The sequence below is a fragment of the Chiloscyllium plagiosum genome, unplaced genomic scaffold (genome assembly GCF_037043375.1).
Source record: "Chiloscyllium plagiosum isolate Xiang-an unplaced genomic scaffold, Cpla_swu_hap1 HiC_scaffold_36, whole genome shotgun sequence".
Classification (NCBI taxonomy): Eukaryota; Metazoa; Chordata; class Chondrichthyes; order Orectolobiformes; family Hemiscylliidae; genus Chiloscyllium; species Chiloscyllium plagiosum.
The window spans coordinates 55,584,320-55,656,408 of record NW_028270174.1 but is presented as its reverse complement, the minus strand read 5'-3'; the positions used below and the strand labels follow the sequence as shown (position 1 = coordinate 55,656,408).

The following is a 72,089-nucleotide window of genomic DNA, read 5'->3' as shown; positions in this document are numbered from 1 at the left end:
ATCTACTACCACACTCTGACTGCTATGGGTCAGTTAATTCTGTATCCAGACAGCCATGTTTCCCTGTATCCCATACCTGCTTACTTTCCGAATGAGCCTACCATGGGGTACCTTATCAAATGCATTGCAAAAATCTAATTACACCACATCCACTGCTCTTACTTCAGCAATATGTTTTGTCACATCCTCAAAGAATTCAATAAAGTTTGTGAGGCATGACCTGCCCCTCACAAAGCCATGCTGACTATCTCTAATCAAGCTTCAGTTTTCCAAGTAATAAAAAATCCTGTCTCAGAATCTTCTCCATTGACTTTCTCACCACAAACTTAAGACTGATTGGTTTGTAATTCCCAGGATTATCCCTATTCCCTTTCTTGAACAAGGGAATAACATTTATCATGCTTTAATCATTTGGCACTACTCCAATGAACAGTGAGGACACAAAGATCATCATCAAGGGTGCAGAAACCTCTTCCCTCACTTCCTTTGTATCCCAGTGTATATTCCATCTGACCCTGGGGTTTTATCTATCCTTATGTTTTTCAAAATTTTCAACACATCCTCCTTCATAACATTAGCCTGTTTGAGTAGATCAGCCTGTTTGAGTAGATCTGCCTATTTCACGCTGTCCTCACAAATGCCAAGGTCCCTCACCCTTGTGAATAATGATTGATGAAGGACTTCCCCTACCTCCTCCGACTCCAGGCACAAGTCCCCTCTGCTGTCCTTGATTAGCCCTACTCTCACTCTGGCCATCCTCCTGTTCCTCACATAAGTGTAGAGCACCTTAGGGTTTTCCTTAATCCTACCGGCTAAAGATATTTCATGCACCCTCCTAAGTCCATTCTTCAGTTCCTTCCAGGCTACCTTGTAACCCTCTCGAGCCCTGTCTGATCCTTGCCCTCCTTAACCTTAAGTCAGCTTCCTTCTTCATCTTGACCAAATGTTCCACAACCCTTGTCACCCAAGGGTCTTTCAACCTACCATCCATTCTTTGCCTCAGTGGGACAAACCTATCCAGCACTATCAGAAGTGCTCCCTAAAAATTCTCCACATTTCTGTCGTGCATTTCCCTGAGAAAATCTGTTCCCAATTTAGATGCCCCAGTTCATGTCTAATAGCATTGTAATCCCCCCCCCACATACACACACGCAATTAAATGCTCTCTTATACCATCTGCTCCCATCCCTCTCCATGAGTATTGTCAAGCTGGGGGAGTTGTGATCACTATCACCTAAATGGACTCCCACCGAGAGATCTGACACCTGACCTGGTTCGTTGCCAAGCACCAAACCCAAAATAGGATGTTGGTGCCACTCTCCATAACAAACCAGCCGTCCAGTCCCCACCGTTGCATGGGGTAAGTTAGCACAGTTGGCTGGTGTGAGATGTCGAGAGGCGAAGTGGTACTTTGGTTAAACTCACCATCAGTTGTCTCTCTTCCTCTCTCCAAGACTGAATAACCATTTGAATAGGGCAATTCCTTCGGTGTCCCTCTGTCACAATCCTGGAACATCCCTCTCCCCGCATTCCCTTCACACCACAGACCAATTGTTCCCACATCATCAGGACTGTAGTGGCACAAGAAAGCAGCTACCGCCATAATCTCAAGGGCGGTAAATTCTGACCCAGCCATCGGAGTCAAAGTCCTCTTGATTAATTCTGAAACACATCTGAACAAAACATGTAGACAGACAAGCTTTTGGCTGCCAGAAAATTCAGACAGTTTATTTCAGATTGTGTGTGTGTTTGTGTGTGTATTGCATAGAGTTCTGGTCACCATATTTCAGCAAGGATGTGGAAGCATTGGAAAAGATGCAGAGGAGATTTACCAGGATGTTGCTTGGTCTAGAGGGATGGTCTTATGAGGAAAGGCAGAGAGACTTGAGTCTATTCTCATTGGAAAGAAGAAGGCTAAGAAGGGATTTGAAAGAGACATACAAGATGATGAGAGGATTAGATAGGGTAGACAGTGAAAGTCTTTTCCTAGGATGGTGACATCAGCTTGTATGAGGGGGCATAACTACAAATTGAGGGGTGATAGATTTAAGACAGGTGTCAGAGGCAGGTTCTTTACTCAGAGGGTGGTAATGGTGTGGAATGTCCTGCCTGCCAATGTAGTTAACTCAGCCATATTAGGAAGATTTAAACAATCCTTGGATAAGCACATGGATGATGATGGGGTAGTGTAGGGGGACGAGCTAAGAATAGTTCACAGGTCGGTGCAACATCGAGGGCCGAAGAGCCTGTTCTGCGCTATATTGTTCGATGTTCTAACTATTTAGTTAACCGAATTGATTCCCTGGGTTTGAGTTTACAACCAGAATTAAATTCTATTGTCACGTGTGTTCACGTATAGGAACACATGAGGACAGTGAAAAGTGCACAGAGTGACCATTCTCCACCACCACCTGCAACAAGATAGATTCACTGTAATTACCTTGGCCATACCCCAGTCAGAATCTGTCAGCTCCTAAAGAAATCATCCACTCTGATGGAGAATGGGGCAACTGCTATTTAGCGAGTGAAACAGCTTTACTATCCCATTCCTGAAACTGTTGCTGTTCCTGGTGATTCATGGTTCAGCCCCAGTGTTTTGGAAGGTAGTGGGTGGAATCCCTGCATTAAAAAGGGAGGCAGAAAACAGGAAGCACAGGCTGGTTAGCTTAACATATTACAGGGAAACTGCTGGAAGGTATTACTCAAGCAGATACAGCAGGTCACATTGATTTGTTGAAGATAATCTGGCAGAGTCGACATTGTTGTGTGTGTCCATTGAATTTCTTTGAGGATGTAACATGTGTCATTGATAAAGGGGACTGCCCTGAGCTTAGCTTTTAACCCATAAAATGACCCAGCAAATGTCATGGCAAGAGGTAAAGGCTCACGGTGTTGTGGGGTAATGATTACAAGGGAGCACTGTGGTTTATTGAAATGGAAAGCAATTGGAAGCCGTACTTATAAAAGACAATCTACAGTAGACAGTAGACAATAGGTGCAGGAGTAGGCCATTCAACCCTTTGAGCCAGCACCACCATTCATTATGATCATGGCTGATCATCCACAGTCAGTATCCTGTTCCTGCCTTATCCCCGTAACCCTTTTTTCCACTGTCTTTAAGAGCTCTATCCATCTCTTTCTTGAAAGTATCCAGAGACTTGGCCTCCACTGCCTTCTGGGGCAGAGCATTCCATATATCCACCACTCTCTGGGTGAAGAAGTTTCTCCTCAACTCTGTTCTCAATGGCCTACTCCTTATTTTTAAACTGTGTCCTCTGGATCTGGACACACCCATCACGATAAAGTTCCTTCCTGCCTCCAGAGTGTCCAATCCTTTAATAATCTTATACTTCTCAATCAGATCCCTTCTCAACCGTCTCAACTCATGTTTAAAAGCCCAATCTCTCAAATTTTTCAACATATGGTCGTTCCGCCATTCCAGGAATTGACCTCGTGAACCTACATTGCACTCCCTCAATAGCCATAATGTCCTTCCTCAAACTTGGAGGCCAAAACTGCACACTATATTCCAGGTGTGGTCTCACCAGGGCCCTGCAGAAGGACTTATTTGCTCCAATACTCAATTCCTCTTGTTATGAAGGCCAGTATGCTATTAGCTTTCTTCACTGCCTGTTGGACCTGCATGCTTACTTTCATTGACAGATGTACAAGAACTTAAAAATGTGTTGGTGGAAAAGCAGGTCAGGCAGCATCAAAGGAGCAGGAGAATCGATGCTTTGGGCATAAGCCCTTCATGCTGCCTGACCTGCTGCGCTTTTCTAGCAACACATTTTTAAGCTCTGATCTCCAGCATCTGCAGTCCTCATTTTCTCCTGATGCACAAGAACACCTAGATCTCGTTTTACATCCCCTTTACCTAACTTGACTCCATTTAGATAGTAATCTGCCTTCCTGTTCTTGCCACCAAAGTGAATAACCATACATTTATCCACGGTAAACTGCATCTGCCAAGCATCCATCCACCTGTCCAAGTTACCCTGTATTCTCATAACATCTTCCTCACAACTCACCTTGCCACCCAGTTTTGTGTCATCAGCAAATTTGCGAATATTACATTTAATACCTTCATCTATATCATTAATGTTTATTGCAAACGGCTGCGGTCCCAGCACTGAACCTTGTGGTATCCCATTGGTCACCTCACCGCCTGCCATTTGAAAAGGGACCCGTTTATCAATACTCTTTGCTTCCTGTGAGCCAGCCAATTTTCAGTCCAAATCAGTATTTTGCCCCCAATACCGTGTAGCCTAATTTTGCTCACTAATCTCCTCTGTGGGACTTTATCAAAGGTTTCTGAAAGCCCAGGTACATGACATCCACTGGCTCTCCCTTGTCCATTTAAGAACAAAGAACATAGGAGAGTACAGCATAGAACAGGTCCTTTGGCCCACGATGTTGTGCCGACATTTAATCCTAATGTCAAAGACACCTTAACCTACGCACCCCTCAACACACTGTTATCCATGTGCATGCCCAGCAGTCACTTAAATGTCCCCAATGACTCTGCTTCCACCACCACATCTGGCAACACACTCCATGCATTCACAACTCTCTGTGTAAAGAACCTACCTCTGATGCCTCCTTTATACCTTCCTCCTAATATCTTCAAACTATGACATATTGTATCAGTCAATCTTCATTGTTACATCCTCAAAATATTCCAGAAGATTAGTCAAGCATGATTTCCCCTTCGTAAATCCATGCTGACCTTGACCTCTCCTGTTACTGCTATCCAAATGAGTCATAATTTCATCTTTTATAAGTGACTCCAGCATCTTTACCACACTTGATGTCAGGCTAGCTGGTCTATAATTCCCTGTTTTCTCTCTCCCTTCTTTCTTGAAAAGTGGGACAACATTAGCCACCCTCCAATTCGCAGGAACTGATCCTGAATCTATAGAACATTAGAAAATGGTTACCAATGCATCCATGATTTCTAGAGCCATCTGCTTAAGACCATCAGGTCCCAGGGACTGAACAGTCTTCACACCTAACAGTCTATCCAACACCATTTCCTGTCGAATATAAATTCCCTTCACTTCATCCATTACCCCAGGTCCTTCAGCCACTAATACATCTGGGAGATTGCTTGTGTCTTCCCAGTGAAGACAGATCCAAAGGACCTATTCAACTCTTCTGCTATTTCCTTGTTCCCATAATAAATTCGCCTGTTTCTGTCTTCAAGGGCCCAATTTTAGTTTTAACCTTTTTTATTTCTTTTCACATACCTAAAAAGGCTTTTACTATTCTCCTTTATATTTTTGGCCAGTTTGCCTTTGTACCTCATTTTTTTGTCTGCCTATTGCCTTTTTAGTTATCCTCTGTTGCTCTTTAAAAGCTTCCCGGTCCTCCGGCTTCCCATTCATCTTTGCTATGCTACATTTCTTTTCTTTTCGTTTTTTTTCCCCAGTCCTTAACTTCCCTCGTCAACCACGGGCGCCCTGCTTCCTCTTTGGAATGAACTGATCCTTCACCTCCTGCATTATATCCAGAAATACCTGCCATTGTTGTTCCACTGCCATCCCTGGTAGGGTATTGAACCATTGAGCTCCTCCGTAAGAGCTCCATAGTTCCCTTTGTGCAACTGCAATACTGACACTTCCGATTCTCCCTTCTCCCTCTCAAATTGCAGATTAAAACTTATCATATTACGGTCACTAGCTCCTAATGGCTCCTTTACTTTGAGGTCCCTGATCAAATCCAGTTTGTTGCACAACACCAGATCCAGAATTGCCTTCTCCCTGGTAGGCTCCAGTACAAGCTGTTTTAAGAATGTATCTCGAAGGCACTCCACAAGCTCCCTTTCTTGGTGTCCAGTAGCATCCTGATTCTCCCAGACTACTTGCATGTCAAAACCCCCACATAACTTTGCAACAGGCCAATTTCAACTCCTTATTCAACTTACACCCTACATCCAGACTACTGTTTGGGGGCCTGCAGCTAACTCCCATTAGGGTCTTTCGAACCTGACAATTTCTCAGCTCTATCCAGACTGACTCTACAACTCCTTATTCTATACCCTCCCTCGCAATGGGCTGAATATCATTCCTCACCAATGGGACCAACCCAACCCCTCTGGCCATTAGTCTGACCTCTCGATAGCACATATAGCATTGAATATTCATTTCCCAGGCGCTGGCCTCTTGAAGCCACATCTCAGCTACCCCACAACATCGTATCTGCCAATTTCCAAATGAGCCTCAAACTCTCCGACCTTATTTATTATGCTTCGTGCATTCATATATAATAATTTTAATTTGTTACTCCCCTCACCCATATTATCAATCCCTATTTCACTTGACCATACTGTATGATCCGTTCTTGAGTTTTCTGCTCCATTGATTCTGTTATCTTTCTTAACTTCTGCTATTCTCACTTTCACATTAACTTCCTATTAGAATTACCAGTTTGTCCCCTCCCAACTCCGCACCCACCAACACCCCCACCCACACCCCGACTACTTTGTTTAAAAACATCTGGGTTGTAGTGGAAAACCTGCCTGCCAGAATGCTGGTGCCCCACATACTAAGAAGCAATCCGTCACTCTTGTATAATGTATCCTTAATGCAAAACATACCCCAGTGATCCACATATCCGATAGTGTTGGGGCTTGAAGCAACACTTACATATCCGATAGTGTTGGGGCTTGAAGCAACACTTACATATCCGATAGTGTTGGGGCTTGAAGCAACACTTACATGTCCGATAGTGCAGGGGCTTGAAGCAGCACATACATATCCGATAGTGCTGGGGCTTGAAGCAACACTTACATATCCAATACTGCTGGGGCTTGAAGCAACACGTACATATCCGATAGTGTTGGGGCTTGAAGCAGCACTTACATATCCGATAGTGTTAGGGTTTGAAGCAACACTTACATATCCGATAGTGCTGGGGCTTGAAGCAACACTTACATATCCGATAGTGCTGGGGCTTGAAGCAACACTTACATATCCGATAGTGTTAGGATTTGAAGCAGGAGAAAGTGAGTCTGCAGATGCTGGAGATCAAAGTTGAAACTTTATTGCTGGAACAGCACAGCAGGTCAGGCAGCATCCAGGGAACAGGAGATTCGACGTTTCGGGCACAGGCCCTTCTTCAGGAATGAGCAGAGAGTGTTCAGCAGGAGAAGATAAAAGGTAGGGAGGAGGGACTTGGAGGAGGGGAGTTGGAAATGTGATAGGTGGAAAGAGGTCAAGGTGAGGGTGATAGGTCGGAGTAGGGTGGAGGCGGAGAGGTCAAGAGGATTTGAAGCAGCACTTACATATCCGATAGTGATGGGGCTTGAAGCAACACTTACATATCCGATAGTGTTGGGGCTTGAAGCAGCACTTACATATCCGATAGTGATGGGGCTTGAAGCAACACTTACATATCCGATAATGTTGGGGCTTGACGCAGCACTTACATATCCGATAGTGCTGGGGTTTGAAGCAGCACTTACATATCCGATAATGTTGGGGCTTGACGCAGCACTTACATATCCGATAGTGTTGGTGCTTGAAGCACCACTTACATATCCGAATGTGCTGGGGCATGAAGCAACACTTACATATCCGATAGTGCTGGGGATTGAAGCAGCACTTACATATCCGATAGTGCTGGGGCTTGAAGCAACACTTACAAATCCGATAGTGCTGGGGATTGAAGCAGCACTTACATATCCGACAGTGCTGGGGCTTGAAGCAACACTTACAAATCCGATAGTGCTGGGGATTGAAGCAGCACTTACATATCCGATAGTGCTGGGGCTTGAAGCAACACTAACATATCCGATAGTGCTGGGGCTCGAAGCAACACTTATATATCCGATAGTGCTGGGGCTTGAAGCAACATTTACATATCCGATAGTGCTGGGGCTTGAAGCAACACTTACATATCCGACAGTGCTGGGGCTTGAAGCAACACTTACATATCCGATAGTGCTGGGGCTCGAAGCAACACTTATATATCCGATAGTGCTGGGGCTTGAAGCAACATTTACATATCCGATAGTGCTGGGGCTTGAAAAAGCACTTACATATCCGATAGTGTTGGGACTTGAAGCAGCAATTATATATCCGATAGTGCTGGAGCTTGAAGCAGCACGTACATATCCGATAGTGTTGGGGCTTGAAGCAAAACTTACATATCCGATAGTGTTAGGGCTTGAAGCAACGCTTACGCATACGATAGTGATGGGGCTTGAAGCAGCACTTACATATCTGATAGTGCTGGGCTTGAAGCAGGACTTACTTATCCAATACTGTTGGGCTAGAAGCATCACTTACATATCCGGTAGTGTTGGGGCTTGGAGCAACACATACATATCCGATATTGCTGGGGTTTGAAGCAGCACTTACATATTCGATAGTGTTGGGGCTTGAAGCAACACTTACATATCCGATAGTGTTGGGGCTTGAAGCAACACATACATATCCGATATTGCTGGGGTTTGAAGCAGCACTTACACATCCGATAGTGATGGGGCTTGAAGCAGCACTTACATATCCGATAGTGCTGGGGCTTGATGCAACACTTACATATCCGATAGTAATGGGACGTGAAGCAACACTTACATATCCGACAGTGCTGGGGTTTGAAGCAACACTTACATATCCGATAGTGTTGGGGCGTGAGGCAACACTTACATATCCGATAGTGCTGGGCCTTGATGCAACACTTACATATCCGATAGTGTTGGGGCTTGAAGGAGCACTTACATATCCGATAGTGTTGGCGCTTGAAGCAACACTTACATATCCGATAGTTCTGGTGCTTGAAGCAACACTTACATACCCGATAGTGCTGGGGCTTGAAGCAACACTTACATATCCGATAGTGCTGGTGCTTAAAGCTACGCTTACATATCCGATAGTGTTAGGGTTTGAAGCAACACTTACATATCCGATACTGCTGGGAAGTGAAGCAGCACTTACATATCCGATAGTGTTAGGATTTGAAGCAGCACTTACATATCCGATAGTGCAGGGGCTTGAAACAACACTTACATATCCGATAGTGCTGGGGCTTGAAGCAACACTTACATATCCGATAGTGTTGGTGCTTGAAGCACCACTTACATATCCGAATGTGCTGGGGCTTGAAGCAACACTTACATATCCGATAGTGCTGGGGATTGAAGCAGCACTTACATATCCGACAGTGCTGGGGCTTGAAGCAACACTTACAAATCCGATAGTGCTGGGGATTGAAGCAACACTTACATATCCGAATGTGCTGGGGCTTGAAGCAACACTTACATATCCGATAGTGCTGGGGCTTGAAGCAGCACTTACATATCCGATAGTGCTGGGGCTTGAAGCAACACTTACATATCCGATAGTGCTGGGGCTTGAAGCAGCACTTACATATCCGATAGTGCTGGGGATTGAAGCAGCACTTACATATCCGATAGTGCTGGGGATTGAAGCAGCACTTACATATCCGATAGTGCTGGGGCTTGAAGCAGCACTTACATATCCGAATGTGCTGGGGCTTGAAGCAGCACTTACATATCCGATAGTGCTGGGGCTTGAAGCAACACTTACATATCCGATAGTGCTGGGGCTTGAAGCAGCACTTACATATCCGATAGTGCTGGGGCTTGAAGCAACACTTACATATCCGATAGTGCTGGGGATTGAAGCAGCACTTACATATCCGACAGTGCTGGGGCTTGAAGCAACACTTACATATCCGATAGTGCTGGGGCTTGAAGCAGCACTTACATATCCGATAGTGCTGGGGCTTGAAGCAACACTAACATATCCGATAGTGCTGGGGCTCGAAGCAACACTTATATATCCGATAGTGCTGGGGCTTGAAGCAACATTTACATATCCGATAGTGCTGGGGCTTGAAGCAGCACTTACATATCCGATAGTGTTGGGACTTGAAGCAGCAATTATATATCCGATAGTGTTGGGGCTTGAAGCAAAACTTACATATCCGATAGTGTTGGGGCGTGAGGCAACACTTACATATCCGATAGTGCTGGGCCTTGATGCAACACTTACATATCCGATAGTGTTGGGGCTTGAAGGAGCACTTACATATCCGATAGTGTTGGCGCTTGAAGCAACACTTACATATCCGATAGTGCTGGGGCTTGAAGCAACACTTACATATCCGATAGTTCTGGTGCTTGAAGCAACACTTACATACCCGATAGTGCAGGGGCTTGAAGCAACACTTACATATCCGATAGTGATGGGGCTTGAAGCAACACTTACATATCCGATAGTGTTAGGGTTTGAAGCAACACTTACATATCCGATAGTGTTAGGGTTTGAAGCAACACTTACATATCCGATACTGCTGGGAAGTGAAGCAGCACTTACAAATCCGATAGTGTTAGGATTTGAAGCAGCACTTACATATCCGATAGTGCAGGGGCTTGAAGCAACACTTACATATCCGATAGTGCTGGGGCTTGAAGCAACACTTACATATCCAATAGTGCTGGGGCTTGAAGCAGCACTTACATACCCGATAGTGCAGGGGCTTGAAGCAACACTTACATATCCGATAGTGTTAGGATTTGAAGCAGCACTTACATATCCGATAGTGATGGGGCTTGAAGCAACACTTACATATCCGATAGTGTTGGGGCTTGAAGCAGCACTTACATATCCGATAGTGATGGGGCTTGAAGCAACACTTACATATCCGATAATGTTGGGGCTTGACGCAGCACTTACATATCCGATAATGTTGGGTCTTGAAGCACCACTTACATATCCGATAGTGCTGGGGCTTGAAGCAACACTTACATATCCGATAGTGCTGGGGCTTGAAGCAGCACTTACATATCCGATAGTGATGGGGCTCGAAGCAACACTTATATATCCGATAGTGCTGGGGCTTGAAGCAACATTTACATATCCGATAGTGCTGGGGCTTGAAGCAGCACTTACATATCCGATAGTGTTGGGACTTGAAGCAGCAATTATGTATCCGATAGTACTGGAGCTTGAAGCAGCACTTACATATCCGATAGTGTTGGGGCTTGAAGCAAAACTTACATATCCGATAGTGTTAGGGCTTGAAGCAACGCTTACGCATCCGATAGTGATGGGGCTTGAAGCAGCACTTACATATCCTATAGTGCTGGGCTTAAAGCAGTACTTACTTATCCAATACTGTTGGGCTAGAAGCATCACTTACATATCCGGTAGTGTTGGGGCTTGAAGCAACACATACATATCCGATATTGCTGGGGTTTGAAGCAGCACTTACATATTCGATAGTGTTGGGGCTTGAAGCAACACTTACATATCCGATAGTGTTGGGGCTTGAAGCAACACATACATATCCGATATTGCTGGGGTTTGAAGCAGCACTTACACATCCGATAGTGATGGGGCTTGAAGCAGCACTTACATATCCGATAGTGCTGGGGCTTGATGCAACACTTACATGTCCGATAGTAATGGGACGTGAAGCAACACTTACATATCCGACAGTGCTGGGGTTTGAAGCAACACTTACATATCCGATAGTGCTGGGCCTTGATGCAACACTTACATATCCGATAGTGTTGGGGCTTGAAGGAGCACTTACATATCCGATAGTTCTGGTGCTTGAAGCAACACTTACATATCCGATAGTTCTGGGGCTTGAAGCAACACTTACATATCCGATAGTGCTGGTGCTTAAAGCTACGCTTACATATCCGATAGTGTTAGGGTTTGAAGCAACACTTACATATCCGATACTGCTGGGAAGTGAAGCAGCACTTACAAATCCGATAGTGTTAGGATTTGAAGCAGCACTTACATATCCGATAGTGCAGGGGCTTGAAGCAACACTTACATATCCGATAGTGCTGGGGCTTGAAGCAACACTTACATATCCGATAGTGCTGGGGCTTGAAGCAGCACTTACATACCCAATAGTGCAGGGGCTTGAAGCAACACTTACATATCCGATAGTGTTAGGATTTGAAGCAGCACTTGCATATCCGATAGTGATGGGGCTTGAAGCAACACTTACATATCCGATAGTGTTGGGGCTTGAAGCAGCACTTACATATCCGATAGTGATGGGGCTTGAAGCAACACTTACATATCCGATAATGTTGGGGCTTGACGCAGCACTTACATATCCGATAGTGCTGGGGCTTGATGCACCACTTACATATCCGAATGTGCTGGGGCTTGAAGCAGCACATACATCTCCGACAGTGTTGGGGCTTGAAGCAACACTTACATATCCGATAGTGCTGGGGTTTGAAGCAACACTTACATGTCCGATACTGCTGGTGTTTGAAGCAACACTTACGTATCCGATTGTGCTGGGGTTTGAAGCAGCACTTACATATCCGATAGTGATGGGGCTTGAAGCAACACTTACATATCCGATAATGTTGGGGCTTGAAGCAACACTTACATATCCGATAATGTTGGGGCTTGACGCAGCACTTACATATCCGATAGTGCTGGGGCTTGATGCACCACTTACATATCCGAATGTGCTGGGGCTTGAAGCAGCACATACATCTCCGACAGTGTTGGGGCTTGAAGCAACACTTACATATCCGACAGTGTTGGTGCTTGAAGGACCACTTACATATCCGATAGTGTTGGGGCTTGAAGCAGCACATACATCTCCGACAGTGTTGGGGCTTGAAGCAACACTTACATATCCGATAGTGTTGGGGCTTGAAGCAACACTTACACATCCGATAGTGATGGGGCTTGAAGCAGCACTTACATATCCGATAGTGCAGGGGCTTGAAGCAGCACTTACATATCCGATAGTGCTAGGGTTTGAAGCAACACTTACATATCCGATAGTGCTGGGGCTTGAAGCATCACTATATATACGATAGTGATGGTGCTTGATGCATCACATACATATCCGATAGTGCTGGGTCTTGAAGCAACACTGACATATCCGATAGTGCTGGGGCTTGAAGCATCATTTATATATCCGATAGTGCTAGGGCTTGAAGCAGCACGTACATATCCGATAGTGTTTGGGCTTGAAGCAACACTTACATAGCCGATAGTGTAGGGTTTGACGCAGCACTTACATATCCGATAGTGCTAGGGGTTGAAGCAGCACTTACATATCCGATAGTGTTAGGGTTTGAAGCAACACTTACATATCCGATAGTGCTGGGACTGAAGCAGCACTTATATATCCGATAGTGCTGGGGCTTGAAGCAACGCTTACATATCCGATAGTGTTAATGTTTGAAGCAACACTTCCATATCCGATAGTGCTGGGACTTGAAGCAGCACTTACAAATCCGATAGTGTTAGGGTTTGAAGCAGCACTTACATATCCGATAGTGCTGGGGCTTGAAGCAACACTTACATATCCGATAGTGCTGGGGCTTGAAGAAACACTTACATATCCGATAGTGCTGGGGCTTGATGCAGCACTTACATATCCGATAGTGATGTGGTTTGAAGCAACACTTACATATCCGATAATGTTGGGGCTTGACGCAGCACTTACATATCCGATAGTGCTGCGGCTTGAAGCTGCACTTTCATACCCGATAGTGCTGGGTCTTGAAGCAACACTTACATATCCGATAGGGCTGGGGCTTGAAGCAGCAATTACATATACGAGAGTGTTAGGGTTTGAAGCAGCACGTACATATCCGATAGTGTTGGGGCTTGAAGCAACGCTTACATAACCAATAGGGCTGATGTTTGAATCAAAACTTACATATCCGATAGTGTTAGGGCTTGAAGCATCACTTACATATCCGATAGTGCTGGGACTTGAAGCAACACTAACATATCCGATACTGCTGGGGCTTGAAGCAACACTTACATATCCGATAGGGTTGGGGCTTGAAGCAGCACTTACATATCTGATCGTGCCGCGTTTTGAAGTTTTGGGGCCTGATGCAACACTTACATATCCGATAGTGCTGGGGCTTGAAGCAGCACATACATATCCGATAGTGTTGGAGCTTGAAGCAGCTCTTACATATCCGATAGTGCTGGGGCTTGAAGCAACACTTACAGATCCGATAGTGTTGGGGCTTGAAGCAGCACTTACATATCCGATCGTGTTGGGGTTTGAAGCAACACTTACATATCCGATATTGCTGGGGCTTGAAGCTGCACTTACATATCCGATAGTGCTGGGTCTTGAAGCAACACTTACATATCCGATAGTGTTAGGGTTTGAAGCAACACTTACATATCCGATAGTGCTGGGACTTGAAGCAGCACTTACATAGCCGATAGTGCTGGGGCTTGAAGCAGCATTTACATATCCGATAGTGCTGGGGCTTGAAGCAACAATTACATATCCGAGAATGTTCGGGTTTGAAGCAACACATACATATCCGATCGTGCTGGGGCTTGAAGCAACGCTTACACATCCGATAGTGTTAGGGTTGAAGCAGTTAGAACATAGAAGAATACAGCGCAGTACAGGCCCTTGGGCCCTCGATGTTGCGCCGATCCAAGCCCACCTAAACTACACTAACCCACTATCCTCCATATACCTATCCAATGCCCTCTTAAATGCCCATAAAGAGGGAGAGTCCACCACTGTTACTGGCAGGGCATTCCATGAACTAACGACTCGCTGAGTGAAGAACCTACCCCTAACATCAGTCCTATATCTACCCCCCCTTAATTTAAAGCTATGCCCCCTTGTAATACCCGACTCAATACGCGGGAAAAGGTTCATACTGTCGACCCTATCTAACCCCCTAATCATCTTGTACACCTCAATCAAGTCACCCCTAAACCTTCTTTTCTCTAGTGAAAACAGCCCCAAGTGCCTCAGTCTTTCCTCATACGATTTTCCTTCCATACCAGGCAACATCCTGGTAAACCTCCTCTGCACCCGTTCCAATGCCTCCACATCCTTCCTATAGTATGGCGACCAAAACTGCACACAATATTCCAGATGCGGCCGTACCAGAGTCTTATACAACTGCATCATGACCTCAGGACTCCGGAACTCAATTCCTCTACCAATAAAAGCCAGTACGCCATATGCCTTCCTCACCGCACTATTTACCTGGGTGGCAACTTTCAGAGATCTGTGTACATGGACACCAAGATCCCTCTGCTCATCCACACTACCAAGTATCCGACCATTAGCCCAGTACCCCATCTTTTTGTTATTCTTCCCAAAGTGAATCACCTCGCACTTAGCTACATTGAATTCCATCTGCCACCTTTCTGCCCAGCTCTGCAGCTTCTCTATATCCTGCTGTAACCTGCCACATGCTTCCTCACTGTCAACAACTCCTCCGACTTTCGTATCATCCGCAAACTTGCTCACCCAACCTTCTAACCCCTCTTCCAGGTCATTTATAAAAATGACAAACAGCAATGGTCCCAAAACAGATCCTTGCGGAACACCGCTAGTGACGGCACTCCATGAAGAAACTTTGCCATCAACTACTACCCTCTGTCTTCTTCCATCCAGCCAATTCCTAATCCAAACCTCCAACTCACCCTCAATGCCATATCTCCGTATTTTCTGCAGTAGCCTACCATGGGGAACCTTATCAAACGCCTTACTAAAATCCATATATACCACATCTACCGCTTTCCCCTCATCAACCTCCTTCGTCACCTTTTCAAAGAATTCAATAAGGTTTGTGAGGCACGACTTGCCCTTCACAAAACCATGCTGACTATCCTTGATCACATTGTGCAGGGGCTTGTTGCTGGCTGGAGGTCAATGGCTAGTGCTGTTCCACAAGAATCAGAACTGAGACATCTGTTGCTTGTAATGTATTTAAATGAAAAGTTTGAAAATGTAAACGATTTATTAGCAAGTTTGTAGATAGCACAAACTGTTGAAGTTGTGAATCATGAAGAATGATGTCAAAGGATACAGCAAGAAAGAGATGAGTCAGAAAGTTTTGTGGAGAAATTGCAGATATATTTTAATTCAGACAAGTGTGAGGTGATGGGTTTTGGAAGACACATAGCGAGAGAAATGTATACAATAAATGGAAGGGTCCTGAGCAGCACTGAAGCAACACTTACATATCCGATAGTGCTGCGGCTTAAAGCAACACTTACATATCCGATACTGCTGGTGCTTGAAGCAACAGTTACATATCCGATAGTGCTGGGGCTTGATGCAACACTTACTTATCCGATAGTTTTGGGGCCTGAAGCAACGCTTACATATCCGATAGTGCTGGGGTTTGAAGCAACACTTACATATCCGATAGTGTTAGGGCTTGAAGCAGCACGTACATATCCGATAGTGTTGGGGCTTGAAGCAACACTTACATATCCGATAGTGCCGGGGCCTGATCCAACACTTACATATCCGATAGTGTTGGGGAGTGAAGCAACACATACATATCCAATAGTGCTGGCGCGTGAAGCAACACTTACATATCTGATAGTATTGGGGCTTGAAGCAGCACTTACATATCCGATAGTTTTGGGGCTTAAGCAGCACTTACATATCCGATAGTGTTGGGCCTTGAAGCAGCTCTTTCATATCCGATAGTGCTGCGGCTAGAAGCTGCACTTACATATCCGATAGTGATGGGGCTTGAAGCAACACTTATATATCCGATAGTGCTGGGGCTTGAAGCAACACTTACATCTCCGACAGTGTTGGGGCTTGAAGCAACACTTACATATCCGATAGTGTTGGGGCTTGAAGCAACACTTACATATCCGATAGTATTGGGGCTTGAAGCAGCACTTACATATCCGATAGTGATGGGGCTTGAAGCAACACTTATATATCCGATAGTGCTGGGGCTTGAAGCAACACTTACATCTCCGACAGTGTTGGGGCATGAAGCAACACTTACATATCCGATAGTGCTGGGGCTTGAAGCAGCACTTGCATATCCGATAGTGATGGGGCTTGAAGCAACACTTACATATCCGATAGTGGTTGGGTTTGAAGCTCCACTTACATATCCGATAGTGTGGGGCGTGAGGCAACACATACATATCCAATAGTGTTGGGGCGTGAAGCAACACTTACATATCCGATAGTGTTGGGGCTTGAAGCAACACTTACGTATCCGATAGTGTTGGGGCTTGAAGCAGCACTTACATATCCGATCGTGTTGGGGCTTGAAGCAGTACTTACATATCCGATAGTGATGGGGCTTGAAGCAGCTCTTACATATCCGATAGTGCTGGGGCTTGAAGCTGCACTTACATATCCGATAGTGATGGGGCTTGAAGCAACACTTACATATCCGATAGTGCTGGGGCTTGAAGCAGCACGTACATATCCGATCGTGTTGGGGCTTGAAGCAACACTTACATATCCGATAGTGCTGGGGTTTGAAGCAACACTTACATATCCGATATTGCTGGGGCTTGAAGCTGCACTTACATATCCGATAGTGCTGGGGCTTGAAGCAGCACTTACTTAGCCGATAGTGCTGGGGCTTGAAGCAGCATTTACATATCCGATAGTGCTGGGGCTTGAAGCAACAATTACATATCCGAGAATGTTCGGGTTTGAAGCAACACATACATATCCGATCGTGCTGGGGCTTGAAGCAACGCTTACATATCCGATAGTGTTAGGGTTGAAGCAGTTGTGCAGGGGCATGTTGCTGGCTGGAGGTCAATGGCTAGTACTGTGCCACAAGAATCAGAACTGAGACATCTGTTGCTTGTAATGTATTTAAATGAAAAGTTTGAAAATGTAAACGATTTATTAGCAAGTTTGTAGATAGCACAAACTGTTGAAGTTGTGAATCATGAAGAATGATGTCAAAGGATACAGCAAGAAAGAGATGAGTCAGAAACTTTTGTGGAGAGATTGCAGATATATTTTAATTCAGACAAGTGTGAGGTGATGGGTTTTGGAAGACACAAAGCAAGAGAAATGTATACAATAAACGGAAGGGTCCTGAGCAGCACTGAAGCAACACTTACATATCCGATAGTGCTGGGGCTTAAAGCAACACTTACATATCCGATACTGCTGGTGCTTGAAGCAACACTTACATATCCGATAGTGCTGGGGCTTGATGCAACACTTACTTATCCGATAGTTTTGGGGCCTGAAGCAACGCTTACATATCCGATAGTGCTGGGGTTTGAAGCAACACTTACATATCCGATAGTGCTGGGGCTTGAAGCAACACTTACATCTCCGACAGTGTTGGGGCTTGAAGCAACACTTACATATCCGATAGTTCTGGGTTTGAAGCAACACTTACATATCCGATGGTGTTGCGGCTTGAAGCAACATTTACATATCCAATAGAGCTGGGGCTTGAAGCAACACTGACATATCCGATAATGCTGGGGCATGAATCAGCACTTGCATATCCAATAGTGATGGGGCTTGAAGCAACACGAACATATCCGATAGTGCTGGGGCTTGAAGCAGTACTTACATATCCGATAGTGTTGGGGCTTGAAGCAACACTTAGATATCAGATAGTGCTGGGGCTTGAAGCAACACTTACATATCCGATAGTGTTGGGGTTTGAAGCAGCACTGACATATCCGATAGTGTTGGGGCTTGAAGCAACACTGACATATTTGATAGTACGGGGGTTTGAAGCAACACTTACATATCCGATAATGCTGGGGCCTGATCCAACACTTACATATCCGATAGTGTTGGGGCGTGAAGCAACACTTACATATCCGATAGTGTTGGGGCGTGAAGCAACACATACATATCCGATAGTGTGGGGGCTTGAAGCAACACTTACATATCCTATAGTGCTGGGGCTTGAAGCTGCACGTACATATCCGATAGTGATGGGGCTTGAAGCAACACTTACATATCCGATAATGTTGGGGCTTGACGCAGCACTTACATATCCGATAGTGCTGGGGCTTGAAGCAACACTAACATATCCGATGGAGTCGGGGCTTGAAGCAACACTTACATATCCGATAGTGCTGGGGCTTGAAGCAACACTAACATATCCGATGGAGTCGGGGCTTGAAGCAACACTTACATATCCGATAATGCTGGGGCCTGATCCAACACTTACATATCCTATAGTGCTGGGGCTTGAAGCTGCACGTACTTATCCGATAGTGCTGGGGTTTGAAGCAACACTTACATATCCGATAATGTTGGGGCTTGACGCAGCACTTACATATCCGATAGTGCTGGGGCTTGAAGCAACATTTATATATATCCGATAGTGCTGGCGCTTGAAGCAACACTTACGTATCCAAAAGTGCTGGGGCTTGAAGCAGCACTTACATATCCGATAGTGCTGGGGTTGAAGCAACACTTACATATCCGATGGAGTCGGGGCTTGAAGCAACACTTACATATCCGATAGTGCTGGGACTTGAAGCAACACTTACATATCCGATGGAGTCGGGGCTTGAAGCAGCACTTACATATCCGATAGTGCTGGGACTTGAAGCAACACTTACATATCCGATAGTGCTGGGGCTTGAAGCAACACTTACATATCCGATAGTGCTAGGGCTTGAAGCAGCACGTACATATCCGATAGTGTTGGGGCTTGAAGCAACACTTACATATCCGATAGTGCTGGGGCCTGATCCAACACTTACATCTCCGACAGTGTTGGGACTTGAAGCAACACTTACATATCCGATAGTGCTGGGACTTGAAGCAACACTTACATATCCGATAGTGCCGCGGTTTGAAGCAACACTTACATATCCGATAGTGCTGGGGCTTGAAGCAACACTTACATATCCGATACTTCTGGTGTTTGAAGCAACACTTACATATCCGATAGTGCTGGGGCTTGAAGCAACACTTACATATCCAATACTTCTGGTGCTTGAAGCAACACTTACACATCCGATAGTTCTGGGGCTTGATGCAACACTTATTTCTCCGATAGTTTTGGGGCCTGAAGCAACGCTTACATATCCGATAGTGCTGGGGCTTGAAGTTTCACTGTCATATCCGATCGTGTTGGGGCTTGAAGCAACACTTACATATCCGATAGTGCTGGGGCTTGAAGCAACACTTACATATCCGATAGTGTTGGGGCTTGAAGCAACACTTACATGTCCGATAGTGCTGGGGCTTGAAGCATCACTTACATAGCCGATAGTGCTGGGGCTTGAAGCAACACTTACATATCCGATAGTGTTAGGGTTTGAAGCAACACTTACATATCCGATAGTGCTGGGACTTGAAGCAGCACTTACATAGCCGATAGTGCTGGGGCTTGAAGCAGCATTTACATATCCGATAGTGCTGGGGCTTGAAGCAACACTTACATATCCGATAGTGCTGGGACTTGAAGCAGCACTTACATAGCCGATAGTGCTGGGGCTTGAAGCAGCATTTACATATCCGATAGTGCTGGGGCTTGAAGCAACACTTACATACCCGATACCGAGGGGGCTTGAAGCAACACTTACATATCCAATAGCGCTGGGGCTTGAAGCAGCATTTACATATCCGATAGTGCTGGGGCTTGAAGCAACAATTACATATCCGAGAATGTTCGGGTTTGAAGCAACACATACATATCCGATCGTGTTGGGGCTTGAAGCAACGCTTACATATCCGATAGTGTTAGGGTTGAAGCAGTTGTGCAGGGGCATGTTGCTGGCTGGAGGTCAATGGCTAGTGCTGTTCCACAAGAATCAGAACTGAGACATCTGTTGCTTGTAATGTATTTAAATAAAAAGTTTGAAAATGTAAACGATTTATTAGCAAGTTTGTAGATAGCACAAACTGTTGAAGTTGTGAATCATGAAGAATGATGTCAAAGGATACAGCAAGAAAGAGATGAGTCAGAAAGTTTTGTGGAGAAATTGCAGATATATTTTAATTCAGACAAGTGTGAGGTGATGGGTTTTGGAAGACACATAGCAAGAGAAATGTATACAATAAACGGAAGGGTCCTGAGCAGCACTGAAGCAACACTTACATATCCGATAGTGCTGGGGCTTAAAGCAACACTTACATATCCGATACTGCTGGTGCTTGAAGCAACAGTTACATATCCGATAGTGCTGGGGCTTGATGCAACACTTACTTATCCGATAGTTTTGGGTCCTGAAGCAATGCTTACATATCCGATAGAGCTGGGGTTTGAAGCAACACTTACATATCCGATAGTGTTGGGGCTTGAAGCAACACTTACATATCCGATAGTGCCGGGGCCTGATCCAACACTTACATATCCGATAGTGTTGGGGCGTGAAGCAACACTTACATATCCGATAGTATTGGGGCTTGAAGCAGCACTTACATATCCGATAGTTTTGGGGCTTAAGCAGCACTTACATATCCGTTAGTGTTGGGCCTTGAAGCAGCTCTTACATATCCGATAGTGCTGCGGCTAGAGGCTGCACTTACATATCCGATAGTGATGGGGCTTGAAGCAACACTTACATCTCCGACAGTGTTGGGGCTTGAAGCAACACTTACATATCCGATCGTGCTGGGGTTGAAGCAACACTTACATATCCGATGGTGTTGGGGCTTGAAGCAACACTTACATATCCGATAGTGCTGGGTTTGAAGCAGCACTGACATATCCGATAGTGCTGGGGCTTGGAGCAACACTTACATATCCGATAGTGTTGGGGCGTGAAGGAACACTTACATATCCGATAGTGCTGGGGCTTGAAGCAACACTTACATATCCGATAGTGTTGGGGCTTGAAGCAGCACTTACATATCCGATAGTGATGGTGCTTGAAGCAGCACTTACATATCCGATAGTGCTGGGGCTTGAAGCAACACTTACATATCCGATAGTGTTGGGGCTTGAAGCAGCACTTACATATTCAATAGTGCTGGGGCTTGAAGCAACACTTACATATCCGATAGTGCTGGGGTTTGAAGCAACACTTACATATCCGATAGTGCTGGGGCCTGATCCAACAATTACATATCCGATAGTGTTGGGGCGTGAAGCAACACATACATATCCGATAGTGTGGGGGCTTGAAGCAACATTTAGATATCAGATAGTGCTGGGTCTTGAAGCACCACTTACATATCTGATAGTGCTGGTGCTTGAAGCAACACTTACATATCCGATAGTGCTGGGGCTTGAAGCAGCACTTGCATATCCGTTAGTGATGGGGCTTGAAGCAACACTTACATATCCGATAATGTTGGGGCTTGACGCAGCATTTACATATCCGATAGTGCTGGGGCTTGAAGCAACACTAACATATCCGATAGTGCTGGGGCTTGAAGCAACACTTACATATCCGATAGTGTTGGGGCTTGAAGCAGCACTTACATATCCGATAGTGCTGGGGTTTGAAGCAGCACTTACATATCCGATTGCGCTGGGGCTTGAAGTAACACTTTCATATCCGATACTGCTGGCGCTTGAAGCAACACTTACATATCCGATACTGCTGGTTCTTGAAGCAACACTGACATATCCGATAGTGCTGGGGCTTGAAGCAGCACTTACATATCCGATATTGCTAGGGATTGAAGCAGCACGTACATATCCAATAGTGTTGGGGCTTGAAGCAACACTTACATATCCGATAGTGCTGGGGCCTGATCCAACACTTACATATCCGATAGTGTTGGGGGCGCGTGAAGGAACACATACATATCCAATCGTGCTGGGGCGTGAAGCAACACTTTCATATCCGATAGTTTTGGAGCGTGAAGCAACACTTACATATCCGATAGTGCTAGGGATTGAAGCAGCACGTACATATCCGATAGTGTTAGGGTTTGAAGCATCACTTACATATCCAATAGTGCTGGGACTTGAAGCAGCACTTACATATCCGATAGTGTTGGGCCTTGATGCAGCATTTACATATCCGATAGTGCTGGGGCTTGAAGGAACACTTACATATCCGAGAATGTTAGGGTTTGAAGCAACACATACATATCCGATCGTGCTGGGGCTTGAAGCAACGCTTACATTTCCGATAGTGTTAGGGTTGAAGCAGTTGTGCAGGGGCATGTTGCTGGCTGGAGGTCTATGGCTAGTACTGTGCCACAAGGATCAGAACTGAGACATCTGTTGCTTGTCATGTATATAACTGAAAAGTTTGAAAATGTAAACGATTTATTAGCAAGTTTGTAGATGGCACAAACTGTTGGAGTTGTGAATCATGAAGAATGATGTCAAAGGATACAGCAAGAAAGAGATGAGTCAGAAAGTTTTGTGGAGAAATTGCAGATATATTTTAATTCAGACAAGTGTGAGGTGATGGGTTTTGGAAGACACATAGCAAGAGAAATGTATACAATAAACGGAAGGGTCCTGAGCAGCACTGAAGCAACACTTACATATCCGATAGTGCTGGGGCTTAAAGCAACACTTACATATCCGATACTGCTGGTGCTTGAAGCAACAGTTACATATCCGATAGTGCTGGGGCTTGATGCAACACTTACTTATCCGATAGTTTTGGGTCCTGAAGCAATGCTTACATATCCGATAGAGCTGGGGTTTGAAGCAACACTTACATATCCGATAGTGTTGGGGCTTGAAGCAACACTTACATATCCGATAGTGCCGGGGCCTGATCCAACACTTACATATCCGATAGTGTTGGGGCGTGAAGCAACACTTACATATCCGATAGTATTGGGGCTTGAAGCAGCACTTACATATCCGATAGTTTTGGGGCTTAAGCAGCACTTACATATCCGTTAGTGTTGGGCCTTGAAGCAGCTCTTACATATCCGATAGTGCTGCGGCTAGAGGCTGCACTTACATATCCGATAGTGATGGGGCTTGAAGCAACACTTACATCTCCGACAGTGTTGGGGCTTGAAGCAACACTTACATATCCGATCGTGCTGGGGTTGAAGCAACACTTACATATCCGATGGTGTTGGGGCTTGAAGCAACACTTACATATCCGATAGTGCTGGGGCTTGAAGCAGCACTTGCATATCCGATAGAGAAGGGGCTGAAGCAACACTTACATATCCGATAATGTTGGGGCTTGACGCAGCATTTACATATCCGATAGTGCTGGGGCTTGAAGCAACACTAACATATCCGATAGTGCTGGGGCTTGAAGCAACACTTACATATCCGATAGTGTTGGGGCTTGAAGCAGCACTTACATATCCGATAGTGCTGGGGTTTGAAGCAGCACTTACATATCCGATTGCGCTGGGGCTTGAAGTAACACTTTCATATCCGATACTGCTGGCGCTTGAAGCAACACTGACATATCCGATTGTGCTGGGGTTTGAAGCAACACTTACATATCCGATATTGCTAGGGATTGAAGCAGCACGTACATATCCAATAGTGTTGGGGCTTGAAGCAACACTTACATATCCGATAGTGCTGGGGCCTGATCCAACACTTACATATCCGATAGTGTTGGGGGCGCGTGAAGGAACACATACATATCCAATCGTGCTGGGGCGTGAAGCAACACTTTCATATCCGATAGTTTTGGAGCGTGAAGCAACACTTACATATCCGATAGTGCTAGGGATTGAAGCAGCACGTACATATCCGATAGTGTTAGGGTTTGAAGCATCACTTACATATCCAATAGTGCTGGGACTTGAAGCAGCACTTACATATCCGATAGTGTTGGGCCTTGATGCAGCATTTACATATCCGATAGTGCTGGGGCTTGAAGGAACACTTACATATCCGAGAATGTTAGGGTTTGAAGCAACACATACATATCCGATCGTGCTGGGGCTTGAAGCAACGCTTACATTTCCGATAGTGTTAGGGTTGAAGCAGTTGTGCAGGGGCATGTTGCTGGCTGGAGGTCTATGGCTAGTACTGTGCCACAAGGATCAGAACTGAGACATCTGTTGCTTGTCATGTATATAACTGAAAAGTTTGAAAATGTAAACGATTTATTAGCAAGTTTGTAGATGGCACAAACTGTTGGAGTTGTGAATCATGAAGAATGATGTCAAAGGATACAGCAAGAAAGAGATGAGTCAGAAACTTTTGTGGAGAAATTGCAGATATACTTTAATTCAGACAAGTGTGAGGTGATGGGTTTTGGAAGACACATAGCAAGAGGAATGTATACAATAAACGGAAGGGCCCTGAGCAGCACTGATATACAGAGGGATCTTCAGTTGCAAGCTGAAAGATCCCTGAAAGTGGTGAAGGAGGTGAATGGCAGGCTTGCCTTCTTCTGTCAGGGGAGTGAATATAAACTATTATCAGGCCACCTTTGGGGTATTGTGTGCCGTTTTGATCACACATTATGGGTAGAATGTGAAGGCTTTTTGGAAGGTGGAAACAGGCTGGCCAGGATGTTGCCTGGATTGGGAGAGGTTGGAAAATCTTGGATTGTTCTCTTTGGAAAATCAATGGCTGTGGGGTGACCCAACTGGCACAGACAGAGTTTGTAAACCATGGTTTACTACAAAGAATGCATCTCTTGTTAAGAAGAAGAAAGAGGCTTATGTGTTGATGAAGCAAAATGGTACAGATGAAGCAATAGAGAGCTACAGATCAGCTAGGAAGGATTTAAAGAGAGAGTTAAAAAAAAGCAAAGGGAGGACACGAGCAGTCTGCAGCAAACAGAATAAAGGATAACCCTGAAATTTTCTATAGGTATGTGAAGAATAAAAGGATGATTACGGTAGGAATAGGGCTAATCAAAGACAGAAGTGGGAAGTTGATTGTGGACCCTGCAGAGATCGGAGAAGTGCAAAATGAATATTTCTTATCGGGGTTCCACAGGAAAAGGAGAATATTGTAGAGAACAAAAATGTGGTACGAGATATTAAACTAGAAAGGATTGAGGTTAGTTACGCACAGATGTTATCAATTCTAGAAGGAGTGAAAGTAGACAAGTCCCCAGGCCGGATGGGGTTTATCCGTGGATTCTCTGGGAAGCTAGGGATGAGATAGCTGAGCCTTTGGCTTTGATATTTGAGTCATCATTGTCTATGGGTTTAGTACCCGAGGACTGGAGGATTGCAAATGTTGTGCCCTTGTTCAAGAAGGGCAGCAGAGATGACCCAGGTAATCATAGACCAGTGAGCCTTACTTCCATTTTAGGAAATGTTTTGGAAAGGATTATAAGATATAACAGTTATAATCATCGAACAAGCAACAATTTGATTTTAGACAATCAACATGGTTTCGTCAAGGGCAGGTCGTGTCTCACAAACCTCATTGAGTTTTTTGAGACGGTGACCAAGTGTTTAGATGAGACTAGGGCAGTTGACGTGATATACAAGGACTTCAGTAAAGCCTTTGATAAGGTTCCACATGGTAGGTTGATGGAGAAAATCTGGAGGCATGGAGCTGAGGGTGATTTAGCAGTTTGGATTAGAAACTGGATTTCTGAAAGATGGCAGCGAGTGGTGGTTGATGGAAAATATTCAGTCTGGAGCCCTGATACTTGTGGTGTTCCACAAGGATCTGTTTTGGGACCACTGCTGTATGTCATTTTTAGAAATGACTTAGACGCAGGCATAGGTGGATGGATTAGTAAATTTGCAGATGACACTAAAGTCTGTAGAGTAGTAGACAGTTTGGAAGAATGTTACAGGTTGCAGTGGGATTTAGATAAACTGCAGAATTGGGCTGAGAGGTGCAAGTGGAGTTCAATGCAGCTAAATGTGAGGTGACGCACTTTGGGAAGAATAACAGGAAGGCAGAGTACTGAGTCAATGGAAAGATTCTTGGTAGTATGGATGTGCAGAGGGATCTTGGAGTCCATGTACATAGATCCCTGAAAGTTGCCACCCAGGTGGATAGGGCTGTTAAGGCGGCATACGGCGTGTTAGGTTTCATTGGTAGAGGGATTGAGTTCTGGAACCGCAATATCATGCTGCAACTATACAATATACTGGTGCGGCCACAGTTTTAATATTGTGTACAGTTCTGATTGCCCCATTACAAAAAGAATGTGGAAGCATTGGAAAAGGTGCAGAGGAGATTTACCAGGATGGTGCCTGGTCTGGAGGGAAGGTCTTATGAGGAAAGGCTGAGAGACTTGGATCTGTTCTCATTGGAAAGAAGGCGGCTAAGGGGGGATTTGATAGAGACATACAAGATGATCAGAGGATTAGATGTGGTAGACAGTGAAAGTCTTTTTCTTAGGAGGTTGACGACAGCTTGTATGAGAGGGCACAACTACAAATTGAGGGGTGATAGATTTAAGACAGATGTCAGAGGCAAATTCTTTACACAGAGAGAGTGGCAAGTGTATGGAATGCTCTATCAGCTAAGGTAGTCAACTCAGCCACATTAGGGAGTTTTAAACAATCCTTAGATAAGCTCATGGATGATTTTGGGATAGTGTAGGGAGACGAGTTGAGAAAATTCCACAGGTCGGCGCAACATTGAGGGCCGAAGGGCCTGTTCTGCATTGTATTGTTCTATGTTCTATGTTCTATAATCTGAATCTTTTTCCAAGGTAGAAATGACAAATTCTAGAAGCCATAGATTTCAGGGGACAGGGGGACATTTAAAGAAAATAAAAACCGAGAGAACAACAGATGCTGTAAATCAGAAACAAAACCAGAAGTTTCTGGAAATGCTCAACAAGTCTGGAAGCATCTGTAAGGAGAAATCAGAGTTCACATTTCTGAGGAAGGACCCGAAACATTAACTTTTTTTTTATTCTCTCAGATGCTGCAAGACCTGCTGAGCATTTCCAACAACATGTGAAAGTTTAAAGGGAGTTATGTCAGGCAAGTTTCTTATGCAAAAGGTGGTAGATGACTAGAATGTACTCTCCTGGGAGGTTGTAAAAGCAGAAACAATCTCGATGATTAAGAGGCATTTGGGCAGGCGCATATGCTGGCAGGGGTTGGCAGGGATATGGATCATGTCCAGGCAGGTGGAATTAATTTGGAATGGCATCATGGTCCGCACAGACATGGTGGGCCGATTACTCCAGTGCTGCACTGTTCTGTTTTCCGGGGGTAGAATGTGTGCAGCGAGAGATAATATTTTGAGTGGAATATGCCTCTTCTTTAGAACTCTGAGTAAGTTGATGCATTTTGAGAGAAGCAATGTAGAAAGGGAATATATATTTGAATGGCACAGACACAGAGAACAGGACAGCAGGAATGGGGGACAATGTGTACAAATCATTAAAGGAGAGAAAGCATAAAGTGTTTTGAGTAAAACAAATGGGTTGCTGGGCTTCATTAATGGGGGAATGATAACAAACTCACGGAAAAGATGCTGACCCTTGACAAAGCTCTAGTTAGGTCACAGTCAATCATTGCATTCAATTCTGATCAACAGATTCCTGGTCAGAACGAGGAAGTTAAAACACCATAGAGGGGCCAGTTCCATACCTTTTGCTTCTCTTTCGGGGCACCGTGGGGTCTCAAGGGTTAAACATTCCCTTGGCAAAGGCCTTATTTCATCAACTGAATGCCTGTAGTCTTAGAATACAGACAGAACACCTCAGAAGGGGGGAGGCTGACAGTATCTCAAAATAGAACCTCTTGCAGCCACACATGTGGATTGCCCCGTAACCCCAGACAGAGGAATTTGCCCTTTCCAGACAAGACTGTGAGCGCTGGGCACAACCTTGTTAAACTGCCTCCCACTCCCATTATCTTACCTCCCCGCCATATGAGCATAAGTAAGTGAATCCCCATTTACTGAAGGAAGAACCCTACTGCCTTAAACTCTTCCCATCAACACATAATCATGAACAATATGATAATCGATTTCTATAATCCACTCACACGTTATCACCCGACATCGTCATTCATCAAGCTTTGTAAGGTCATAATTACCTACTTTAAACTATGTAATGACAATCGCCCATGTGACTGATATGCCTTTGTCTAATTCCTATTAAATATACTGTCTCTGTGAGTGAGGCAGAGATTCATGAAGAAGAGTCTCTACAAGTAGACATTCGGCTACTTTAGAGACGCTTTGAAACTCTCGCCAGCTGTCCAATAATATGGCTACTGCTGTTGTGCAGAAAACTTGCATCGTCTGGATTCGTGGAACAAAATAGGCATCAGCAATGAAGGACATGAGTGATCTTCAGAGTGTGGCGTACAGACTTACTGGAGTGGTTCACTGATGAAGAAAATGCAGTCACTGGATTGATTTGAAGAAATTGCGATTTTCTTTGAAGTGAAGAAGTTGGATATATTTTTGATAGAGCTGTATAAGATTATAACACCTAGATATAGCAGACAAAAATATCTGTATTCGATAGGCGATGGCACAAGAGTTAAGGTCAGATGTAAGGTTTTGAGACAGCGGGAGATGAGCAAGTGTTTCTGCTGACTGTATTGGCTGGAAATATGCAGAACATGTTGCCTATTATGGTGGTGCAAGTAGAGAAGATCAATGATTGATAAAAATAATTAGATCAGTTCTGAGGGAAATAAACTTGCAGAGTTTGGGGTTCGTATGGGGAATGAGAATATTGGATTCTGCTACAGAGAGCCAGCTTGGATTTGATGGGCCTCTTTCTGTGCTATAATGCATTTTATTTGGACTTGCTTAACTTGCTCTGGTCACCGATTAAGTTGTTATTTAGGTACAACTGCTCAGTGTTCCTACTCAAACCAATACAGGCAGTCCCTCCACAGCAGGAGATAATGTTTACTGCTTTATACTGGGTTCTTTGGGGGTGGGCTGGGGGCAGGCTAACGGTGTGTGTAACAGTCTGCTAGCATTTATCTGAAATGGCAAAACGCCAGTGCAGCCGCACTAGGGATCGACTCTGGAAATGTGAGGAATGCCAGAAGCGAATTATTTACCCATCCCACCTGGAAACTGGCCAAACCAGTCAGACTGGGGAGCTGTTCACCTGCTCTGTGTGCATGTGTGTATGTGGGGGGGGAGGGGTGGTGGGGAAGGAATTCACTCAGGCATCTATCCTGCTGAGACACCAGTCAATTTACTGATCGCCACAGTTGAAGATTTTTTTCTCTTTTTCACGCCAAGTAATGAACAATGGTTTTGGCAGCTCATAAAGTTGTGCACATAGAGATCTTAGCTTTGGAAATGTTCACAACATTGTTGAACATGTACAGATTCATTCTGGATACAGATTTTTATTTTCCTTTATTTATTCACAGGATGAGGGTGTCGCCGGCCGGGCAGCATTTACTGCCCATCCCTAATTGCCCAGAGGGCAGGTAAGAGTCAACCACATTGCTTTGGGTCTGAGGTCACAATGTTGGCCAGACCAGGTAAGGATGGCAGCTTCCTTCCTGAAAGGGCATTAGTGAACCAGATGGGTTTTTCTGACAATCGATTAATGGTCATCATTAGACTCTAAATTCACAAGTTTATTTTTATTGAATTAAAATTCCCCCATCTGCTGCAGCAGGCATTGAACCCTGGTCTCCAGAACACTATCTGGAGTTTTAGATTAACTGTCTCGCGACAATACCACTTGGCCAGTACTTCCCCACATCACTGTCCATCTGCACAGAGTGAACAGCGATTTTCTGGGTCATCAGAACTGGGTAATCACACATAAGTTTGCTCAATGATTGCAGGAGTTGGATGTTGATTGGCTATTGACATCCATCTCTGAACCATGTATTCTGGGGTTTGTTTCTGGTGATGATTGGAAGCATCATCAGTCTTGTTATCTTTTGGGGATAAAACCAGTTTCAATTAGCTTTCTGTTAAATGCATGGCAATCAATTCTATCTCACAACGCTCAGGCAAATTACTTTCTTTTGAAGGGCTCTCCATCTCCCCAACCTCCTCCACCCTCACCTCCAACAATACAATAATCTCACAGAGCCTCTTTGTGACTATGAATGAGACAATCTGATCAGCTGCTTCTTTCCCAACTCCTATGTCAAGTTGGATCTTAAACTCCCCTTGCTGCAGTTGTGATCCTGCATCATGGTACAGTGTTGCTCGTATTTCATGTCTTGACCTATCAGTGTTTGTGATACTGCATGTAGTATATGGGGCCAACAGTGTAAGAGTTTAGCTCTTTCCTTCCAACAACAGTAGTAGAATTGTACTCTAACAAAACCATGGCCCCGCATATTCCCCAACTTACCTCTTACCATCAAACCAGAGGATCAATCCTCATTCAACTGAGAGAATTCAGGAGGGCATGTCAGTAACAGCAGCATGACTACCTAAAATGAGGTGTTAACCTGATGAAGTTACCAAAGAGGACTACTTGTGTTCCAAACAGCATAAGCAGCAAGTGATAGACAGAGTGAAGCAATCCGGGAAACAACAGAACAGATCTAAGATTTGCAGTCCCCAGCCACATCCAGTTGTGAATGAATTCAGAGCACAGGTGGAGTTCTGAGGACAGTTCTCTTCAAGATATTAACAAATAAGAATGTCAGACTGGATTAATTATCATAAAACTCAAGTCAGTTTGATATTCATATATTTACAATCAGTGTTCAATTCGCCAAATGTAGCTGAAGGTAAAGATAATCTTCAAGTGATTGTAACCGTGCAGACATCTGAATACTTGATCAGCAAATTAAAGCCAGTTGTGTTTAGATAGTAATAATTTTAAAGTGATTTTAAAAAGTATGGCGACTTGAGTATAATGGAAGAAGTTGATTGGTGGGTAGCTGATAATCTTGTTTTAATCTGAAGTTAATTTAGGATTAGTTAACAAATAAACACATGGTAGGGAATCCCAGCCCCATGGAGTGCACATCCAGTTCCATGTGGGAAATCCAAGAAACTTCTTGTGTAAGCGACAACCACAGGACACAGAAGCGACGTGGGAAATGTCAGGAACACTCGTTTGACTGCGGTTAAAGTACTGCACACACTTCTGATCCCCACATTCCAGGGTTAATGTGATCACACCAGAGCGAGTACAGAAGAGATTGATCAGAATGTTTCTACAATTGGAAAGTTTTTGCTCTGAGGGAAGGTTGGATAGGCTGGGGATGATTTCCGAGGAGGATGAGCTGAGATTTAATTGAAGTGATAAAATGCTGAGGAATCCAGATCAAGTGGATAGGAAGGAGCTATTCATTAACTGAGAGGTCACTAACTGGAGGTTTTAGGTTGAAACTAATTCTCGGAAAGAAGGGGAGGGAAGAATTCATTTCACTCAGAGATGGTGGGGAGCAGGAACTCACTGATGGGGTGGGGCAGAGGCAGTAACCAGCATCACAATAGAATAAAAGGATATGGATGTGACTGAAATGCTGGAGCACGCAGGGCTGCGGATTAACGTCTGCAGAATAGGATCATTGTGATTTATTTGACAATTCTCCAGAATATTAAAGTCAAGTCCAATTTGAGAATTTATGAACATCATCCAACCTGAATTCCAAATGTCAGAATAAATTTATCAGAAAGTTACAGCACAGATTGAGGCCACTTGGCCCATCCTGCATGTGTTGGCTGTAATAGAATGACCCAGGCTTTACAGCGTTCTGTACTCACCAATGAGAGCAACAATTTCAGACAGCGTACTCTGCCCTCTATGTTGTTATACTCTGTTTCTTCAATGTATTTCTTTGACAGCTGCTCACCTTGTTTCCTGGTTTCTTTCCCAGCCCTAACTCCATTCCTTGAGGTAGTCCTTGAGGGACTACCATTTCTGCAATTTAATCTCTCCTGCCTTCCCCCGTGTGACAGACTGCCTTTTTGTCCTTGTCTCACTCCCACCCTGCTCACAACTTGTTACATTTCTGATGGTTCCCACACCTCTGTGACTTAACTGCGCCCCCTGGGTCAATGGCGCGAGTTTTGAATTCTCTTCCTGATGAGATAATCGAAAATCTTTCTGGCTGCAGTTTCCCCCAGATTTTATTTTGAAAAAAAAAGAGGATTTGCGTCAGAGTCAAGTATTTGTGAGCCTTCATCCACAATCCTGAGCACTTAGACATAGTATGTGACCCTCTCACAGATGTGCAGGTTTGATGGATTGGCCGTGCTAACATGGCCTGTAGTGTGTAGGTTAGGTGGGTTGGGTTAGCTATGCTAAATGTGGGGTTATGGAGGTAGGGTGGGACAGCAAGTCATGGCAGACTCGATGGACCAAATAGTCTCTTTATGCGCCTAAGGGATTCTGTAATTCTAACTACTTGTGATTGTTGTCACAATTTCCTAAGCCCAGGTTCATTCAAATCAAGTACACATGCTGCCTTTTGTGTTTCTGTGGGTGCTCACTCAATCTTTTCCTTCTGTTTTACATCAATTTCACACTGTATGTGAGGGTGGGAATGAATGTGTAAATATAAATATTCCAACTGAAACCCGTCACAAGTCAGAAACTGTTTCTGCTACTAGCATCACCCACAACAGGAAAATAAATGTTCAGTCACAAATCTGACAGAAAGCAGAATTTATAATCATCAGGTAAGGCTTAACAGCTTAAAACTCTTTACTTAAGAAAAGAGGAGGCTGAGAGACAACCTGGTACAAGTAGGAAGCTTTGTGTCTGTGTTTTCAGAGAATTGAGGTTGAAATCATTGGGATGGAAGCATGTTTCATTGCCCCAGGTCATCAAAGGTGCTATCTAAATGTGCATCTTTCTTTCTGCCGATCTGTCTGAGTCAACAATCAGATGGATATGTCATCGTCTCAGTGTTTACCCAAATCCCTGATTGAATCTGCCTCCCCCCACAATCTCAGGTGCCAGCTGCCTCTAGTCCACCTCCATGGACATGTTGAAGAGCATGACAGGAGAATGGATTGAAACCGAGAGTTCAATGCCAGAATGAAATAGGAAGAAGGAAATAAATGGGTTTTTTGGATCCCAGGGGATACAGACTCCAGGATTAGTCCTTGTCGGCATTCCCGCAGTAACACGCGACAGCATTCCATGATGAGAGTTAAATCTGGGTGGCAGTAGAGGGAACCACTTAACATGAGCAGGTTTAGTTCAAACACAGGAGGTTTGTTCAGTCAGTAACAGTGTGTTAAACATGGATGTGAAGTGAGCATTGAGGGGAAATGTTACCACAAGCTGCAGATGGATGACTTTCATTGGAACAGGAGGAAGCCATTCAGCCCTTCAACCCTGCTCTGCCATTCAATAGATTATGGCTGATTTGTGGTCTAAGTTGCAATATTCAAAACTCTCCAAACTCATCAATACACTCCTCTGCAACAGACAAGATCAATATTCAAAAATGAAACATCTGCAAATGCTGGGAAATCAGGAACAAAAACAGAAATTTCTGGAAAAATCAGCAGAGTGGAGAGTTAACCTTTGGGTCCAGTGACCGGTCAGGTGACCAGCTGCAGCTGACCATTCTGCCTTTTCTGTAACACTCTCTGGTACAGGTTCTGGTGCGAGGGGAGTGAGATTGTCAATAGCAACTGAGAAAACAGGAGGATGTGCTCAATCCGAATAAAACACATTTTGGTCTTTCACTTTTAATTCAACTGCAAACATTATTCATTATCATTTCAGAAATAAGATAATAGGCCAGAAATCAACTCTTCATGGTATTAGGTCTGAGAAACTGTTAATTCTGACCAGGTCCAGCCTGCATGTGAATCCAGACCCTGAATAACGTGGTTGACTCTGAACCATCTCCTGGGCAGGTGGAATGGATGGCAAATGCTGCCCCAGCATGTGATGCCATGATCCCATGAACAAACAAAACAAATCCAATCGCTGTGGTTACTTGTGAACTCGCTGGTGTTATTGGAAGAGGATGAATGGGAAAGTTTATGGGGTAAAGGGAAAAGAATAGCATTCGGTGAGGTGATCCTTTGGAGAGCTGATGAGCCAATCAGCCTACTTTTGCACAGTAACAATTCTGTGAATATTTCATTCTGAGCCATCTAAGGAAATATCCGGGCAGGGTTTATAAAGAGGTCAGATTGAATGAGTGTCTCGGTGAACACAAGTGAGACACAGGTACAGAGAGGTTTCGGGATGAATTAAATAATATTTTATACATTTGCATAGTCATCAACAATACAGCAGTTAAAACTGGGAGTGTAATTAGAGCAGCAAATAAATCTTAAACATTCATGCAGCTAAAGGGAATGCTGGGTGAAGATACCGTAGTTAGTGCTTATTTTACTCCAGGCATACCAGCCTAGGAGCACTTCCTTCCTGTATCTATCCTCTCAAGCTCTTGAAGATTTTTGTTCATTTGAAGTGTTTCATGTTTAAATACTCCAGAGAAGACAGCTTCAAGCTCCTCAATCTCTCCTGCCAGGGCAATGCTGCTGTTAGAATTCAATTCACTGGTTCATGTTACTGGCTGTTTCATGGACTGGAACTGGCAATGGCAATTGAGACTGAAAGGTTACTGTATAAAATATCTTCAATGGTATTGCCAGACATGAATGGTTTTAGGAAAATGACCTTTCCTTATGGGCATTGAGTGTCAGAGAACTTCCTGTTGTGGGGCATCCTGTTTAGATTCAATCTATTGATAACTATTAGAACTGACTTGCACTGGCTCCGTCAAAGTGGTCAGAGCATTATGGCTGTCATCGAAGCTGGTAACAAACTTCCCATGGGTTAAAAATCGTAAATGATAGAGTAGGTACGAGGTCTGATGGCACTGTTGGAGTATTGATGTTGTTGTTAATCTCATTAACTGGGCTGGAGTTGACTGAACTTACATTGCCACTTTCTGAACCTCAGGATGTCTCTCTGGGTAGTAAGTCTCCACAAGCAGCAATCTGAAAATGAACAGGGATCATCTGTTTTGATTTAAATTGTGACTGTAGCACTGCTGCTTCACAGCATCAGGTACAAGGTTGGAGCCCAGGCTTGGTCAACAGCCTGTGTGGCGTTCCCACATTCTCCCCATGATAGTGTGGGTCCCCTCCAGGAGCTCTGGTTTCCTCCCACAGTTCAAATATTTGTGGGTTAGGTGGATCAGTCATGCTAAATTGTCCACAGTGTTCAGGATTGTGCAGACTCGGTGGATCAGCCATGGGAAATGCAGTGTTACAAGGATGGAGTGCTCGAGGTGGGATGCTCTTTGGATGGTTGGTGGGGTTTCAAGGGCCAATGCTCTCCTGCCACACTGTCGGGATTCTATTCTATGATTGAGGATAAAGCAGGGTGTCCTTGGAGAAGGAGCACGTGGTATGTATCAGTGCTCTCGCTGTCTTTAGATAGAGGTGGGCATCGCAGTGGATACAGTGCTTTATCTCCACTGCTGCCCCCTCACCCCTAACTCTACTTTGATTTGGTCCCTTCTCACTCTGTCATTTGTAATGATTTGCTTTGTAATGATTCAATTGGTTACACGGGTGGTTTACTGCTGGTGATTATATATTAACAAAACCCAAAATGGCGTAATGATGAATGTGGGAAGGTTGTTCAGCTGTATGTGATAACATTTCTGGGTAGGAGAAATGGGGGGAAAAAGAACACTTCACAGCTCACAGAAGGAGAACTGAAAAGCAGTAAAATCAAACCAAAAGTTCAGACAGGGAGGGAATATTTCCCTGGAGTTTGAGTAACTGGAAACTGATGGTGTCCGGGAATAGACAGGATATTGTTTTACAAGGCGTTTGAAATTTTTAAAAACTGTTATATTCAGATAGTTTTATTTCTTTTCTTTTAGTTTTATTTATTGTGGAATAAACAGCTATAATATTTTAAAACCAAATTCACAAACATTGTGTTAAAGACAAACGTTAAATAAAATCCATCAAACCATCCCTCACTGAAAACTGATGTGGAAATGCAATCTCCTGGAGAATCCCTGCCCCCTTCTTCCGACCCGGGATCCATGGTTATATACATATCTGGGAGATAGCAGCAGGAGGCCATTCGGCCTTTCAATCCTGCTCCACCATTCAAGGGGAAACAGCTAACCATGCAGCTCAATCTCCTGTTCCTGCTGTGTTCCAATCCCCATTCATGACTTTGTCTCAAAGAACTATATCTAAGTCCTCCTTTGGCTTCACTTCCTTTTGTTCAAGTTGCTTTGGTGTGTTACTGTGTGGGTGGAGGCAGGGGTAATGTGATGGTGCTGCCTCCTGGAGGTTGCACTCAGCGTCTCTCTTCATCCTGCTGTAACATCAATTGGGTTTCAGCAACTAGAGATAGAAACTGTTTCCAGGATATGGGCATCACTGGCTCAGCCACCATTTATTCCCCACCTCTCGTTACCCTTGAGAAGATGGTAGTGAGTTGCTGTCTTGAACCATTCACAGTCCATTTGGCGCAGATAGACCGACAATGCCGTGAGGAGAGTGTTGCAGCATTTTGGCCGAGTGATTCTCTATTTTTGGTTCTTCAAATGCTGGTTAACTTTATCACGATCAGCAAGTGATGTTGAGATTTCAGTCAGCAAATCTTCACCATCTGGCAACCTGTATAAAGGAATATGTACAGATTAGAAATTCAGAGCAGACAATTCTAGTTTCTTTGGAATATCTTTTTCCGCTTTCTTCCCCCAAAGCTGTAACCCTTCAGCCCACTTACTCCCTCCCACCATTCTGACTCTGCTACCCCTAATGTACCCCCTCCCCATTCTCATGGAGTTGTTGATAAACAGATCTGTGCCACCTGGTGAGACTCTGTACCCTTTCTGGGTTCATTTCCTTTCCTTTCAGTTGCTGCAAGTCAATAATGTAACAGCAGAATGAAACAAAAGGAAACAGACAGGGAGGTGGCAGTTCCTGGACAGAAGAGGAACCTTCAGGCTGGGAGAATGGGTCACATCCTTCTTTGTTTCTCATTGGTAGATTCCAGTGTTATGACAAGTTGGGAATGTAACTTGGTCCCATGTGGGTGTGACATGTGGGTGTGACTTTGACCCTCCAACAGATCAATACTACAAGCAAATACGTTCCTCCTCCAGACAATCACAGTGTGAAATACTTTCCACTAGTTACCCCAAAGCACATAGTCAAAAACTCACCCACATTCTGTAAGTGTGCAGTGCCAGGTTTCCCCACAGACGTGTGGTCCCTGCCTCGGTATTTGGGAGTTGCAGTCCTCATGCAGCCACTGGAGCCCTGTCTCTGGAACGTGAATGAAAAATGTTGGATGGAGGATGTTGTGTATTGGATCCCCATTCAGACACACGGGACATGTGGGCTGTCACTGGGATTTACTGAGACATCCGCTGAGACAACCTGATTTCTGACGTCAGGAACATAGATTCAGCCAATTGGGGGATAGGGAGGTAAATAAGGCAGAGGTGGCTCAGTGGCTAGCACTGCTGCCTCACAGCATTAGAGACCTTAGGCAACTGTGTGGAGTTTACACATTCTCCCCATGTTTGCATGGTTTCGTGCAGTTCTCCAGTTTCCTCACACAGTCCAAAGATGTGCAGGTTAGGTGGATTTCCCATGCTAAATTGCTGATAGCGTCCATGCACGTGCCGGTTAGACAATTAGCCATGGGAAATGCAATGTTACAGGGAACGAGTGGGTCTGAATGGGATGCTCATCATCGGGTTGGTATGGACTCGATGGATGAATACTCTGTTTCTGCACTATATGGACTCTATTCTATTCTCATGAGGAAGAATGTACTTATCTCGATGTGTTGTGAATGTGTGGAATTCCCTATTCAAAATGCTATGGATGCAAGAACAATGAACCAATTTACTGAGGAGATACAGATGTTGAATTTGCAATGAGATGAAGGGTGAGAGAGAGCAGGCGGGAAAATCCAGCTGAGACCGATGTGAGCTCAGTCATCACTGTATTAAATGGTGGGACTGATTCTCCACTGCCCAGGGATTATCTTCTTACGGTAATAACTGGAAAGCTGAATCCAAAAATCACCACCTTCACCAAAGGAGATTTTCGGAAAATGACAGATAGTCAGGCGGATTAGCATTCCAAGCTTAGATAGCGAGGAAGCGTGTAGGAGATAATGATTTTGCAATTTTGAACTGAGGGGAGACAGTGATTTATGGTTTCGGATTGCGTCGTACACTCGCAGTGTCCAGAGTACGCTGTTGTGAATATATATCCTGTACTTTATTACAAAGCCAAGGTCACTGACAATGAAAACCAAAACACACAGGAAACATCGCCTCCCCTCGTAATCTGATAAAAGAATTCTGATAAGTCTGGTTGAAATTAGAACACAGATGGAAAGCTGGAAGATTAGATCTACTGCTGAAAATGTGTTGCTGGAAAAGCGCAGCAGGTCAGGCAGCATCCAGGGCACAGGAGAATCGACGTTTCGGGCATAAGTCCTTCATCGGGAATCTAATCTTCAGATTAGATCCACTCCCAAGATCCAGTGCTTAAACAAAAGGAGACTACAATAGGATGAGGCAGGAGTTGGCTAATGTAGACTGGAAACAAAGACTTTATGGTGGGAAAGTTGACGGACAGTGCAGGAATATCAAAGCAATTTTTCGAAGTGCTCAGCAAAAGTATATATCTGGGAAAAGGAATGACTGTAGGAAAAGGAATAATCTGCCATGGGTGGCGCAGGAAATAAGAGAGTCTATCAAACTGAAATAGAATGCATACAAATTGCCAAAGACCAAGGAGATTAGGAAAACTTTAAAGATCAACAGAAAGCGAGATGAGATTGGGGGAGAAAAGTGATGAGTAGCTCTCCCCAGGACTGTAATAGCAGTTTACCCTGCTAGAGGGGAACCTATTATGTGGGGAACATATGGCCTCTGTAATTGTTGAAGCACTTAACTGTTACCATAGAGATAATCCTGATCAAATTAAAAATCACAGCACACTCCAAAAGCTTGTACTTCCAAATAATCCTGTTGGACTATAACCTGGTGTTGTGTGGTTTTTAAACTTTGTCCACCCCACCACCGGCTCCTCCACATCAGAATCCTGATAGATACCCCACTGAAACTGAAGCGCCTGTCAGATACTTGATGGAGCCACGGGGGCGTGGGGGAGGGGTGTGTGATTTAACCAAAAAGTGCTGAACTGAACTAGACTTTCTAACTGCCGTTACCATGGAGATAATCCTGAGAGACAGTTTCTATTCAAAGTCACAAACCACAAAGGTATGAGAATGGGAGCGGCACATCGGACAGACGGGGAGTTACCTGATGCTGCCTGGAGGTGTTCTGCATGTACACTATCCAGGTAACTGCCATGTCTCATCAATAAAGACTCAAAGAAGACCTCTCAGAGTTCTGTGCCTAGTTATTCCTATCCTGCAAGGTTCAGGAATATGAGTACACAGTGGAGGATACGAAGAACATGCCAGTAATTGATAAGGAGACTAAGGAAGATGAGGACCTAGATAATAACCATTATCATGAAAGAGTTAGAGCTGGGCAAGTTAATGGGGCTAAAGGTACACAAGTCTCATTGCCCTGATGGAATACATCCCAGGATACCAACAGAGTTAATGGGAAAAATAGCAAATGCACTTAGAGTTATAGAATCCGACAGCAGTGACAGGCCCTTTGGCCCAAACCGGCCTATGTCGACCAGAATGTCCATCCACGCTAACACCATTTCCTGGCACGTGGCCCATTTGCTTCTGACCCTTTCCTATCCATGTATTTGTCCAAATGTCTTTTACCTGTTGAGAGTGTTCCTGCCTGAACCACTTCCACTGGCAGCTCATTCCATATACATACCACCCTCTGTGTAAAACAGTTGCCCCCCAGCTTCCCTTTTATTCTTTCTCCTCTAACCTTAAACTGATCCAATCAAACCATCCAATCCACGAGTTCCTGGGAAAAAGACTGAGTGCATTCACATTATCCATGCCTCTCATGGTCTTATACACGTCGAGAAAAGAACCCCCTCAATTTCCTCGGCTCTAAACATAAAATCCTCACTTGTCCAACCTCTCCCTATAACTCAGACCCCTGAGCCCTGGCAACATCCTTGTAAATCTGCACTTTTTACAGTTTAATAACTGAAACCTACATCACATTCATCATATTTCCAGTGTTTCCCCACAGCGCTGGAACCGACGTGACAACGCCAATGGATTACAATCCATGATCGAGAATGAACTCCTTTACAACAATCCCGTTTTCATAGTGTTTCCCATGGTGCAGGTATTCTTGTGTCTTTCTGGTTGCATGGTTAATTAAAGACTTGTCCTTCTACAAAGCAAAGTTGTGGCTTAATTGTTCCTGGGAAATGTGCCATGATTTTCCAGACTTTCAAAAACAAATGAAATCTCTCTCCACACTCACCATGCTGACATGGACTTGGCTGTGTCTCAGTACTTTTGCAGTCACACTGAGATTTGAAATATTCGCCCACGGACAGAATGCACACCTTTCCTTCCAGATGAAAAGGCCAATGATATTCAGAGCGGCACGGATCAAGTAACTATCAGATCTGAACATGAAATTCAATTTGAATTTCTCATCCGCAAATCCACCCTTTCAGTACCATACAACAGAGCACACAAGTTACCACTGTTAATACAGGATGGAAATTCATAAGACAATTGTAGTATTAAACTGTCGTTTCCTTGTTCCCCGAAAACTTTAAACCTCAGTCTCACAATTTCTCTCTTCTGTGAACTGAAATCCAAACAAATCCCCCCCACTCCTTTCCTCCACACCCAGTTCTCACACACTCTCTCTTCGAATTCAGTTTCCTAGCTCCTGATGAGAACCATCCTGCATACACTGCTTCCTGCATACTCTGGCCAAGACCCATCTTACTAAAATGAGCCAAATTAGAATTCTAATTGCAGGCCCATCCTTGTCCCTTTCCATAACAACCCTGAATCTTCACAAAAGAGTTCTGATAACATTCTGCAAAACGCTGCACCACTGATAGTCTGATCACATGTCAGGTTAGCAAGAAAGGGGCAATTCCCCTGGGTCCTGCTCCCAGAGGGATGAAGCTGCTAATGATAGATTAATTCCTCACCCACAGCCTCCTTCCCAGGCACTGACCTATGCTGCACATAGTCCCACAATTGGCCAGCACTGCGCCCGTGCACTTGTCTCCCCTCCTACAGCACGTCCTCCCGATCATAAAGGAGTCCGGGTGATTGACAGCAGCTGCTGCCCAATATATCAGAATCCCTACAGTATGGAAACAGGCCCTTCGGCCAAATAAGTCCATACTGACCCTCCAAACAGTAATGTACACGGACCCATTCCCCCTAACTAATGTAACTAATATCATGGACAATTCAGAATGGCCAATTCACCTGTCCCGCACATCGTTGGATTGTGGGAGGAAACCTGCTCAGACACGGAATCGAACACGGGTACCTGGTGCTGTGAGGCAGCAGAGCTAACCACTGAGCCGTCTCTTTCGATTGGAGGGGGCATGACTGGAGGACTGGGTCAATGGGATTGTGAACATTGAATGAATGTGGAGGACACTGGGGGATGGACAGGTCATTGAGGGACAGGATCAGTGCAGCAGCAGGAGGGGATCCTGGACAAACTGAGCAATGGGAGAGTCTGACAGGAGAGAAACTACAGGAAGGTACAGTTTGGAGACTCAGGCAGGGACAGCTGGGAGACAGTATGGCCTGGTGGCTTGGGCAGGTTTACTAATCAGCCTCTTCAAAAATGCTGTTACTCAACTCTGAGCCTGATCCTCCTAGTCCAGAGGAAAGGACACAAATTATTTCCTGGTGGGCAGGAGATACAGGGACTGCCTTTCAAAAGGAACTCACCTGTGTTGGTGACATTGACAAGACTCAATACAGAGTCACTGACAAAATGCTGGTGTACTTGAACTTCATCCAGAATATTAACATCTCTAACTGGGCAACGCAGACCCCGATGTACAGAGTTAAATCCTGGATACTAAGAACAGCTTTGTGCATGGGAAATAATTTCTCATGAATTTGACTTAATTTTTTTGAAGAAGTAACAAAGAGGATTGCTGAGGTCAGAGCATGGACATGATCTACATGGACTTCAGTAACGTGTTTGACAAGGTTCCTCATGGGAGACTGGTCAGCAAGGTTAGATCGCATGGAGTACAGAACTGGCCCGAAGGTAGAAGGCAGAGTGTGCTTTTCAGGCTGGAGGCCTGTGACCAGTGGAGTGTCACAACGATCGGTGCTAGATCCACTACTTTTCGCCATTTATATCCATGATTTGGATGTGAACATAAGAGGTATTTTAAGTATGTTTGCAGATGACACCAAAATGGGAGGTGTAGTAGACAGTGCAAAAGATTACCTCAGAGTACAAGAGGATCTGGATCAGATGGGTGATGGGCTGTGGAGTTCATAGAAAAATGCAAGCTGCTGCATTTTGGAAAAGCAAACTTTAGCAGGATTGATACAGTTGGTAGTAAGTTCCTGGGGAGTGCTGCTAAACAAAGAGTCCTTGGAGTGCAGGTTCATATTTCCTTGCCAGTAGAGTAGCAAGTAGATAGGATAGTGAAGGCAGCAGTTGGTCTGCTTGTCTTTATTGGTCAGGGCATTGAGTATAGGGGTTGGGAGGTCATATTGCGGCTTTACAGGACATTGCAAAAGTTGCTGAATCAATATTCCATATAATTCTGTTCTCCTTCCTATCAGATGGATGTTCTTAAACTTTAAAGAGATCAGAAAAGAATTATAGCATGTTGCCAGGGTTGGATAGGCTGTTTTCCCCGGAGCGTCAGAGGCTGAATGGTGACACGAAAGAGATTTTTAAAATCAGGTTGGGCATGGATACGGTAAATAGACAAGATATTTGCCCTGCAGTGGGGGAGTACAGAACTAGGGGACTGGGAGGGAGGGTAGTCAGACAGGGGGTAGGTGGATCGAGAGGGGTGGGACCGAAATGGGTGGGGAAAGAGAGGGGGGGGACACAGAGACGGGTGGGGACAGAAAGTTGGATTACAGAGGAGGAAAACAGACAGGGAGAACAGAGGGGGGGAGCGGCTGACAGAAAGGGGGAACAGACCGGGGGGGGGGGGGGGATGGGTGGAGGCGACCAACAAAGGGGGGGGAAGACACAGCGGGGGGGGGGGGGGGGGGAAGAGGGGGCAGGGGGAACAGGCCGACGGGGGGACAGGACAGACAGAGTGGGAGGAGACAGAGTGGGGGGAGCAGACAGAGCGGGGGGAGACGGGGGAAAAGAGGGGGATGATGGAGAGTTATTTTATAGATCTAAAACTCAACCCTGTTCTTGTTTTCTTCTCCTCACCTTAATTCCCTCTGAAGGGCTCAGAACAACTGCATTGTTCTTGGAAAGTAGAGTTTCAGGGAGATCAGGTGCTGAACGTGGCATTTGGGACACTAACATTGAATGGAATCTGCTGATTCGATTCGATTCCACTGTCTGTGTGGTGTTTGCACATTCTCCCTGTGAGTCTGCGTGGGCTTCCTCTGGGTGCTCTTAATTTCCTCCCACAATTCCAAAGACATTCAGGTTAGCTGGTTTAGCTTTGGGTATGGCAGGTTACAGAGTTAGGGTGGAATGCTGTTCCGATGGTTGGTATGGTCTCATGGGCAGAAAGACCTGCTTCCACACTGTAGGGATTCTGTCACTGAGTATAGGGGTTAGGAGGTCACGTTGTGGCTGAGTAGGGCATTGGTGAGGCCGGTTTTAGAATACTGCATTCAATTGTGGTCTCCCTGATTTCAGAAAGATGTTACCAGAATAGTTCCCAACCTCTTAATGATAAGTTCCTGGGAACTGTTGACAGACAAACAGACCATGCAGTGTGGGTTGATAGTTCCTTGAAAGTGTGGTTGAAGGTAGACAGGTCAGTTCAGGTGGTGTGCGGTATGCTAGCTGTTTTTGGGCAGTGCATTGAGGATAGGAGTTAGGAGATAGTGTTTCGGTTGCACAGTTTATTGGCTTGGCCATTTTTGGAATCCCCAGACTGCTTTCAATTCCAGTCTCCCTGCTATAGGAAAGATGTTGGGAAACTTGCAAGAGTTCAGAAAGGTTTTACTAGGGTGTTGCCAGTATTGGAACATTTGAACCATCGGGAGAGGCTGAATAGGCTGAGGCTATTTCCCTGCAGCACAGGTGGCTTTATTGAACTTTATAAAATTATGAGGAGCAATGATAGGGTGACTAGTCTTGGTTTCGTTTTTTCCCCAGAGTAAGGGAGTCCAAACAAATGTGAATCTATTTGCCAAGGTGGAAATGACAAATTCTAGAGGAGAGATGGCAAGTTTAAAGGTTATGAAAACCGAACCAACTGAAGATGCTGTAAACCAGGAAGAGAAACGGAAGTTTCTGGAAAAGCTCAGGTCTAGCAGCATCTGTGAAAAGAAATTAGAGTTAACGTATCTGAGGAAGGGTGACCAGACCCAAAACTTTAACTGATTTTTCTTCACAGATCTGCATGACCTGCTGAGCATTTCTAACATCTGTGCAAGTTTAAAGGGAGTTGTTTGGAGTACATACCTGAGAGTAACTTTATAAATTCCGAGTGGGACCACATCTGGAGTAATGACAGAAGTTTTGGTCCCTTTATTTAAAGAAATACATAATTTCATCAGAGGCATTTCACAGAAAATTGACTGGGATGAACCCTGGTTTGCAGGGATTATCTTTTAAGAAAAGGCTGAAGAAGTTGGGACTCTACTCACTGGATTTAGGAAGAATGAGAGGGGATCTCATTGTAACATGTAGGATTCTTAAGGAGTTTGACAGGGTAAATACTGAGAGGATGTTTCCCATCATGAGGGAGTCTGGAACCAGATTGTGGGATAGTCGCGGAATCACGGGTTCTGTTTTGGATTCGTCAAGTTTAAAGCAACACCGACACGGGTCAGGGGTTTCAGTAGCAATGGAGCTGGGGCGAGGTGGAGACAAGCAACATTTAAGAGATTGGAATTCCTGGTGTTTGTGATTGTGTAGATGTCTGATCAGAAGTTCACCTTGGGGTCAAATATGAGAGCAATATTGTCAAGAGTGTGGTTCTGCCTCAGACAGTTCCCAGGGAGAGGGAGGGGCTCGTTAGTAAGGGAAATTAATTTGTAATAGCAACCGAAGGTAATGGGTTTAACCATTGCAACGTTCTGTTGCAGGAAATTGCAGCCAATCGCGTAGTGGGAGCGTGATGAGCAGATTGATAACTGACTAATTGATAGGGATGATGGGGAGGGAGAGCTGGGTATTGTCAGTGTACATGTGAAACCTAACACTGTGCTTTTGGACAATGTCACCTCCTGGCAGTGTGTAGGTGAGAAATAGGAGGGACCAAGGAGAGATACAACTACCTGCATTGTATGGAGCCTTTCACACTGACAAATCTCCTAAAATGCTTCATGAATGATGGAAACGTTGATTAAAGAGAACGATCTTTAGATACATCTTTAAGGCGGACAGAGGGGGTTAGGGAGGATATTCCAAAGGTTTGTGTTCTCGGCACCTTTAATCGTGGAGTGATAATAGTGGGCAACAGCTTACAATGGAGACAGTTAGTGGCTAACCATAGGTAGTGTGTAATGGCAGGCTGTGAGAACAAGGACTAGTATGTGTGGTTGGGGACTACGACATGAGGTTGTTAACCTATGGTTAGCCACTAACAGTCTCCGTTAACAGCTAGTCACCCTCCTCCAGCCAGATCGCTATCCTTTATTCAACTGTTCTTCTCACTCTATCCCCACCTATCCTTTACTCCTTTTATCCTCCCCCCACACGATCTTCTGTACATAAACTGACTTTTTTCTCAGTAACATCTGATCTGAGGAAGGGACACCGGATCTTAAACTTTAACTCTGATTTTTCTTCACAGATGCTGCCAGACCTGCTGAGCTTTTCCAGAACCTCCTGGTTTTTGTTTCTGATTTACATCATCTGCAGTTCTTTTGGTTTTAATTTACTGGGAGTTTGTAATTCAGGTCCAACAGCCTCTGTCCCAGTCTCTGCTGTCTCTCCCAACCCCGAACAGTGACACTGCACCTGCACAGCTCATGGACAGGTGCTGTCTTGCTGGCCACACCTCTCATTCAATCCCACTGGCTGCATGACCACACAGACTCTCCTCCCATTGGTCTGGAGCTGCTGTCAATCAGCCGGGCCCCATTGTGATGAGAGTGGGGGGCTAATCCCTTTCTGCGCCCTGGGATGAGCTTCATCATTCACAGTGAATGGGGCAGTATCACAGAGCACAGAGCTGGGGGGATATTCAGCCCATTGGAGCTGTACTCTCTCCCTCTGGAGATGCTGCAAATCTGTCCCAAGTCCCCTCCCATGTGCCCATAGCCCCCAAATCTTTCCTTAAAAAGTAAACTACCAAGTCTGTTTCAGAATACTTGCTGAATCTGTGTCGTTCAGACTGTTCCAGATGATCAGAACTTACTGAGGAAAATAGTGTTCACATTTTCACCTTGTAATATTTGCCAATTACTTGAAAGTAGTACTAAAAAATGTGACAGTGTTAACAATTCCTCTCTCTCTGCAAATTCAAGACCTTGGAACCAAATCTGCACCAAATCGAAATCACTGCTTCACCCTTCTCAGCTCCAAGGATAATTATCTGTGCTTCAGCTAGCTCTCCACAAAATAGAGGAATGCATCTTAATTTATCAAGATCAAAGAAACAGACCTTCGGTCCAATTCGTCCATGCCAACAAGGAATCCTAAACTAATGGATTCCCATTTACGATCTATTGGCCTGTATCCATCAAAACCCTTCCTATTCCTGTACCCAATTGGAAGCCTTTTAAATGTTGTGATTTTATCAGCCTCCACTACTTTATCTGGTAGCTCCTCCCATACACACACCACACTCAGCTTGAAAACGTTGCCACTTAGATTCCTTTTAAATCTTTGCCCTCTCAACTTAAACCCATGTGCTCTAGTTTTGGACCCACCTAACCTGAGGAAATAGGACCCCGGCTGTTCACCTTATCCACGCCCCTCGTGATTTTATAAATCTCCATGAAGTCACCTCTCAGTCTTTGACTCTCCAGAGAAAATAGCCCCAACCTATTCAGCCTCTCCTTGTAGCCCAAATCCTCCAATCCTGGCAACGTTTTTGTAAATCTTGTCCAACCTTTCAAGTTTCACAACATCCTTCCCAGAACAGGGAAATTCAAACTGAAATCAGAATTCCAGAAGTGGCTTAATCAACGTCCTGTCCAGCCACAATATGACATCCCAGCTTCTGTATTCAATGCATTGACCAATAACGGAGAGCATTAATGGAGTCCCATTTGCCAGCGGTTCACACATCCCTCTAAATCCTTCCTCTTCATGTACCCAAACAAATGCGGTTTAAATGCTGCAATTGTACTAGCCTCCACCCCTTCCTCTGGCAGTTCATTCCATACTTGCAATGCCCTCAACATGAAAAAGATGCCCCTTAGATCCCTTTTAAATCTTTTCACTCTCACCTTAAGCCTGTACCCTCTAGTTCTGGAAACACCGAACTTGGGAAAAAGTCCCTAACTGCTCACCTTATCCATGCCCTTCATGATTTTATAAGATCACCTCTCAGCCTCCAACTCTCCAGGGAAAATAGTCCCAGCCTATTCAGCCTTCCCCAATAGCTCAAACCGTCCAACCCTGGCAAAACCCTTGCAAATGTTTTCTGAACCCTTTCAAGTTTCTCAACATTATTTCAAGAACAGGGAGATTGGAACTGAAAACAGAATTCCAGAAGAACTGTAATCAGCGCCCCGTACAGCCACAATATGATGTTACAACAGCTGCATTCAATGCATTGACCAATAACGAGGATGGTACCAAATGCTGCATTCACTCCGCTGCCTACCTGTGACTCTACTTTCAAGAAACTATGAACCTGCACTCCAAGGTCTCTTTGTTCAGCAATGTTCGCCAGGACTTTACCATTAAGTGTAAAAGTCCTGCCCTGATTTGCCTTTCCAAAATACAACAGCTCACATTTATCTAAATTGAACTCCGTCTGCCATTCCTTGCTCCAATGGCCCATCTTATCAAGATCCTGTTGTATTCTGAACTAACCTTCTTCATTCTCCACTACACCTCCAATTTTGGTGTCTTCTGTAAACCTACTGACGAAACCTCATATATTCACATCCAAGTCATTTATTTAAGGGCCCAATATCCATCCTTGCAGCACACTGCTGCTCACAGGCCTCCAGTCCGCAAAGCAACCCTCCATCATCCTCTGTCTCCTACCTTCAAGGTAGTTTTGTAATGGCTTGCTCTCCCTGCATTCGATGTTTTCTAACCCTGCTAACCAGTCTGCTTTGTGGAACCTTGTTGAATGTCCATATAAATAACATTCACCGCCTGGATTAATCCATTTTCTTTGTCACTTCAAAACACTCACTCAAGTTAGTGAGACACAATTGTGCATGTACAAAGCCACACTGACTCTCCCTGATCATTCCTTACCTTTCCAAATAGATGAATATCCTGTCCCTCAGAATCCCTTCCAACAACTTGCCTGCCACTGATTTCAGGCTCACTGTTTTCTTGTTCCATGGCCTCTCCTTACCACTTTTTAAAAATAATGGCACCTCACCAGTCGCTATCATCAACGATACAAATACCTCAGGAGAGGCCCAAAAATCACTTCCCAAGATTTCCAGAAAGTTCCAGGAGACACCTGATCAGGTTCCAGGGCTTTATCCACCTTGATGCGATTTAAGACATCCAGTACCACCTCCTCTGTAACATGGACACTTTTCAAGTTATCACTGTTTATTTCTCCAAACTCTCGAGCTTCCATGTACTTCTCCAGTAAAAATGAAGTGAAATATTGCATGTCTTTCGCACCCCCTGCGGTTCCATAGACAGCCTTGTTGACCTTTAAGGGATCCTATTCTCTGGTCCAGTTAATCTTTTGTCTGTGATATATTTGTTTAATCTCTTTGAATTCTATTCCAGGACATCCCAGAAAGACCTACTTCACGGACCGTAATTTTCCTCTGACTTGATCAACACATACCCTCCACTTCCCGCACCTCCGCCTTTACCCCACCCCTCCAGCCACAATAAAGTATATAACCCTGCGGTCTTCACCTTCCACCCCACTAATCTTCAGATACAGCGCATTAACCTCTGTTATTTCTGCTACCTAAAGTCAGACCCCACCACCAGAGACATATTTCCCTCCCCAACCCTATCTGTATTTCACAGAGACTATTACCTCTGCACCTCCCATGTTCCGTCCACATCCTCCCACTAACGCACGCTCCACACCCTTGACCCTCCCTTGCCGCCATGGGAAATGTAAAACGTGTGGCCACACCTCCCTGTGACTTCTGTCCAAGACCACAAAAGGATCTTTTCACATCAGGCAGATATTTGCCTGCACATCCCAAAACCTCATATACTACATCTAGACACTATGGGAAATTTAACATGGTTTATCTAACTAACCTACACATCTTTGGACTGTGGGAGGAAACTGGAACACCCGAAAGAAACCCTCACAATCACTGGGGAGAATGTGCCAACTTGAACACAGACAGTCGCCTGAGGCTGGAATCAAACCCAGGTCCCTGGTGCTGAGGAAGCAGCGCTAACCACTGAGCCACAATACTGTGTGATCTTTGGTGCTGATGCGCTGCCCCACTGATACCTCAAGTCACTCACCCTGCCTCATTTCCAAACTGGCAGTGATGACGGAGTGAAATTATCGCTAGACAGTTAATCCAGAGATCCAGATAATGTTCTGGGGACCCGGGTTTGAATCCCATCACGGCAGATTTTGGAATGTGAATTCAATAAATATCTGGAAAAAATAATCTAGTGACGACAAGGAATCAATTGTCAATTGTTGGAAAAACCAATGTGGTTCACTCACGACCTTTAGGGAAGGAAAATGCCATCCTTACCTGGTCTGGTCTGCATGGGACTCCAGACCTATAGCAACGTGGTTGACTCTTAACTGCCCTCTGGGTAAACGCAACAATAAATTCTGGCCGAGCCAGTGACAGCCTCATCCTGTGAATGAATGAATAAAGAAAACAGGTCAGGTTCTGTTCCTTCTCTAGTCGGTACATCCTACAAACTGAATCTGAAATGTTCTCGTACACACTGAACAAATACCTTTCCATCCAAGCCCTTAACACTACAGCACTCCGAGGCCATGTTGGTAAAGTTAAAACCCCTTATCATTGCATCCATATTATTTTTACAGATAACTGAGGTCTCCTGGTAAAATTGTGTCTCAATTCCACGCCGACTATTGGGAGAGAGTCTATAATACAACCCCAGTAAGATGGTCATCCCTTTCTTATTTCTCAGAACCAACCAAATAACTTGCCTGGATGTACTCCCAGGAACATCCTCCCGAAGCCCAGCCATAATGTTATCCCTAATCAAAAACACCTCTCTGTAGGTCCCTTTCTATACTTGCTATAGCATCTATACCCTGGAACATTAAGCTGCTAGTCCGATCCATCCCTGAGTGATGCCTCTGTAATTGCTGTAATATCCCAGTGCCATGTTCAAAACCACACCCTGAGCCCACCTGCCTGACCTGTCAGGTCTCTTCCACTGAAATAAATGCAGTGCAACTGGTCCGTCGCTCCTCATTCTGTGGCTTGCTCTTGCCTGCCTTGACAGTCTGACTGGTGAACACTACCAGCCTCAGGCCCACCTCTTTTCTCACTATCTCTTTGGATTACCCCGACTCCCTCATTGGTTTAATGCCTCCCAAGTGGCACTAGCAAATCTCCCTACTCGTCAGGACTCCATGCTTTCCCCTTCCTATGCCATTGGTACCAATGTACAATGACCTCCCACTGGTTATTTTCCCTTTTGAGAATATTCTTCTCCCTCTGTGAGACATCCTTGACACTGGCACCAGGGCAGCATCACCACATTCTGATGTCTCACTCAGCTGCAGAAATGGCAGACTGTGCCCCTGACCAGTCCCCTATCACCATCGATCGTGTGGAACTGGATATACCTCACATTATGTTAGAAGCCAGTCTCAGTACCAGTAACTTGGTTGTCAGTGCTACATTCCCCTGAGAGTCTATTACCACCTACATTTTCCAAAACAGTATACTTGTCTGAGATGGGGATAACCACAGGAGACTCCTGCAGTACCGACCTACCCCTCCTAGCTTTCCTGGAGGTAACCCATCTACCTGACTGTATCTGCAGTATCCTGCATTCCTGAGAATGCCACCTATCACATCCCCAGCTCCTGTCAATTTCTCACTGCCTTTAATCACTCCTCCACCAATCCATGCGTTCCAATAGGATTTGCAATCACACTTGCTACAGACATAATCATCAGGATCATTGAAACTCTCCCTAATCTCCCACATCCGACAGGAACAGCACGTCACTCTACAACAGGCCATCTCTCCGCCTTAACAATCTACAGACCAAGACAAAGGCAGAGTCTTACTGCTCGAAAAATACTGCTCGAGAATAATTTAATGCTTCCGTTTCATATCTTAAACATTTAATCAAGAGACCGTAAGACATGAAAAAGAAATCGTCACCTTACTCATTATTGTAGATTGAATAAAATAAAACCGACTAAGATTGATATTTGAAGAGACTGAAACTCAGAGCTGATCCCCGGCTCGGAGTACTTCCAAGGGTGAGGTCTCTCTGAGGGCAGCTGTGAAATTTCTCTGTTTCTCTTCTCTGCCCACTCCATTTCCAGAGAGGTTTTTAACTTCACAGCAAGTCAGCTCAGAGAGGTTACTGCTTGGTTTTATTCACTGGGGGTTGCCTTTGCTGCCCAGACCAGTATTTATTGGCCACCTTTACTTGTCTTGGAGAAAGTGGTGGTTAACCGCCTCCCTGAAATGCTGCAGTCCATGTACACCACAGTGATGTTTGGACCACAATCCCCCTCTGGCCCCACAACCCTCCCTGTCTGTGTAATCACCCTCCGGCTTCAAATATTACGTGTCCGTAGCAGAAGATTTTTATTTGGATTCATTTTTGTTTAATAACCCCCCCCACACACAAAAAAAGTGAAATATTTCGCCCGCAAACAAATTTCTGTTGATTGACCTTTTGGAGGGGCTGACACAGGGACGTTGTAGTATTTTATCTCACATTTCCATCATTCTACGTGTACACTTTCTTTTTAACATTGCTAAAAAGGGAGGCAATGGCTTATTGGTATTCCTGCCAGATGAGTGACATGTGAAATATTCCAAGGGTGAGGGTTAGAATCCCAACATACTGATGGTAGCATCGGAATTCAATACAATCTAGAATGAAAAGGCGAATGATGACCATGAAACTATTGTCGATTGTTAGAAACCAATCTGGTTCACTAATATCCTGTAGGGAAGGAAACGGTCATCCTCACCTGATCTGGCCAACATCCGACAGACCCACAGCAATGTGGTTAACTCTCAACTGCCCTCAGGAAAAATACTTTAAAAACTGTTACCAAATACTCTGCAGGTATCACTTCAAAACTGGCTGTTCCCATTGGGACCATGTGAATTTCTGAATGACCTAGAGTGAAACTGAGTTTCGGCTTCACCTTCTCCCTATCTCACATCAGTCTGTTTACACCCAACTCCAAAACACACTCATTGAGCCAAGCAGCACCCTCGTGCAGCCCTGTCATTTTCATTGTCTGCTCACACCTACACTGCCCTCAGCCTCCTGTACTGTTCCAATGCATCTCAATGGGAGCTCAGGAACAGCACCTCATCTTTCAGTTCAGCCCTTTGTAACCCCAGAGTCAACATGGACCTCAGCAGTTTCTGGATGAACAGACAGTTGTCAGAATCTGGAACATTCCACCTGAAAAGGTATTGGAATTTGAGTCCAAAAGGATTTTTAATGAGAAGTTTGCAGGAATTGAAAATATGAAGTTTACATGTTAACATCATGAAGTGGGTGATTGGATCTAAATTTGTGAGTTCTTTCAAAGAGACGAGGTGTAATTTGGATAAATCTGTGCTCCCTCTCAGGGCAATATCTCCTTCCTCAGCTGCAGGGCCCAGAACAGAGCACACACCCAAAGGGTGATCCAACCACGAATTTGTACATCTTTCTGCTTAACAAAAATATTGGAGATATCTTCCCACAAACAGAACAGACAAACCTTTCTCCTTCCACAGTTAAATGCCAATGATATTCAGATCCTGATGACTCCATTGACTGTAAAGACTTGCTTTTGAGATCCCAGCCTCAATTATTCTGATTTAATATCCTATGAAATGAATTCACAAAACAAAACTCACAGTCAGTACAGGAAGAATATAAAGACATACTTTTTTCTTGGTATGTGCTTGATGTGTAAATGCATCTCTTCAAGTTGCACGCCTCCCCCCACCCATCATAGGAAGGGGACATGCACATGCGCTTCACTGTGCCTTACCCCCAATAAAAATGGCGGCCATATCCCAGGACCTTTCACCGCCTGAGGGCCGCAGCCATTTTCCCATCTGCTGCAATCGCGGGATTAAGAATTTCTAATTCAGACTTACGAACCACACAGAGTGTAATTAAAACTTCCCAGTCTAAAGTAACTCATTATCTCCCTGTCTCTGAGGCCACTCTCCCCTTCCCTGTTTGCGTCTCCCACGTTCACCAATGGCCAAGTCACGTGCCACTGCATCGGCTTAGTTACTGGTGACGTGTCATCCCACTGGCCACGCCCCTCATTCACTCCCATTGTTTGGATGACCAGCTGGTTCCACCTGGTCCACCAGTCCCACCACCTTTTCCTATTGGTCCGAAGCTGCCATCAATCAGCTGGACCCCATTGTGAGGTCGGTGGTGGGATCCTCCTCCTGTCTGAATCAAACCCGGAGGTGCATGGATGGTGTCAATCAGGAACAACAAGCAGAAGGTGCTGGGAAAGCTCAGCAGGTCTGGCAGCATCTGGGAACAGAAATCTATCCAGTGCCCCTTCCTCAGAACCAATGGGAGCTGGGAAAATTAGAATCTTGACAGCATGGAAACAGGCTATTCGGCCCAAAATGTCCACAGCGTCCCTCCGAAGGGTATCCCACCCAGACCCATTCCCCAACCCTACTACTGTATATTTCTCCTGACTAATGCACCTAACCTACACATCCCTGAACATTATGGGAAATTCAGCTTGGCCAATTCAACTAACCTGCAGATCTTTGTATTGCAGGAGTCAGGGGTTAAAGTGGAAATAAAAGGGAGGGACAGAACCCAAAGAGAGACTGGAACATTTGGAAAGAAAAAGGAGTGGATTACGATCTGGCTGGGGGGGGGGGTGCACAGCTGTTAATGGAGGGGACAGGAACCTGTGTCTGGCAGCATCTCAGTGGATGTAGCGGAAATGACAACTGATGATCTACGTTCTGCTGCAAAAACAGACCCCGAGCTTCCAGCTGCCTGCCACTTTAAACACACGAGCCTGTTCCCTGGCCAACACCTCTATCTCATGCTTACTGCTGTGTCCCAGTGAAGCCAGAACATACCAAATGGCCCCGTATTTCGAGGACTGCAATTTCCCCTCCCATGTGGTCAATACCATCCAATGTATCTCCTCCACTTCCTGCACCTCTGCCTTTGAAACCCACATCTCCAACTGCAACAAGGAGAGAACCCCCCCTCCACCAAGTCTTTACCTTCCACCCAGATACAACACATCATCTTCTATCATTTCCACCAGCTACAATCAGACTGCACCACCAGATTCTTAAGGGGTTTAACAGAATAAATACTGATGTGTCTGAGGGTAAATACTGAGGGGGGAGTTTGAAACCAGATTCTGAGCCAGTCACACAATCAAGGGTTCGGCTTTGGGTTCGTCAAGTTTAAGGCAACACAGACACGGGTAAGGGGTTTCAGTAGCAATGGAGCCGGGATGAGGAGGAGATAAGCAACGGTTTAGAGATTAGAATTCCTGGTGTTTGGGATTGTGTAGATGTCTAATCAGAAGGTCAGCTTCAAAAACAGCAGTATTTTGAAGAGTCCAGTTCTGCTGCATAGTTCCCAGTGAGAGGGAGAGGCTCAGCAGTTAGGAAAGGAACTTGTTAGGCCACGGGTTTAACCATTACAATGTTTCATTGGAGGAAACTGCACCTAATCGAGTAGTGGGAGCGTGGTAAGCAGTTTGATAACTGAGTAACAGTGGAGTAATGGAGAGGGATGATGGGGAGGGAGAGCTGGGCATCGTCAGTGTACATGTGAAACCCAACATGGTACTTTTGCACAATGTCACCTCCTGGCAGTATGTCGGTGTGATACAGGAGGGGCCAAGGATAGATCCACGAGGGACACCAAATGCAAGGAATTCAGAAAGGAAAGGGAGAGTGTAGATGGAGCAGGATTTTCCAACAACCGTGAAGTCAAATGTCAGTTTTTCACAGAATGGGAGAGAAGGACCATAACCAGAAAAGATAGAACAAGGAACAATTTCTGTGAATCGGTGAGGAGGACTGATGAGGAGCAGGAGAAAAGAGAGTTGGAAAGTCTATGGTTTAGTAAGATTAGGGTAAAGGGTCAAGATGAGCTCTGATAAGGCTTGACATGAGATGAGATTGGAGAAAGATGTAGGTTTGGACAAAAACCGGGAACACCACTTGAGGCAGTTTGACTCAGTGGGCTAGTGGGAGGGAGGGAAGCTACAGATCGGATTATCTCAATCTTAGTGACAAAGAAACTCCATGCGCTCCAAACTCTTGTTGTTGGAGAGAAGGATGGAGGAGACAGAATGATGGACAGTATTTCACAAAGAAACAAAACCTGGGTAAGTGATATTTAAAGCGAGTGAACAAACCTAATGTATTTAAGTTTTATCCAAAATATTAAAACAAACGACTAAAGTCCTGGTTCGAATCCCATCTTGGCAGATGGTGAAATCTGAATTCAAGAAAAAATAACTGGAATTAGGAATCTCCTTATCTCCATGGAACCATTGTCAATGGCGAAAAAAACCTCCCAACCTGACAGTGACCCAGCCAGCTACTCACTGAAATAATCACTGCAAAGTTTCAACAAAGGAATGAAACTGGATGGACCACTCAGCATCTAACAAGGCACCATTTAATACAACCACAGAATCAGCCCTCTCGATGGTGCGACGTCCTCCAGACTAACATCTGGATTTAGGTGCCAAAATGTGCAGAGCTATCTTACAGACCAATCAAGGAACAGCCTGACATAGTCATACTCAACCCTTACAGACTATGACCAGACACCACCATCACCATCCCAAGATATTGAGATTGTGGTGATGGAAAAGCACAACAGGTCAGGCAGCATCCAAGGAGAAGGAGAATCGATGTCTCGAGGCTAAGCCCTTCATCACCCTGACTTGCTGTGCTTTTCCAGCACCAGACTCTTGACTCTGATCTCCAGCATCTGCAGTCTTCACTTTCTCCTGAAATCTCTGGATATGTCCTGTCCCACCAGCAGGACAGACAGGCAGATGTGGTGGCACAGACAGGGAGGATTTGCCCTGGGAGTACTCAGCATTGACTCCGGAGAGCAGGAAGTCTCATGGCTCCTGCTGATTACCACGTCCCGTCCTCCCTTGGAGGATGAATCACTTCTCCTTCATGTTGAACAACATGTGGAGGAAGCACTGAGGCAATAAAATGGTGTCAAAAGTCCTCTGGGTACAGGATTTCAATGTCCATAATCGAGACTAGTTCTGCAACAGAATTACTGACTGAGCTGGCCAGGTCCTAAAGGATATAGCTGCTCAACTGAGTCTGCAGCGGGTGGTGAGGGAACCAACAAGAGTGTAAAACAGACTTGATCTCATTGTTATGAATTGACCAGCGGCAGATACATATGTCCATGACAGTATCAGTACGAGCGACCATCACACATTCCTTTTGGAGACAAAGTCTTGCCTTAAATTTGAGAAAAACCTCCATTGTGTTGAGTGACACGATCACCGTTCTAAATGGGACAGACTTTAAAGAGATGTAGGATCTCAAACTGGGCATCTATGAGGAACTGTGGGACATCAACAGCAGCAGAACTGTACTCCAGCACAGACTGTAATCTCATGGGTTTGTAAATCCTGCTCTCACCCATCACAATGGACAGTAAAGGAGGGCATGCCATGAGCAGCACCAGGCAGACTTAAAAATGAAGTGCCAATCTGGTGAAGCTATCAAACAGAACTACCTGCATATCAAACAGCATCAGCAGCAAGCAACAGAGCCAAGTGATCCTACATCCAATGGAACAGATCGGAGCTCTGCAGTTCTGCCACACCCAGTTGTGACCGGTAATGGACAATTAAACAACTCACTGGAGGAAGGATCACAGATATCCCCACCTTTACTAATGGAGGGGCCTCACACACCCATGCACCAGATGAGATGACAGCATTTGCAGCAATCTTCAGCCAGAAGTGCAAAGTGGGATGATCCATCTCAGCTTTTTCCAGTGGTTTCTAACATCATAGATGTGAGTTTTAAGCCAGTTAAGTTGAGTTTGAATAACATCAAGAAATGGTTAAGTAGTGCAAAGGCTACGGGCCCTGCCAATATTCTGGCAATAATACTGATGGCTTGTGCTCCAGAACTTGCCACCCACAAAGCATCTGCCGATAATGTGAAACATTGCCCAGGGATGTTCAACACAAAAACACAGGGCAATCCAACCCAGCCAATTTCCCTCTATCAGTCCACATTTGATCAGCAGTAAAGTTTTGGAAAATGTCATCAACAGGGCTACCAAGCAGCCGCTGCTCAGCAACAGTCAGCTGAGTGACACTCATTTTAGGCACCACCACGGCCACTCAGCTCCCGATTGTGTTACCGCCCTGATTCACAATCTGGCAACCAACTGAATCCCAGAAGTAACATGAGTGTGATAACTCAGTCCCACTCCAAGACCACTATTTCTAGTTGATTCCACCCTTGTCTCAGCTCATATACATTCATCCACCTTGTGTTATCTCCAGACTTCATTTTCCAAACACACTCAGGGCCAGCTTCCCAAATTTAACCTCCCTGTAATCTCAGGAAAGTCTAAATCTCTGCTTGTTGATTCATCAAAACGCTCCTAATTATAATCAACAGCATACAGCCATAGAGATGTACAGCAAGGAAACAGACCCTTCGGTCCAACCCGTCCATGCCGACCAGATACCCTAGCCCAATCGTGTCTCACCTGCCAGCACCTGGCCAATATCCCTCAATTTAAAATTCTCACACTTGATTTAATTCCTGGCTGTGATAATCCCTAGCTCCCTGCACCACACACATTTTGACACGTCGACAACCCATTTTCTTCGAGACTCCCAACCATTTGTTAATTCATTACTTCACCTGTGTGGCTGTTTCTACAGTTGCTGAAGCAGCATAGTCTGAAATTCGCAGCCAAAACCTCACAGGTCTGCTTTCCACCTTTAAGACATCCCTCAAAACCTGCTTTTTGGCAATGCTTTTGGTCACCTGACCTAATATCTCCACCTCTGGCCTTATATCTAAAGTTCTCAATAGTAGTTTTGTGAAATTATAAGCATGATAATAAATATGAAAACTGTTGGTTGATTTGGACATTACTTTCAAATCATCATTGTTGCTGAATGAATAATCTATAATGCCACTTACCCACCACATTGTAGGAGCACCTTCACCACACAAACTGCAGCTGTACAGGAAAGTCAAACATCACCCTCTCAACAAGCAACAGGGCTTTAGCATTAATCACTGGTATCTGTGGAAGGAGAAACACAGTTGATGTTTCAGGGAGTGCAAAATGGATTACAGGGAATGAAAATGGTGCAGAATTTGATAGTCAGAAATGGAAGGAAAATACACTTGCTTGTTGGAAAAAAGAATTCTTGATTGTCAAAAATATTCAAGAAAAAAGTAATCTGATAATAGAGCAGCACATGGTCAGGTGCTGGGCCGCAGCGAAAAACTCCTTTACAAAGGGTCTATAAAAGTCATAATACAGTAGTAAACAGACCAAAAATACACCCATGGTTCGAGACTGAGGAAGCTAGATATTGACAAAGTGGTTATGAGGGAGCCCCTAGAGAAAGGCTGCACATGCGCCTGGCTGCACCTTTCCCCCTACAAAGATGGCGGTCGCGCACGTGTCCAGTGAATCGTTGTCCCGAATAAAGATGGCCATGCTCACTCAGGCCTGCAGCCGCGCTGAGGCAATTCCTCATTTACTGCAAACACTGGACTGGGACGTTCAAATTTGTGTTTTCCGACGTGCACAATTTGTTTGTAAAACCTTTCCACTCATAGCAACACAGTTTTTCTCCCGTTTCCCTGTTTATTTCTTTCCTTACCGTATCCTTTCTCTCCATAACTTCCCGAGCATTCATTACAGCGACTCTGCGCCGCGCGCGAGGGTGATCACATGGTTGTTTAGCTCCGCCCTTCATTCACTTTGATTGGTTGGAGGAACAACCTCCCGCTAGGTCCGCCCACCATCCTTTCATTGGTCAGGTGCTGACATCAATCACCCGAAGTCCCTTTGTTGGCTAGAGCATGCGCAGTGTGTCCTGCTTTAGCTGATATGTTGGGTAATGTGATGGGAGAGTTTACTGAGGGTAAGAATTCCCTTTGTGTGAGCTCTGCAGATTTCCTTTATTCATGGACGGAATTGCCTTCCTACTCATGGCTGTATAGCTGTCATTGATGAACAATGCCATCTGAATCAGTACATAAACACCCCATTTTCACATCTGAGATCTCAAGCACATTGTATCACGCTCTTCTTTGGAGACAAAAAAACATGAAATGGAGCCTCAAGGAATCGGAGCAAGAGGAGGGCATTCATCCCCTCCAGCTTGTTCCCCCATTCTATCAGATCATGGCTGGGCCAACCCAGACTTCAAGACCTCTTTTATGCTTGATCCGCATAGCCCTCAACTGCTCAATATTTCAAAAATCTATCTGTCCTCTTTTAAAATAATTTGAGATTGAATCATAGATTCCCTACTGTGTGGAAGCAAACAGGCCCTTCAGCCCAACAAGCCAGAACAAGCCAGAAGAGTAACCCAACCATTCCCCTCCCACATTTAACATTCACAAAAGTTTAGGCGAGAAAATTCTAGGCATTCACTGAGAGAAAAAAAATTGTACTTTTTCTAAAATTAATATTGCCTTATGTAATGTCCCCTGGTTTGAGACTTCACTGGTGCTCGAAGATCTAGTCAACAGCCACCCTGTCAAACTCTTCAGAATCTTGTTTCCATAAGATCACCCCTGCTTATCTATTCTTGATAGGTCAACCATTTCGCCCTTGAAGCAGCTAAGTGAATCTTATTTGAATGGTCTCCGATGTTGGTTTATCCTTTATTAAATATGGGAGCTAACATTGTATACAGTACTCCAAGTGAGGACCCCGATAACATGAGCTCCTAAATTGTGCAATTAACCTTTATGTAGCACCTTATCATTTACATTTTTAAAATCCAAATACAGATCATTGGATTGCCCTTTATCAGCTCTGCTTGTTATCTCCTCAATGAACTGTCGTAAATTTGTGAAATATAGTTTCTCTTTCAGAAAACACAGTCTACCATATTTAATGATAAGCTTTTCTAAATGTCCTGCAATTTCTTTCTTTAATATTCGACTCTGTAGATTCTTTCAGTAGATTTGCTAAGTATGATTTGTCTCTCTTAAATCCATGCGGCCTCTGTCCAATCCTGTCACTGTTCAATAAGAAACTTGACTGTACTCCAATGTAGTTAGTAAATGTATCTGTATTTATTTTTAAAAATTGATTACTTATAAATGATGGACCCATGCAATATCAATGGATTAGTGACTCTGAATTTGGGTTATAATTTTTTTTGTTAATTCCTTTTCGTAGTGTGTTATGCAGACAGCACCAAGTGATCACTGTTAATTGTGAGTAACTTTGAAAATAATATATTTTAAAAATGACATCCCAAAATACTGCCTCATTATTGTGCAAGGAGGATTTTGCATTCAATAGTTTGCAGATAAAATTGAACAGATTTTTGCTGCAATTTGGCCAGACTGTAGGTTACACCAAAGTGGCAACTCTGTTGTCAAATTCTTACTTGACACTGCCTAAGGCAATACTGATGGGACTTCACTTTGCCATTCTTGTTCACTAGCATTATTTCCAGGGTTAATCGTATAATCATTCTAGAGCTTGTAATTTTAGACAACTTCTCTTTTAGGTACATATGTAAATATCATACTGAAATGTTGCACTGAATGGTACCAAATCTGAAATTAGTCTCTAATCTGATAGTAACATGCTCTGATCCTGCTACATATGTATTGGCATAAGTCTATGCCAGTTATTTTTCTGAAGCCTGTGATTTCTGATGAAGGGCTTATGCCCGAAACATCAACTCTCCTGCTTCTCGGATGCTGCCTGACTTGCTGTGCTTTTCCAGCATGATACTTTTCGACTCTGATGTCCAGCTTCTTTGGTCGTCACTTTCTCCTTTGATCAACAAAAATTATTCTAGGTTTAATCTTCTCAAAAGTGCAATAGGAACCAATACATGAAATTCAGATATCTCACATTTACCTTAACTATGTGAAGGCTAAGACATTACAAAATTTTTTGCAGTAATTGAAACCGTGCTGACAAACTTGTGCAGTATCAGTGCCTCACCTTTAGAGTGTTCCCAGATATCGCGCAGCTGCAGTATTTTGTTTTGGACTCAGCTATATGTTGTTCTCACTTGTTTCTTTGAGAAAGATTACAAAATTAACTTGGATGAATGAACTTATGATTTCTTTAATCAATGTTGGGACAAAAAAATGTCAGTATTTCAAGTGCTGATAAAGTAAAATAAACTGATAATCAGTAGAAAGGGTTTAAGATGGATATGGAACAAATGCTGGCAAATGGAATTAGATTAATTTTGGATATCTGGTCAGCTTGGGCAACTCGGACTGAAGGGTCTGATTTTGTGTTGTACAACTGTGACTTCATTCTCTCAATTATTCAAGAAGTTAAATACTTCGAGGAGGAAAAGGGGATTTATGCAGAGAATGCACTTGAAATGATGATTCAGGTATATCAAACTCACATTGTTTCATGACCTTTTCCTCTGGGTTCTTCAATGAACAAACTTGTTTTATTATCTGTATAGCTATGTATCATGTGATTTGTTTAGCACAAAATATTTCGTTAGGATCTAGTGAACTATTAAGAAGTGTTCATTTTTAAAATTTAGGCAGCGTGATTGTTGGTGTTTTACTCCCACTGAATCATTGCTCTATAAAATGTAACAAGCTTTTTATGTTTTCTGGACACTGAATATATGGAAATCAATTCTGAAGGAAACAAATCCTCGTCGGTAATGTTCCCACATATATGGAGTAATTGCTTCTGGTCACTCTTCAGGCTATAGAGCCTCGGAAAGAAATGAGTTGGCCAAAGTTAGCAACATCATTTGGATGGATAATGCTCATTGGGTAAACTTGCAAGATCTGTAGAAGAAACACGTGTTTCAGAGTGTATGCAATAAACCTGAACATTGTTATTTTTCACAGAGCTTGGGACCCGACTGGAGCAGCAATGAAGTTTGTATTGTTTCTTAAATTTCCGAGCTTGCCAAATTATTGTTGGGAAATGCAGGTGACTTTATCAAAGCACATTTCACACTCCCCAGCCAGGAATGTGATCCCAATTCTGTCAGTCCATCCATTCCTATGGATCACAGGTATTTTAAATGTGAGCACTCCATTTAACTATTTGAATGTAATGCTTCAGTGGTTAAGTCCTCTTGGATTCTTAATTTCAAATTACTCAATGTGATTTTTTGTCCCCTCTGAATTTGCCAAGCACTGGGCAGTTCTGGAATATTCCAAATATTTACAATAGATGCATTCACACTATTGAAGGCAACCTGGCAGATTTGAATACCATTCAGGTAGTCAACAACAATACATAAGTAACTTTATGAATTGCTTACTGTACACCAGTGCAAGCCAAGTACTATTGAAACCACAGATTATCTCTCAAGGATTCCCAAATATAAACAGTATATTCCGGATATGCTCACTATCACCATTTGGGAGCAGTCTCCCAAAGTGCTCCCAGAATTTAGAAAGTGCATAAACTGCCCTCCAAAGCTAAATCTGCTGTCACAGGCTTCTCTCTTATTGCATACAATGACATTTATTGTCCAGTTCTTTATCGTGACAAATGATTTTACAAACAATTTATAAAATACTTTAAATCCTGAGGAAATGTGATGTCAGCCCTTTGTAGAAGTGAATGGAAAGTGTGATGTTTGCTTGACCTTTGACTCTGTGTATCAGACCGAACTGAACCTTTAGCAAGATGTGGGATGTTTCCCACACACTTTGTTTAAAAAAGCAAAGATTATGCCCTGAGATTTAAATGTTCAATTAGGTTTAATAAAAATCCTTCCAAAAATTGAGAGATTGACTTCAGCTCCTTTAAAGAGACATGCTCTTGGCCTTCAATTTTGTGACATGTGATCATTCCTTGGTAAATGTGGCTGTGTGCAACACTGCAGGATGTTGTGCTGAAGTGCCTCATTGGGTGGATGAGCTTTATTACTGGTGGTACTTGGCTCATTTTGAGATGGAATGTTACTCTGAGTTAAATCTTGTTTTTAAACTGAGGTGTGCTTCTGTAACTCAAGTGTGGAAACTATGCTCATGTTTGCAATGAACCTTTCACTTTTGCAGATTAGCATTTTCCAATCTGTTTTGTAAATAAAGTTCAATATAAAAAGCACAATGTTGGAGAACCGCAGGTCCAGCAGCATCTCTGAGGGGAATAAAACATTGTAAGTTCAAAGTCTCATGACCTTTTGTCCGTTCAGACGAAGAGTCAGTGAACTTGAAATGTAACATTTTTTCTCTTCACCGATGCCCTCAGAACTGCTGAGTTTCTCCAGCACTTTGTTTCTGGGTTTAGATCTCCAGCACCTGCAGTTTATTGTTTTGTTATAGATACTATGATTTGACTTGAGGAGCGAGTGGCAGCAACTTTGATCAACGAGGATAAAACTCCCCAACCATGGAAAAAAAAAAAGAGTTCTTTATACTTTGCAAAACACGACTGTAAATAAGAAATGCAATTAAGCTAAGTGCAAAATGGCATACCACCTGCCTTGTCTCAAACTTGCTACTCATCTTTGAGAAGTAATCTGTCAGAATTGTGTTTGCTCTCTTCCTTGGAGATCACAGTTTTGAGTCGCAGTTCCAGTTCCTGGGCCGGGCCCGATGACCACATTGCATTGAGGTGGGGAGTTTTGTGTCAGTCTGAAGTTTTTGTTGATAACAACATTGCAGGTTGAGGTTGATGGTTTTGACTAATATTGCGTCAGCAAACTTGGAGGAAATCCTTCTGAATGTATTGACTAACTGGACTGAGCCTGTTTACATGCAGCCCTGTTAGTAGTGCTGTCATATTCTCAGTTAAGAATCACACAACACCAGGTTATAGTCCGACAGGTTTAATTGAAAGCACACTAGCTTTTGGAGCGCTGCTCCTTCATCAGGTGATTGTGGAGGGCACAATTCTAAGGCACAGAATTTATAGCAAAAATTTGTAGTGTGATGTAACTGAAATTATCCATTGAAAACTATCTTGATTGTCTGTTGAGTCTTTCATCTGTTCTAATACCATGATAGTTTCACTTCTTTCATGTGTAAATCACAAAGCCTTTTTTTAAAAGTTGCATTCCTGACAGTGGCCCATCAAATCACTCATTGTATTAATCACTACACAGTCTCAACAAAGGAATGAAACTGGATGAACCACATTACATCTACCAATGCACTGGAAATACAACAGCATAATCAGCCCTCTTGGCCCTGCAACTTCTGCCTCACTGTGGGCCAACAATAGCAGCAGAACTGTACTCTAGCCCAATCTGAAATCTCATGGCCTGTGATATCCCCCCACTCAACCATTAACATCAAGCCAGGGGATCAACCCTGTCTCAATGGAGAGTTCCGCAGGGCATGCCAGGAGCAAGACCAGGCATACCTAAAAATGTGGTGCCAACCTGGTGAAGCTACCCAACCTGCATGCCAAACAAATGCTAGCAACACCAAATAGAACTATGTGATCCAACAACCAATGGATCAGATCTGAGCTCTGCAGTTCTGCCACACCTAGTCAGGAATGGTGATGGGCAATTAAACAACTCACTGCAGGAAGCATCACAGATATGCCCACCCTTACTGATGGAGGGGTCTCTCACATCCATGCAACAGACAAGACAACAGCATTTGCAGCAATCTTCAGCCAACAGTGCCAAATGGATGAGCCTTGTCCATTTGTCCATGACATCACAGATGTGAATTGAATTGGTTGAAAACTTATTTCAAATCAGATCAAGAAATGGAGAAGTAGTGAAAAGGCAGTCAGCCCTACCAACATTGTGGCAATAATACTGATGGCTGTGCTCCAAAAATTGCTGCCCACCAAGACAAGTCCAGCACTGGCACCTACTGACATTGTGGAACATTGCTCAGGGATGTTCAACATAAAAACGCAGGACAGAGCCAACCCAGCCAATTTCCCTCCATCATTCGACCCTCGCTCAGCAGTGAAGTGATGGAAGGTGTCATCAACAGTGCTGTCACGCAGCTCTCAGCAATAACCTTCTGTGACACCCAGTTTGGATTCTGCCAGGGCCACTCAGTTCCTGATCTTGTTACAGACTTGATTTACAGACAAACTGATCTTGTTACAGACAAACTGACAAACAGCTGAATTCCAGAGGTGAGGTGAGGGTGATAGCCCAGTCCCACTCCAAGACCACTATTTCGACTTCAGTGATATCACCTGACCTCACCACAGTCTCAGTTCATTTACTGAAATTCTCATTCATTCATTTTGTTAACTCTAGATTTCATTATCTAAAACCATTCCGAGCCAGCATCCCACAAACACCCTCCCTATAATCTCCAGAATATTGAAAACTCTACCGCCCAAGTGTTCACTTGTACTAGAACTTGCTGATCCACCAAAAGGCTCTGATTGATAAGCAACAGCAATTTACTTTCGCACCCTAGACTTAATTCCTGGATGTAATCATTCCTATCTCCATGCACCAGACACCCTTTCATATCTCAATAACTCATTTTAGTTTAGACTCCCAATGATGTGTTTATTTTTTAGTTCAGCTATTCCCCAGCCCATTGGCCCATCTGATCAATATCCCATTGTATTCTGAGACAACCTTTGTCACTGTCCACAACACCTCGAATTTTGGTGTCATCTGCAAACTTACTAACTGTACCGCCTCTATTCACATCCAAATCATTTAAATGAATGACGAAACAAATCCAGAAAGAAAAAATCCATTTCTCTGGGTGTGAATATGCTCTGTGTAAATCCTGCCCTATGACTCTCTACCAGAGAAGGCTGCACATGCATCCCGCTGAACTTTGCCCCCTACAAAGCTGGCGGCTGCACGTGTCCAGTGAATCGTTGCCCCGAATAAAGATGGCGGTGCTTACTCGAGTCAATCGCTGGATGAGGCATTTTCCCGTTTACTGCAAAAACGGGACTAAGTTTCAAATTTGTATTTTCCGATGTGCACCAAATGTCTATAAACTCTCTCAACCCATACCAACACCATTTCCCTCCCGCTTCCTGCTGTTTATTTCTATCTTTATCAACTGCTCTCCGTCCACACATCCCCAACGACCGCGAGGATGGTTACGTAAAATAGTCTAGTCCCGCCCCTAAATCACCCTGATTGATCGGAGGACCAACTGCCCCGCCAGGTCCTCCAGCTCTGTCCCTGCCTTTCCATTGGTCCGCCGCTGACATCAATCACCCGGGGCCCATTGTTGGCTGGAGCATGCGGATTGCTTCGTGACTTTTGTTGCTGTTCATGAGTTACAAGAGTTAAAAATGACAACACCATCTGAAAACCACCTGATGAAGAAGTGCTTCCAAAAAATCCTGTTGACCAATTATCTCTATCAATTGCCTGGCGTTCTGTGAATTTTACTTTTGTCCATCCCAATCCAACACCAACACCTCCAAGTCACGAATGAGGGGGAGATGTATAACCTAAGAACTCGGAACAGGAGAAGGCCGTCCTGCCCTTCGAGCCTGCTCTGCCATTCAATAAGATCATGGCTGATCTTTTCGTGGACACAGAACCATTTACCCACGTTCTCACCATGTCCATTAATTAATTACTTTTTAAAAAAATCTAACCTAGCTTTAAAAACGTTTACTGAACTAGAATCAACTACTTCCCTGGGCAATGAATTCCATAGAGGTCAAGAAGTTCCTTCTCAATTTAGTCTTAAATTTGCTGCCTCTAGTCTTGTGGTGATGCCCTCTTGTCCCAGCTTCACCTGCCAATGGAAACATCTCTCTACTTCTATTTTATCCATTCCATTCATTATTTTATATGTTTCCATTCTTCTGAATTCCAATGAATATAATCCCAATCTAATCAGTCTCTCTTAAGCCAACCCCCTCAACTCCGGAGTCAACCTAGTTAACATCCTCGGCATCCCCCTCTCGTGCCAGTACATCCTTTCTCAACTAAGGAGATAAAAACTACATGGAGTACTCCAGGTGTGGCCTCACCAGCACCCAGCTACAGCTGGAAAATAACCTCTGCTTTTAAACACAATCCCTTCAGGAATGAAGGACAAAATTCCATTTGTTTTCTGAACTGATTGTTGTATCTGGTGACCAACCTTCATGCAGAAGAATGCTCAGGTCCCTCTGAAGAGCAAATGATGAAACTTTATAACATTCTTTTTTTTTAAATGTTACTACAACCAAAGGAGTATAAACTTTATATTTACAAACATTCTATTTCATTTGACAGACCATTACCCACTCACTCAATGCATCTATATTCCACTGCAAAGTTTCACAGTCCTCCACTCACTTTGTTCCGCTAATCATCTTAGTGTCACATGCAAACTTTGACACCCTACATTTGGTTCCAACTCCAAATCATCTGTATCAATTGTAAATAATTGCAGTCCCAATACCAATCCCTGAGGCACACTGCTTGTCAATGATTGCCAGCCAGAATAATACTTATTTATCCCCACACTTTGCTTCCTATTAGTCAACCAATCTTCTACCCCTTACACCATGCACCCTTATATAATGCAACAGCCTCTTGCACAGCACCTTGTTGATGCTTTTTTTTTGGAAATCCAGCTACACCACATCCACTGGGTCCCCGTTGTTCACCTTGCTTGAAATGTCTTCATAGAATTCCAAAAGATTGGTGAAGCATGACCTGCCCTTCATGAACCCATGCTGTGTCTGTACAATGGGACAGTTTCTATCAAAATTCTACCCGGCACAAAGATTTGCTGTCCATCAGGGCTCTGTGCATACTGTATAATGGCTGCTCCAACCTTGGCTATAGCTGCGTTGGTCATTGTTAGTGTATGGAGTCCTTGCACTTCATCCGTACCATTGTTGGCTAACTGAATTGCTCCCCCCTGTGTAATAGCAATGTATTGTCCTCTGCTAGTCTGATAGATGGGTGTCTGCATTGTCATTGTAGTAATGGTTGAGACAGACTCTTCTTCTGATTTCTCCTCATCGATTTCCTGGCACACTGGGGGGATCAGAAGAAGGTTCATTCAGGATTTTCCTGTATGAAGGCCGTCTCGGTAGAATTTCTCTACGTTTCTGAGAGTCAGTCATGCTATCCACAGATTCATGGGAGTCCTCATTTTCAAGTATAGTAGAAATCGGAACAGTCTGAACTTGAGAGGATTGTATGACTGAGGACTGTGCTGCTTGGATAACTCCTTGGACTTAAACAGTCTGCTCATTCAGCAATTGCACTAAAGTTACTGCTGGACTTGTTGTTGATTGGATCCCAGGCATGGTTACCTGCATAGTCACATTATATATATTTGAGGGCGGCACGGTGGCACAGTGGTTAACACTGCTGCCTCACAGCGCCAGAGACCTGGGTTCAATTTCCGCCTCAGGCGACTGACTGTGTGGAGTTTGCACGTTCTCCCCATGTCTGCGTGGGTTTCCTCCGGGTGCTCCGGTTTCCTCCCACAGTCCAAAGATGTGCAGGTCAGGTGAATTGGCCATGCTAAATTGCCCGTAGTGTTAGGTAAGGGGTAAATGTAGGGGTATGGGTGGGTTGCGCTTCGGCGGGTCGTTGTGGACTTGTTGGGCCAAAGGGCCTGTTTCCACACTGTAATGTAATGTAATGTAATCTAACCTAATCAAATATATTAATGATCTTGATGAAGGGACTGAGTGCATTCTAACGAAGTTTGCTGATGATACGAAGTTAGGTGGACAGGCAAGTAGTACTGAGGAAGTGGGGAGGCTGCAGAAGGATCTAGATAGTTTGGGAGAGTGGTCCAGGAAATGGATGATGGAATTCAATGTGAGCAAACGCGAGGTCTTGCACTTTGGAAAAAAGAATACAAGCATGGACTACTTTCTAAACGGTGAGAAAATTAATAAAGCCAAAGTACAAAGGGATCTGGGAGTGCTAGTCGAGGATTCTCTAAAGGTAAACATGCAGGTTGTATCCGTGATTAAGAAAGCGAATGCGATGTTGTCATTTATCTCAAGAGGGTTGGAATATAAAAGCAGCGATGTGCTACTGAGACTTTTAAAACCTCTGATTAGGCCCCATTTGGAGTACTGTGTCCAGTTTTGGTCCCCACACCTCAGGAAGGACATGCTGGCACTGGAGCGTGTCCAGCGGAGATTCACACGGATGATCCCTGGAATGGTAGGTCTAACATACGAGGAATGGCTGAGGATCCTGAGATTGTATTCATTGGCGTTTAGAAGGTTAAGAGGAGATCTAATAGAAACTTACAAGATAATACATGGCTTGGAAAGGGTGGACTCCAGGAAATTGTTTCCGTTAGGCGAGGAGACTAGGACCGGTGGGCACAGCCTTGGAATGAGAGGGGATCAATTCAGAACAGAAATGCAGAAACATTTCTTCAGCCAGAGAGTGGTGGGCCTGTGGAATTCACTGCCACGGAGTGCAGTGGAGGCTGGGACGCTAAATGTCTTCAAGGCAGAGATTGATAAATTCTTGATGTCACAAGGAACTAATGGCTACGGGGAGAATGCGGGTAAGTGAAGTTGAAATGCCCATCAGCCATGATTAAATGGTGGAGTGGACTCGATGGGCCAAATGGCCTTACTTCCACTCCTATGTCTTATGGTCTTATGGTTTAATTTGATCACTTTCCTCAGCTACCCATTGCCACGTATGCCTTTTCATACAGTCCTTCCTTTTCACTAGAATAGACTTTTGTAAAATGTTTTTGAAAATCTTCCACTGCTCATCAACTTCCCACCATAAAATTTTTGCTTCCAGTCTACTTTATCCAGATTCTCTCACATTCTATTGTAGTTCCCAGTGTTCAAGCACAGGACCCAGTTATTAGATTTTATCTTCACACTCTCCACATGTATTCTAACTCAACCATACGGTGATCGCTTCTTCCCAGGGGATCCCTAATTCTGAAGTCATTAATTATTCCTGCCTCATTGCACAGGGCCAGGTCTTGGATAGCTTGCTCCCTTGTCAGTTCCATTTTATACTGTTCAAGAAAACTATCATGAATACACTTAATGAACTCCTCAAGGCTACCTTGACTGAGTTGGTTTGAGCTGAAAATGTGTTGCTGGAAAAGCGCAGCAGGTCAGGATTGACCTGGTTTGACCAAACTACATGTAGATTAAAATCACCCATGATAATAGCTGTTCCATTTGTACAGGCATTAGTTATAAATTTGTTTATTGCCTATGACAATGTGATGTAATTATTTGGTGGCCTATACACTACGCCTATCATGACTTTCTAGTTAGAATTTTGACTGCATCATTCCTGTTTCTCCTAATGTACGGCACGGTGGCACAGTGGTTAGCACTGCTGCCTCACAGCGCCAGAGACCCGGGTTCAATTCCCGCCTCAGGACTGACTGTGTGGAGTTTGCACGTTTCCACGTGTCTGCGTGGGTTTCCTCCGGATGATCCGGTTTCTTCCCACAGTCCAAAGATGTGCAGGTCAGGTGAATTGGCCATGCTAAATTGCCCATAGTGTTAGGTAAGGGGTAAATGTAGGTGTATGGGTGGGTTGCGCTTCGGCGGGGAGATGTGGACTTGTTGGGCCGAAGCGCCTGTTTCCACACTGTAAGTAATCTAATCTATGTACGGCAATAACAACAACTACTTGCATTGTATGGAACTTTTACAATGGCAAATCTCCTAAGGTGCTTCATGGATGATCAAAACGTTGATTAAAGAGAATGATTTTAAAATATATCTTAAAAGGAGGATAGAGAAGGTTAGGGAGGCTATTCCACAGACTTCTGCTCTTGACAGCTCCAACTGTGGAGTGATGTGGGTTGGAACGGGAACATGCAAAGGGGAAATGGAAGAGTGCAAGTAGTGCATAAAGTCTTAAGGACAGAGGAGGTTCCAAAATCAGTTTGTCTATCATAAAGAGTATGGCTGCCTCATGGACTTTGAAACACTGCAACAGGTCCATGCATGTCATGACTATAGTGCTAAAAGAAATTTCTGCTGTCTTAAACAGAGTGACGGATCTTGTATTGTGGGCTTATGAAATGTCACTGATCTCTACCAAACATGTGCGAGGTAGAGTCAGGGCAATATTATGATGCTGCAACAGGAGGGGGACAGGT

General features: G+C 44.3%; 1 long non-coding RNA gene across 2 annotated transcripts; it reads right to left on the bottom strand.

Moving 5' to 3' along the window:
* Positions 1-34,237: 34,237 nt before the first annotated feature.
* Positions 34,238-59,772, bottom strand: LOC148139963 (uncharacterized). 2 transcript variants are annotated; one of them, XR_015753263.1, is made up of 6 exons: positions 59,747-59,772; positions 59,052-59,157; positions 53,597-53,704; positions 50,394-50,502; positions 37,642-37,744; positions 34,238-37,090 (listed from the first exon to the last, which is right to left on the bottom strand). It is a non-coding gene; the product is annotated as an uncharacterized LOC148139963 (long non-coding RNA). The 2 variants fall into 2 exon arrangements; XR_015753264.1 differs by lacking the exons at positions 59,052-59,157; positions 59,747-59,772 and adding an exon at positions 56,255-56,307.
* Positions 59,773-72,089: the final 12,317 nt, after the last annotated feature.